At 37.0% G+C, this 68,746-nt stretch overlaps 3 protein-coding genes across 6 annotated transcripts; all 3 read right to left on the reverse strand.

Moving 5' to 3' along the window:
- Nucleotides 1-1,095: 1,095 nt before the first annotated feature.
- Roc1a (Regulator of cullins 1a) lies at nucleotides 1,096-2,529 on the reverse strand. Its single transcript, XM_028321537.1, has 5 exons — nucleotides 2,247-2,529; nucleotides 2,123-2,150; nucleotides 1,882-2,003; nucleotides 1,491-1,576; nucleotides 1,096-1,294 (listed from the first exon to the last, which is right to left on the reverse strand). Exons 1-5 carry the CDS (start codon nucleotides 2,337-2,339, stop codon nucleotides 1,282-1,284), a joined length of 342 nt encoding a protein of 113 aa, XP_028177338.1. The 5' UTR covers nucleotides 2,340-2,529; the 3' UTR covers nucleotides 1,096-1,281.
- A 1,211-nt stretch (nucleotides 2,530-3,740) lies between these two features.
- LOC114365104 (proton channel OtopLc) lies at nucleotides 3,741-13,181 on the reverse strand. 3 transcript variants are annotated; one of them, XM_028321575.1, is made up of 11 exons: nucleotides 12,991-13,181; nucleotides 12,359-12,478; nucleotides 9,922-10,047; nucleotides 8,803-8,920; nucleotides 8,582-8,672; nucleotides 8,286-8,494; nucleotides 6,788-7,198; nucleotides 6,393-6,614; nucleotides 4,967-5,190; nucleotides 4,280-4,481; nucleotides 3,741-3,950 (listed from the first exon to the last, which is right to left on the reverse strand). In XM_028321575.1, the coding sequence occupies exons 1-11, from the start codon at nucleotides 13,020-13,022 to the stop codon at nucleotides 3,762-3,764; spliced, it is 1,944 nt and encodes a 647-aa protein (XP_028177376.1). In that variant the 5' UTR covers nucleotides 13,023-13,181; the 3' UTR covers nucleotides 3,741-3,761. The 3 variants fall into 3 exon arrangements, with proteins under 3 accessions (XP_028177376.1, XP_028177377.1, XP_028177378.1); XM_028321576.1 differs by lacking the exons at nucleotides 12,359-12,478; nucleotides 12,991-13,181 and adding an exon at nucleotides 11,090-11,336 and having other exon boundaries at nucleotides 3,762-3,950; XM_028321577.1 differs by lacking the exon at nucleotides 4,280-4,481 and having other exon boundaries at nucleotides 3,827-3,950.
- Nucleotides 13,182-14,270: 1,089 nt separating this feature from the next.
- LOC114365097 (proton channel OtopLc) lies at nucleotides 14,271-31,188 on the reverse strand. Of its 2 annotated transcripts, none has more exons than XM_028321567.1 (14): nucleotides 31,093-31,188; nucleotides 26,913-27,019; nucleotides 24,777-24,938; nucleotides 21,532-21,696; nucleotides 19,649-19,763; nucleotides 19,454-19,556; nucleotides 19,037-19,147; nucleotides 18,511-18,959; nucleotides 18,270-18,369; nucleotides 17,273-17,445; nucleotides 16,926-17,040; nucleotides 16,080-16,234; nucleotides 15,224-15,370; nucleotides 14,271-14,481 (listed from the first exon to the last, which is right to left on the reverse strand). In XM_028321567.1, the coding sequence occupies exons 2-14, from the start codon at nucleotides 27,017-27,019 to the stop codon at nucleotides 14,308-14,310; spliced, it is 2,076 nt and encodes a 691-aa protein (XP_028177368.1). In that variant the 5' UTR covers nucleotides 31,093-31,188; the 3' UTR covers nucleotides 14,271-14,307. The 2 variants fall into 2 exon arrangements, with proteins under 2 accessions (XP_028177368.1, XP_028177369.1); XM_028321568.1 differs by lacking the exon at nucleotides 31,093-31,188 and adding an exon at nucleotides 27,321-27,529.
- Between the last annotated feature and the right edge of the window lie 37,558 nt (nucleotides 31,189-68,746).

Below are 68,746 nucleotides of genomic sequence, written 5' to 3' on the forward strand. Positions count from 1 at the left end.
TGAACTTGAGACCATACCTTCGTATTCCTATCATTTAATGTAGATAGAAATGTATTTCTTAGGGTACAATACACGCATTTTCATTGTACTTTTATGTAGCTATAGTCTAGTTTTATTTACTGTTTTCTACTACCGCTTCGACAGGGAGTTCTCGACAGTTTACACTGTCTTTGTATGATAGTGTTAGGTTGTTTCACTGCCTATAGATATTTAATTACCGAATAACGTACGTACTTATGGGCAAATTAATAAGACTATTTAGTTACATAAATTGTATGTTTAGAAATACGAAAGAAATATTAGATGCAGGGCAGGCAGATTTGATTTTACAAGTTTAATATGCATTTGATTTTGTTTTGATACATTTTATTTCTGGATGTTTCAGTTTTGTTTAAGCAGTCATTTTATTTTGTGGGACTTCGACAATTGCCTAATTCTCGAGAATTAATAATCATTAATTATCACTTCAGTATAAATCCTATAGGTAGCGCCAGTGCTGCTCACCATGGACAGATTTGATAGATTAAGGAATTTAGTGGAAAGCCTCTTCGAAGCACATACGTTTTGCATAGTCTTACATCTAGCTTGTCTTCTCAACCTTCAAGGAAAAGACAAATTTATTTGAAAGGCTTTATCAGAAATACAAATTTACTGAACATAGGTAATTATTTTTATTTTAAATAAGTATCATATTAAACTTATTGCCGCTTAATGCAGTTTTACGCGTCCGATATTTTTAAAATAAGCCAGTTCCTTATTTATATTATACCTACACTGTAAACATTTTCCTGGAAGGAAGGAAACAGCACACCCAATTTTGTGGAGTGGTTGTATTGTATTATAGTCTGTAAAATTATGCTAGTTGTGGAACTAGCTTTGTGATATTCCTGATTGGAATAGAATGTAAAGTAACTAAGTTAGTTGAAAGCAGTTGAATATTGTTGACAAAATTAGTTATTATGAAATATTTTTCATTTAGATAATCACAATAAAATGCCTCAAGTTTCTTTCAAAAATGTGTAATATTTTTTTCCCTTTAATTCAGACAGTAAAAAAAAACAGGTCATTGGCTGATGGAATATTATACTATTTCTGTGAATTTTTAATATTGTATTACAATTTTTTTTACATTAAAAGTTACATTCACAAATAGTGCAAAATTAAGAACGAAACTAGTTAATTGAGTTACATTTATTTAGAAATTAATGAAAAGATGACATCATGAACCCATAAATATTACTTTTACTGTTGGCTTCATGTGATGCTGAGATAGGTTTGTCATTAATGTCCATACCTGAAACATAAAATAGTCTAGATTATTATTGGTTGCATAGTTACATGGATTTTGCCTTATATCCTTTAAAATAGAACTATGTATTATTTTGCAAGTGCTAACTGCTATTGTTCCTTTTGAAAAAAAAAGGACAAAAAATAATTCTGTTGTTTGTAAAAATAGAGTTGATAGTAACAAGAAATACACAGTTACTTACTTTTGGAATTCCCACTCTCGGTTATCCAATGGACAGACTTGTCGAGTTTTGAGCCAACGTGAGATGCAGTGGAAATGGAACGCATGCTGAAATTAAATTAATTACCAGGTTAAATTGACATTATTTAATGATACTTAGAATGTGAGCAATTTGATGGGTGGAAAGGGAAGATTTAAATAAATGTTTAACTTTACAATTAAAAATTTTACTAGAAACAGTACAAAGAACAGAATCTTAAGCCTGTAATATGAGAGAATATGCAAATGCAATGATTTCTGTTTGTCTGAAATTTAAGTGTATAATAACAAACTACTACACATGGGCAGCCAATACTGTTACACTGAAGAATGTTATGCATAAAATGTATATGGTATAAAGACAGAATAATTACATTACAAACTCCCCAGGCCACTGTGCACTCTTCACTTGTAGCCGAAGCTTGGTTGGCCTGGCATTCTATACACAAATCCATAATATGGTTGCGACAGATGGCACAGTTGTCCACAACAATGTCTGAAAATAAAAAGTATAACATCGAATACCAATATCACATAATAGGTTTGCTTTCTTTGTTTCATGATAGGTTATGATCCCCTAACTAAACCAACAAAATCTAAATTATGGATACATACCCCAGGCCCATAAAGCTACGGCATTCCACTGAAATGAAAATAGTATATATCAGAACAGATCTTAGTGTTAAACGAAATAAACAATGCAAGTAATGCAGCGTAATTATAGGAAAAAAAATAGCACCTTTTTGACTTCGAATCTTTTCTTATCGCCTTTTCCACTGCTTGAGGAAGCCATTTCAACTTCTTCTTCATCCACATCCATTACAGAAGCCATTTTTTAATCAAATATACCCGATTTTAATGTAAATAAAATTGTACACGAATTTTAATGGTCAGAATCGGAGGCAGATTTCAATTTTTATGACAGATTTGACAGACAGGCTGACGATGACAAGCAAAGATGAAATTGACAAGATAATGTCACTTTGAACCAAAGATATAACAATAAAGATTAAGCATTGGCCATTGCTTCAGCTGCAAGATGGCTGCAAGGCCTGCAAGTTGCTTGAAATCAGTTTATATTTATGGAAATAAACTGGTAACTGAGAAATAAACAGGAAAGCCTTTTTCTACCTCAGTCAGTCTAACAGGAGATAAAGGAGTGACAACATTTTTATTGATGAACAAAAAATTCTAACAATCACAAAGCTGATCCATTATGTTGCCCGCGGGCAGTGTCACCTTGCCCTCAATTACATGCTTAGACCGCGACAAAGATACAAATACACAAGGATGGACGAAGGAATGAATTTACGATCTCTATACAATTTTATAAGGGGAAACTTATGATACGAACCCAAATGCCTGTTAAAAAACTGAGATTCGAACATTACTTATTTTCGTAATCATCGTAAACCTGGGACGTCCGTTCCTAGGCCTCATTAGGACTGATTAGGACACCATGGTGGCTGGCACCACCGCGCACCGTTCGTATGTAAAGACACAGTGTGTTTCTGTTCGAACTTCTGATACTTTACTCACTCTTAAACAATATACCTATTCTTTGTTCAATTCCATTGATTCCATCGACAAAAACATACAAATTGGAAGAAGTTATTGGTTAGAACAAAAAGATACATTTTCAGACATTTTGTTGGTAGCGCGATAGGTTGCGCCACCATTGTATGTATACAGGGTGGAATTTTGTAATGCCACCTGGAGGGAAAGTACTACTCTTAATATTGTAGATAGAATTTTTTTCTCAAAGAAAACATTCCTTTATTTTTAAAAAAGAAATAGAACTGCATTCAAAGATTTCCAAAAATTTGCTTGCCAAACTCTCTAAAATCTGTTAAAAATTACACCCTGTATTTTTATTGCATCGATCGTTAGGGTTAAGTATAAGGATGAAATCTCTCTAACAAACTTGATAAATCAAATGAAAGGAAAACCATGAAATCTTAAATTATTTTAATTATGTACAGAAATTTGTATGGTATGGTAGTGAATTTTCGAAAAAAAATCAAAATTCTTTGAATGCAGTTCTCTTTCTTTTCAAAAATAAAGGAATGTTTTCTACAGTATTAAGAGTACTTTCCCTCCAGGTGGCATTACAAAATTCCACCCTGTATACCCTAATGAGATACGGCCCTCGGAGTACCACCTACCTCCAGACTACCATATAACTAGGATGTAGGTATTTTAATGTAGATATAAGTAAGTAGGTTTTTAAAAAAAATAACAATAAATTAATATTTTAGGCTAAATGATAATTCTTTAATTCAAATTCGTCCTCGGCAATTACATCAATTGCATCTTTATTAGTTTTGTAAGAGTTCTTCCATATTTCATAAAAACAAACTGTAGCTTGAAATCTGTAGCAGACAAGAAGCGGCACCGAAACATGCGTGATCAGTGTCCAAGCCCAAACTCCATAGAATTCCATCTGGAAAAAATAATATGATTTGGTAATGAATCGAGAAATCTCGACATAATATTTTAAGAATTTATTATCTATAAGATGAATGCGCTTTCATGCGCGATATGTAGCGGGAGGGCCGCAGTGGCACGGCCCCCCTCAGAATGGTGTGGTGCCCCCCGGCCCCCAGGATGTTGGGCTACTGATTTGAAGATCATAGTTGATAGTGCTAACTCATGAGCTATGATACTAATCGCACCCCCGTGACATAGCATCAGGGGACAGGCCCCTTAAAAATAAGCCTGCCGGTCTGGAAAAAGAACTCTAGATACGCCAGTGTGCGCTTTTATACGTACTTGCAGCGGATGAAATTCAGCTCTAGCGTTTTTGACTCGATTTAAGAGCCACAGCGCGAAGTTGCCCACTAAGAGGAAGGTGACGAGCTGCCGGCCCGGGCGCCGGCCGCCCGGCGCGCCGGCGCAGCGCCGCGACCACGCGTCCAGCACCAGGAGAGTCTGGCAAGAGCTTTGCACTAATGCGCAGAGAGGCGATAGTATTCTGAAACGGAAAGATAGAAATTAAGTTAATTGGAGATATAATAAACAGATAATTTGTACGTAAAACTTTTTAAGAAAGCTCATGTTACAGGCTAGGTGGGAAATTTAAATGGTGAAAAGGCATACCTTCCAAGTATCTATGTAACTATTACACTACCTATTATTTGGCAAAAACACCCTCCTGTCTGAACCGCTACTCTATCGCAAGCCGGCAACCGGCTTTACCGGAGTTATACTACGGCCTCACAGAAAACCGGCGTGAAGCAGCGCTTGCGATCTGTTTCGCCTAGTGAGTGAGGGTACCGGAGGCCTAATCGGAGGAAATGGGAGTAAAAGGTTGGCAGCGCACTTGTGACTTCACTGATGTTCCGGGTGTACATGGGCGGCGGCAATTGCTTACCATCAGGTGATCGTCATCATCAGTCAGGTATCTCGTCTGCCATACCACATAAAAAAGCTATTGGCTTTTGACAACGGGTTTAGTACCGTGTAGCTCGCCGCCCCTCCGGGTACCGCTGTATAAGGAAACCGGCGCCGATGATCTGGAACAGGTAGTAGAGGTAGACGCCGCACTGCGTGACGAGCAGCAGCGCGTGCTCCAGCGGCAGCGCGGCCACCGCGCGGCGCGCCGGCAGCGTCCGCATGCGCTGGATGCACGCACCCGACCCCGCCGTCATCAGCACGAAGAGAATCGTTTCCCAGACGTTCACCTGAGTGGAGTTTTTTAATTTGAATTATGAGGAAAAAAACCATCCGCATTTAGAGCCCCTACCCCAGACTGGGAAATTAGATTTCTTGAGTTGAAATTAATAAAATAGTAATTTTAGTAGAATTTATGTAGGTAAGTACATAAAAAACGGAACAATATTATGAAACGAGTTTCAATTTATCAATTGAAATAAAAAGCCTTGGATCGTGTGATATCAATCTGTTGGCATACGGGGTCCTCGTTTCTATTTTTCATTCCTACCAGAAACCTGCCTTGTATAGCCTGACCAGGAACATAAAAACCCTGGCATAGAGGCGCGTCAATTGCATTTGATAGTGCAACACTGAGTACAGTCGTACCTGTGTTAAATTAATAGGCTAACTTTATGTATCAGGATTCAGGATTACGGGCTAATTATATATTTTCATAAATTAACGAAAAAATATTATTATAGGTAACCTGGTTTAAATAAATTAAATGAAACCATCAATCGAGCTAGTAGAATTTATTTTATTATTCATCAATAATCAAATTCAGAACTTGAATATTCAACTGCAATGTCTGCTCATGAACGCTTCAAACTCGGTACTTCTTTCCCAATTCCATAAAATTCAACACTTAGAAAGTGACAAAAAACTTTAAAATAGGTAGTTGAAACAAACCACAGCTAATTTTCATAGTGGACTGTACTATACGATAAACATGTCAGTCAATTTGACAACCTTTGTCGGAAACATTATTCAATGAAAATATTGTCCGAACCCTTAGTATTTCTCTTCGACAAATACTTTAACACATTGTGAACCACTTTTCTTTCACGACTATATAAAGATTTTAGCAATTTCATTCACAAAATCAATTGCGCACATTTAAAATAAAGTTTGTTTACACTTTGACAGCAATAGACTGACATGCAAGGTGACATGTCAATGAAGTTTTCAGTTACTGTTGCCATTAAAAGAAATTAGTACCATTAGTTTTCCGCAACATGGCGAGGGTTTTTATGTTCCTGGTCAGGCTATACCTACCCTACACCCTAGTGTCAAGATATCGCGTCAAAGACAAATAGAAACTAAGCCATCACTAGAATTATATCAAAAGAAAATAATAACATATAAGTAAACCTATTTATGAACTTAGTATGTTTTATGGACTTTACGGTCATAATGATTAGACCACAAACTGAAAAAGCAAATCAGTAACCTGTAGCAACGCCAGCTCAACGTGCTTCTGGTTCTGGAACAGCCCATTGAACAGCATGAGGCTGACTATGGTCCCCGCCAAGACCGCCACGCCCATGAAGAGACCCTTGTGTGCGCTCCCGCAGTCCACGGAGAAATGGTTGTTGGATTTAATCCGCGCGCAGCACCGTCGCGATTCTATGCCAAACGTTTGAGGACTGCTGTTAGATTTCTTGGTGAATTTCTGTGTACAAACATTAACTCTCAAACATCTAGTTATTGTTATGTTTAAACGATTTTGAATTTTTGTTAAAGTCAGTTTAGATGATTACTTGTAAAAGAACAGATAGTCGTAAGCACATCAGACTAAACGTTTTTAACTGGTTAATAGGTAGTTTTATTAAAATACGAACTTACCGATCCTGGTACAGTGCAGATGTCATTCCATATCACAGCAATGATGATGGAACACAAGAGACTGTACTCCACTCCACACGGCCGTAAGTAAGGGTTCACGCTTCGGATCAGCGGAGTGATCATGTCTGAAACATCACATGTCCAGTTTCGCATGGTTGTTTCGTTCGATGTGATATTAGCTAAGCTGAGGTGTTCAATGAAGGTTGCGTTGTCAACTTCGTCCATTATTATGGTCTGTGCTGGTCCACTGATGTTAGCATATCGCAGAAGAGCAGGTCGATCGTAAGCAACTGCGACTATGTCGTCTCTAGTCTCTTGTATAACCACATTGAGCCATTCGCAAACATTCGTGGCGATCAGATGCATCAATCCAAATCTGTCAAGGACCACTCCTCGCATTGGATCTAAAATCTAAAACGGGTTTAAATATTTTAAAATTTAAATCACAAATCTATTGTTCAATGTCTGAGATTAAGTCTTTTATCACGTTGTGGAGATGGGCTTCTATATCGACCTTTCATGTTTTATGTAGTTAGTGTATCATTGTTTCATAGGAATATTATATGACTATGGGGATGCATGGACCGATACTTGTTGGTATTATCAAAGTCGCGACATAGTCTTATATTTACTTTATAAAAGATTTGCTAATAAGTAAATAAACACGCGCAGTAAACAAATAAACGAGCGTGATAATTCCATTAGACCTCAAGAATGCGTCTGGGTATGTTACACATTTTATTTGAGTATCTTTCGATATTTGTTTTTTTAACCCTAGNAATCTAATGTACTAAGTGGTAGCATTTTTTTAGATCTTACTATGTTAAGACACATGATTTGTAGCAAAGCCAGCAAACATTAAGTTTACAAGATAAAGATGCATAGTAACGTCAAGTGAAATAATCATTAAAAACTATGGAATACGATACATGAACTATTGATTTAATTGCGATTAGGTTAAAGTTAGTAAGATTTAAGATGTTTTTTAGCCATTGTGATTTTGTTAGTTACCGATATATGAATAATATTTGTGACGTCGTTCCCGAGAAGTAAGGTTTATAAACTCAATTGACTTGCCGCCAAACGGTTTACCGCATTTTCGAGCGGGGGGAATTCAATCAGGCGCGCTTCCGAGTTTGCTACCTTCGAGTCGGAGCCAAGAGACAAAAAGATAAAAAAAAAATCGAATCCTATAAATATCTAAGCAAATACCCTTGACATAATTTAATTCATAGGTATTTGCTTCAAGGCTTTATAAGTAAGTAAGCAGGTACGTAAGTACTAGCACAGAATAATAATAAGTACTACGTAGTACTAGTAGGTATCCTACAGTTACATTCTATTGAAATGCATCTTCAGACAAACGATAATAAGTTTTCGATAGCCAGACGGCAATATTTCCCAGGTTTCAAATCACGTGATTTGGGTGAAAGAAAATCAGTGCTACGAGAAATTTCGTAGGCTTTGTCGTAGCAATTTGTACGTAGAGGTAACTTACATCTGTGTATGAGAAAATGAAGACAGTTTGCGCGACCATGTACAGAATCCTCAGGGCTGGTTTGACAGCTACGATGAGCAATTGGCAGTCCCCCGACAAGTCAAAGTACCCTCCGAACTGGAGGCACGAGTAGATGATGGAGCCCACGCTGAATCCCGCCACGCCCATGTGCAGGTAAAAACTGCCATAGCGTGTGCGTTTCACGTTATCTTCAATTATTAACGTTTCATTAATAGACAATAATAAAAATTATAACTTTAAAAAGTGGCCAACAAATTAGTCAAGGGAAAACATACCTTTTTTCAAATCTTTTTTCGCTATTCTCAGATGGTAGAATGTATAAGCTAAGAAAGCCATGCTGATAATGTATAAATACATGGTGAAGATCTGAAAAAGAGCGTTGCATGGTTAATGGCTATTTTACCTCGTTATCCCCAATGGTTAGTCCATTTGGGATAACGAGGTAAAATATAATAATTATGTTTTAACTGAAGACAAAAAGAAAATTGGTACTTACGTCTGACGTAATATTGGTATAAAGCTCATTTTGAATGGTGCTCGTTACAGGCAGTGCAACTCCTAAAACTATTAATAGTTTAGCGTAAAACGCTGACAGTACCACGGTCATTGATTCACTGAAACAGGGTGAAATATGATCACAATTAACAGCTTTAAAATATGAAAACCATTAGTTTAATTTCTAGTAACAATGAGTTTTGCTGATTTAACGTTAATAAATTGGATTGAATACAGTAGATTAATTAGTCGAATTTGGTGACAATGGAATAATAAAAGCATTAAAAATGGTTTTTCGATGGTAGAGATTTTACAGCTAGGAATAGAATAGGTATGTAATATATTGTTGATTTTTGTTGACTGTTTTTGTATACTGTGTTTCAGTTGTTGCATAATCTTCAGACACCAAGACCACAACTATTAGGTATGACAGGAAAAAAAATCGTCAAGATATACCTACCTATAGAAAACAATAACAGTTACTACCCGTTCGCGCTAAGTTTGCCGGTCTGTGGAATGCGCGTCCCCTCCCCCAACCGCGATTAAACGCAATTAGTTAGTGATTAAACGCAATTAAGTGTCTTATTTTACGCAAATACACAATTTTTATCAATATTAATAAATAAAAAATATATTCAACTAGCTGACCCGGCGAACTTCGTACCGCCTTAGCGTAGAGATTTTCTTAATATTTTTTTCCGTAAGAACCATCCTTGGACTTCCACAAACATTAAAAAAAAAGAATTATCGAAATCGGTTCAGCCGTTCACACGTGATGCCGTGACAACGCGAAACGGGTTTCATTTTTATATATATAGATATAGTTTGCTATAGTTATAGACGCTTTCCTTCGAGTGACGTCATATCGCCAGCGGCAAACTTATTGCGAACGGATAGGATTTGCAAAAGAAATAGAGGAGAGAGAGGGACAGAGAGGAAGAGAAAGGGAGAGAGGGGAAGAGAAAGAGAAAGGGAGAGAGAAGGAGTGAGAGGGGGATAAGGGTTGGAAGGGAGAGAGGATTGGGATGATAGAGGGGGAGGGAGATAGAGAGTGAGGGAGAGAGAGGGAGATAGGGAGAGAGTGAGGGAGATATGGAGAGAGTGAGGTTTTGTTCCTTACTCGCCGTGTGACAGAGGCCGCTTGGGTTTCGGCGCGGGTGCCGCGATGTTGTCGGTGCTGGAGCTATTGCTGGCTGGCGGCACGACGCTCAGCCGCGGCAGCGAGTGCGGCGGGTGCGGGTGTTCTCTAAAAATAACAGTAACAACTGTTGTTAAAGAAAAAATATTCTTACCATATAAACTTCTTACCATGTTTTCTAAAAAAGTTATTTTAAACATTTTTTAATTCCTAATTTACCTACTGGTTATGCAATTAAAGTTCAACTCGGCAGTAGATTAAAATCTATAGGACACATTTGATTAAAATTGAATTATTGACAGAACCCTCTTTTTTCGTTACAGAAACTTAATAAAAATACTATTATTATATATAATTATATTGTGGAACGAGATCGTCGGTCCACCTAGTAGGAGGCCTGCCCACGCTACGTCTTCCAGCCCGTGGTCGCCACTCGAGAACTTTTCTGCCCCAACGGCCATCGTCTCTACGAGCTATGTGCCCCGCCCACTGCCACTTGGTTTTAGCAATTCTGCGAGCTATGTCGGTCACTTTGGTTCTCCTGCGGATCTCCTCATTTCTGATTCGATCACGCAGGGAAACTCCAAGCATGGCCCGCTCCCGTAAAGGTCGCGGGAAGAGCCTGGATGCGGGCAGCGCAGGACCGTGCATTGTGGAAAACCTTGGAGGAGGCCTTTGTCCAGCAGTGGACGTCATTTGGCTGAAACGAACGAACGAATATTGTGGAAAACCTTGGGGGAGGCCTTTGTCCAGCAGTGGACGTCATTTGGCTGAAACGAACGAACGAACGAATAAAAATACAATTGTTGTTCAATAAACATTTTTACTACATATTAATGAATAACCAATAAAATATGGTCTATGTAACTATGGTTCTTATTATAATTACATATTATTCTAAGAAAATGGTTACCAATTCATGTTAAATATTAACGAAGACATTGTTTCAGTTACTATTTAATAAAGCACAATGTAGTACAACAAAACGTTTCTTCGTTAACGGCGTTATAAATGAATCGCTAAAAGTGAATTTTAGGCGAGCGGATTTATTCATGGGTAAACGGGTGTCGATAATGTTACGTCGGAGTTGTTTTGTTTGCAGCGCTTATAGACTAATAGTGCGATTTAATGAAGCGTCTGCGCGACTCACCTTTCATCCTCAGGCACTGCAAGCAGCGGTTCCGATCGCTCCCGCCTCTCTTTTGCCGCATTCATATTAGATTTCTCTTTATTTTTCATCACCGATCCACCGTTCGAAAATAATCCTTGAAATACTCATCGGCGCTTTAAACTGGCCAGTATTAAACCGATAATTTGTTTTTTAAATATGTACAAAAAATAACCGCTGTAGTCAATACTTGAGCAGCGCGTTCTAGACTGTAGCCATACGTCTCGAATGTGTTAGCGGGTACAGTGAGTAATACATGTGTGTTAATAATTAGTGGTGGTACGCGACATATTAATACTAATAGGCCGTATTATATGTTACAGATTTGATTTGAGTAGGTACACAATAATGCTTTTGCCTTTAACTGAACTTCCACTTTAAACGTCTTAAATGCATGTCATGCATGCATACATGCCATGGTAAGCAGTTATGTTGCCGGTTGCAATACTTAATGGAAAATTTGAATTACATAACTTATCGATGACTATCAATTCTTTATCAGATGGAAGAAGATTTAATCTGTTCAATAAAGCTCCTGTTCTCGGTGCCTATACCTGATATACCTAGTCAGCACGTGTCGTACGTGATGTGACTGCTGACTTAGTGACGTGATGGAAATGACCAGTTATGACATCACTATGAGGCTTATGTTATTTGTAAAAGTGTTGTGAAATAGTTATTTCGAAATTATTATTGAAATACATATGTGGTGCTTTTTCAATTGTTTTAGGCAAGTATTCAACCTGAAAGAGTTTTTTCAAGCAAGTGCGTTTTTCTTATTTTTTGATACGCAAGAAACAGATTGCAACAATTCATTCAGGTGCTGCATATTTATTGCTGAGCTGTAGGAGACCGAGATGTTGTCCTCACGGGTAATTAGCGGCGCGGTGTCACTTTCAGACGCCCCCACTAACGAGCCACATGCGCCCCCTTTTCGCCCCAGCTCTAGCCTTGCATACACCCCACTTCTTATCTCTTAGCATACGATTAATTAGATGTCGAAGCGATGCTTTGGTTGGCACTCTAATTTTTAAACCTTTTTAATTTTAAAGCCAGAGTTTGATCTCGGCTAATCTTAATCTATGGAATTAGTTTTTTTACAAAACATAGAAAATGAAGTAATAGTAGATACCCAATAAATCTATTTTTATTTGAGATTGAAATAAAAAGAGCATCTTTATATCGTGGCTACCTCAAGTGGTCCAGAAGTCCTTAGTCCAAAAGAGAATTAAAAATAGCATAGTTACTCACCTGTTATGTCTAATTTTGCGTTCCAAACTAGTGCTAGTCTGCCGATGCGGGTGATAGTGGTGGAGGCCATGTTCATAGTGTTCCGTGTTCGCGGGGTGTCTGCTTCTTTGTTCGCCATGCCTAGATTAATATTATTAGTTAGAGTAAATCAACTCCGACAGAATAGTCTTTTTATTCATTGTAAAGGTTGCATTTTTACCTAGTCCAAAAATTTTCCTAATTAGACCCATACTAAGAATACTGTCATTATCATTGTGGAATATCAAAAACAGACGTTGATGCCACCAGTGTGAGATTCAACCGTTTTGAACGGATTAAACGGATTTTTTTTGCGTGTAACTAGTGTTTTTTTAGATTTGTGTAACTCAGGGCTTAGATACTGTGCATGCTGTTTGTTAGATATAGGAAAGCTAACTGAATTTCTAAGTAATTTTAATTAATCCTCGGCATCGGCTACTCGAGTGTTGTAGATTTTTAATTTCAAACAGACACATGTTATCAGGAAGAAAATGTAGCATCTTCAGTCGCTCTTTAAGAAGCAGACTTCAGATTTGGTCATCGTCAGCGTATCAATGACACAAATAACAATAGAGATCGATGATTAAAAGGTGATCATTCTTGTATCTACTCACCATTCGACTTCTTCCTCGATAACGTCTTCCATTGTTCGTTTCGGCACATTAAATGGCAGATTAAGCAAATTATCTTGTAGGCACTTGACTCGGGTTTCTTTTATCGATGTTTTCGGTTATTCGCTGCATCTTTCATCTGTATCGGGCTGCGTATGAGCCGAGATAATGATTTTATCTTGCAAGGCGGCTGAATGTCTCACATAGCTTACTGATGGCGTCATTGATTGTCGCTTCCTTCCTATGAACATTATTTTCTTGCCTATTAACTAAATTAGAGGTATTAATTTTCAGATTTCACATTTTCACATAGGAAATATTAAGATTTACCCTTGAGTCTATATTACAAATTTCTCAGGATAATTTTAGTTTTTAAGTCATTTTAAGTTAATGTATTATTATAAAATTTATTCTCTAATAAATGCTTTAATCATCTCAGGATAAAATTTAATACAGTTCTGAGTTATTCCTAGTGTATTGCATCGTTACTTGTTGCAATCGAAAAGTTCACGCTACATTAAAATAAATCAAATTATTGTAGACATCTTATCAAGAGATTCATAGAAGCTTTTAGTGCTTGCTGTCATTTTTTTTTTTGTTGTAGACACGTCCTATTATTATTGTTTAATATTAGGTACCTAGCTATACAATCCTTTGTATGAATTATGCAGATACTTACATTCATTTATTCTGTGCATTATTCTTGTACTCGTATGTTAACCATGTCTTTTATGTAAAAAAATCGTCTAAGATAATTTGTAGAAAGCATTTCTCATAATGAAGAATAATTTTCACAGTTAAAAAATCTGTTGGTATTGATTCTGCATGATGAAGCTGGTAACTAAGTGAATTCCACTGTACATTAGTACCATATGGCATATACCTAGATACCTACCTACACAGTAATGAAATAATTATATGTCTGTTTAGTTAATGCAGGTAATTAGCGTTGTATTGTTGCTGGATATTGGCTCGTGACAAAGGACGACGTGTTAATAGTGCCATCACGATCTCCAGTCAATATTCGGTTCTGTTAATGTCCTTCTTAATACTTATTTAAACAACATACACTCATAATAATAACTATAATAATATTTCAGATTGTGTCTTATGTGTTTTGCTGTTTTAGAGTTTTAAAACCATTCAAAATGTGGATCATTTAAAATATTTGTATTTTAGGTCCACAAATTTTACATCATTGACACCACGTCAAACCCTGATAAATTGATGAGTGGTTTCAAAAATAAATAAATAATCCCGTAAATAGGTATAAAGTTGTTTATTTTTATTCGTAACATTATCATTGTGACTGATTCGGCACTATACATTTAAATAGATAGGTTTATTCTTGAAACTGTTTTTCCAGATTTCGAAGAGACAGATGGTGGAGTGGAATCGGTAGAAGATCGCTAGCGGCATGGATACGTGGGTGATGATCGTCCACGCCCAAGGTCCGTAGAAGTCAAGGTGTGCTGGCCTGAACTCTGCTCGATTCTGAAAACGAGATATAAAGTTAGTTCGTTCGTTCGTTTCAGCTGAAAGACGTCCACTGCTGGACAAAGACCTCCCCCAAGGATTTCCACAAAGACCGGTTAGGCGCCGCTCGCATAAAAAGTGATTTAAAAATTTTCTTTTCACGAACCTTGAGTTATAATATGAGTTTTTTTACTCAAAGTACACTTATTTTTACATACGGACCTTTCAAGGTATACGTAAATATTTGAAAATGTTAGCTCTTGATTAAATGGCTGTATGTAGAATGTATTTAATTCTAGAGTCAATTTAATTAGCTTTAGCAGTTTATTGGCCCGGGCAGTGGGCAGCCACAAAAACATTTGCTCGCTCCGGGCTGCAGGCAATAGGTTCGGCTGCGACCACTAAACCGGTCGGTCGTGGTCGTGCATACAGTTGCAAAAGTGGTCATTAGAATAATGCAATATTGGCTTAGTTAACACCAGAATAAATCTGTAGGCAATTCAGTCGTAGTAACTTTGGGATTTAATTTCTATGAAGACTAAATAAATAATAATGTAGAAAGATGTATTCTCTTGAATAACCATACGTGTAATAAATGGTTTAGTCTGATTGAACTTTTTTTTAGAAAATTGTAACTATTAACAACAGTTACTTCGAATTTTGTCTTATTTATGGATGTAACATTTAAATAATTAAATAGAATCGTAATTTTTCCCCTTACATTTTGATACAAACATGTTTAAATTTTAATGCTTATTACCTTCTCAAGAGTGTTGATGGTCCACATGGCCATGTTGGCGACGAGCAAGAATGTGACCAGCTGGCGGCCCGGCTTCTCCCGCCGCTGCTCGGAGGAGCTGCAGCGGCGCCACCACGCGTCGATGATGAACAGAGACTGCAGGATTGTCTGGAAACACATATTTATGAGTATACAGGGAGATTTTGTAATCAGTGTCCAAAAGCTCTATAGAAATTTTTTATTATTTTTAATGGTGGTATTTTTAGCAATTATTGAAAATCTAATTCGCGGGTGCCCGTATCTTAATTTTTAAAAAGGGCTTATTTTCGCGCACCATTGTGTCTATTAAGCTTTGAAGTTAACTGTGTAGGTATACGTATTTTTCTATGAACGAAGCAAATTATCCACGTGTCCCAATTTTTGAAACCGCGCGCAGCGGGTAAAAATAATTAAATATGATGATAAAAAAGTTTTTTTTACATAAATCCATTATGTTACTGATTCTGAGTTTGACTGGAAAGTTCGGTTTCCGTTCGGCAAAACTGAAATTAGAACAGACAATGACAGTGGCATGAAAGTTGGTCACCTCGCTCGTTCGATTCAGCCAAATGTCGTCTACTGCTGGACGGTCACTTTCTTTTATAATTCTAAAATTTGTATAAAATTGGTCATCATCATTTCAGCCACAAGACGTCCACTGCTAAGCAAAGGCCTCCTCCAATAATTTCCACATCGCCTGGTTGGTAGCGACCTGCATCCAGCGCCTTCCTTTATGAAGTCATCGGTCCACCTTGTAAAAATTACATTTCTTATTTCTAACAAAGACGTTTGCGTCTTTGTTAGAAATGTTTATACTGAAAAATGAGATTGTTCTTACCTGAATAAAAGATAAGAACTCAGCGAAAAATCCAGTAAGGCCGCCGCTGTTACTCTTGCGCAGCGTGTGGTGGCTGCCGATGAGGCTGAACATGCAGTATACGAACATGCCCGTCTGCGCCAGGATCAGCAGCGACGTGTCCAAGCCCAACACGGCTGGAACCAAACCACCATTTTAAAAACTTACAGAAAACAAGTGAAAGTCGGCACGATCGTCAATTGTTTTACTTTTTACGAACTTCTAACGCGCATTTGTTTTATTCTCATAAGATTATGGACCTTACCGCTGGAATTAAACCACTATTTAAAAAACTTATTTATAGAAAACAAGTGAAAAGAGTTGTCGGTACGAACTACGATCGTCAGTTGATTTATTTTTTATGAACTTCTAACGGGCATTTGTTTTATTCTCATAAGATTATGGACCTCTTTCACTACACGCTGGTAGCCCTTGAAGTGCCAGCGAATAGAGAAAATAAAAATCCACCAATCATGCAGCATTTGGACCTCCCGTCTACGTATTGCCATCTGGCGGATTTTTCAATCGCGAAAACCCTCATTGTTACCGCGGTCTTATGAGACCACATATGGTTCCCAACATCGACAACAAACATTGTTATTACAGGTCTCAGATAAAGAGCTGGTAGATAAAGTAACCGGTAACTATTCGAAGACCCATTAGAAGCCAGATATATCTGAAACTCTACAACAAGGAAACTGTAAAACTTGCCCTAAGACTTGAAAAAAGCAACATACTAAACCAGATCAACAAAAATGTTTTGTAACTTCTATTTTGTCTTTGGAAATACCTTTTATGTACAATAAATATTGCTTTTATATACATTACCTTGTGCTTTTCTTTTGTATGGCAAAACCCTCATTTGTTTTAAGGCCACTAGTACTGTTAGTATTGTGATCGAATACAATATCAATTCACAAATATTAACTTCAAATATGGCGTCCTGAAAAAATATCACAGTTAGTTAACTAAATGTCTTAAAATATTTGTTTGCCAAGTAATTAAATAAGTATTTGTGTACAGGTGACGGCACATAAAGCTACAAACAAAAACATTTTCTGTTTGTAAAATTAGGGCGAATTTGCAAAATATGTACCTATATGTGTAGTCTGATGTGCTGTCGTCTGATACACGAGGCTTTTTTGACAAATATTAGAGTGCATATAAAATCTTACATTAATCGTAGCTGGGCTACTGGCGAGGACGAAGAACATGATAAGGGATATGATAGTCAGCACGATGATGAGGATTCCACCGAAAAGGCCACGGTGAGCGTGGGAGCAGTCCACTGAAAAGTGGTGCAGCGCCGCGCGGCTGCCCTGCGGCGTGCCTACCCCTAGCATGCCCGCTGAAAAAATAATTATCATCATCATCATGTCATTTAGTTTTTACTACAGAAGAATGATCCTTTGTAATATACAGGATATCCCAAAAAGTAGTGTCAAGCCGAAGCCCAGAGGTAGCCCTAGTGATGCTCTACCTCCGGCTTGACACTACTTTTTAGGACATCCTGTATACCAGAGGCAAATGGAGGATTTGAAAAAACAATAACAATAATACCTATTTTGTGTTATGGGTTTGTATAAAATTGACGTAGTTACTCGCGTCTTGTTATTCACAAAATATAGTCCTTAGCCAAAATTTAAACATTGCGAGATGTAGATCTAATGTCATGTAAAAGAACAACCTGAGTTCTGATGAGAATAAAGATTATTTAAAACAAATACGCTGGGGTACGAGACTTTCGCAGTGAAGTGTGTGTAGATAAGTCCAATTAAAGGTAAGTAATTAGGTATAATTGGACCACTAATATTTACAATTTACTGTGAAAATAATATTACTGACTCTATTATTTCGCCTATCATCGCTATGATAGAATTATGTAGCTTATCCCTCTACCCATAAATCACAGTAGTTGCGATTACTGTCATAACAGATTCATAACTTTAATAGTAATATACTTATTACGCTTCAGTTCTCGGTCGTGTTGGTTATTAAAATATAGGACGCGGGATTGGAACACTCCACAAAAAAAACTGGTAATATTTTCCAAGAACGTTGTACGTTTATTTTGTATTTTCAAGCCGTAATCTCGACAAATACCTAATTAAAGGCCTGATAAAATAATATCGGGAAATAAGTGTAAAAGTTGCCAAATTAAGACCTTCTTACCAAACTGTTGAAGTATTTTCTCCGGGGTAACGGAGTTATTTCGTGACTTGTTTTTAACATAATTGAATTTCTTTTCAAAGTCCTCCGGGGTGCATTTGACCTACAAATTAAAGAAGTGTGATGATAAGGCTTCTTTGATCTATATTAACGGTATATTGCGACGTTCCTTAAAAAGAAAATATTATCACTTTTTAGAGCTTGAGTTGACTAGCAACATTAAAAAATATAATAACAATCGTACCTCTTTCCACATCTCGTAAAGTATGACAGCGCAGATCAGCGAGTATTCAATAGTACATGGAAAAAGGAAGGGAGACGCGTTTTGTAGCAGGGTTCCCATCATGTTGGACCTTCTGCATGACTCGGTAATATTTCCATGTGTGTTATTATGTGTAGACATGATCGAATGTTCTAGATGGTGAATTTCGTGTTTCGTCTCTTCAACTAGCACGTACAACCATTCGCAGAGGTTTGTTGCGATCATGTGCATGAAGCCGAACCTCTGTATGAGCTTGTAGGCGCCGGTCTCGATGTCTTTATTAGTGAGGAATATGAACTGCATTTGTGCCAGGGTGAGGGCCATACGCAGCGCGGGCGTGGCCGCCGACATTACCGACCGGCAGTTGTCAGTCATTTCAAAGTACTCCCCGAACTCTAATCCACTGTGAACCATAGAGCCGATTCCAAAAGCTGTGAAACAAGTTTACGAGTAACATTAGAGATGAAATAGCATTCGGATTATGGCCTGAAATCTGTCAGTGACTCACCAATAGCTCCAAGCCTGAGGTAGAAACTGCCGTATCTAGCAATAGTTTCTTTTGGTTTAGGTTTTTCATTAGGAGTAGTTTTACCATTTTTATCCTCTTTTTCAGGGTCATCTGAAAATAGTCTATAATAATATAATGTGGCTTTTTTCTCTAACTCTAATGATTTCATTTATTTTGTAATTAGTCTACCTATGCATGTGTGAGTGTGGGGACAGAGGAAATTTTCCGGTACATTTATACGAATGGCTGAAAACGTTAGTGGAATGAAAACTAAAGAAGGCAATATTCTTCGCGTTTGTAATTATGCAAACAAGATGTGATTTTAATGTCGCATTTTGTTAGGCAAATGTGGCTAATCACCCAAAGTGTGTATACTTTTTATTGTCTTAGCTCTACCAAATTAGATAAATATTTTACCGTATGTATGAATAATCATGCTGACGGCCTTCTGTCTCATAATATTTGCATACTGGAATATAACGAATAAAACGGATACCAAGTACAGGTATAAATAGAAACCCTGAAAAGAAGTAAATTATTGTAAATTACTTAACATAATTTTTAGAATTTATATACTTATTAAATGATTCTTTTTGATAATTATTTTCATACCTGATAATAAGCTTCTGGGACTCCATTTGCGATGACTTCAGTCACGGGGAAGGCTAATCCTAATACCACTATTAGTTTGGCGTACAAAGCCGATAGCGCTTTGCTTAAAGCCTCACTGTAACAAGCAACAATAACATACTTATAAATAAAACTCATAGAATTAAAATGAGCAGGGAAATATCGCTACAAAACCCTATGAAATATCTGTATCGTCGGAAAGCGATATCGGATGTTCCCTGCCAACTTGCTCTGTTTCGAATTTAACTAGATAACTCGAATGCGGCCTCGCGATATGGCAGCGACATAAACATTTTCACATTTTAATTACGTTCATCGGAGGCGTATGTTGAATGCTCCGCGCGGCATTGTCAACCTGTCTCTCTATTAACAAATAAAGGGTGTGCTTTTGAATGGTGTTGACGCGTAGTAGGCGCCGCATTGTGCCCGCTATAATGCGGACGGCATGACGTTATCCGACTGAATATTATTTACCTCTAAATAGGCCTCTGCTCCCGTATTCAGCACTAAGTGCCCGACCATCTCATTGATGTTCTGTTTAAGTGAATTCGGTTTGTAAGGGGATTGCCGACGAAGATATGTTATAGAGATTTTAGATCTGATGGAAATGATAACAAAGTCTTTAACATGAAATAATGTTGACCTAATTGGTATATGTCAATCGATTAGAGTGCTTTTTTACCCAAGTTCTATGGTACATTTATTATGTTTTTAAAATAAATATTAGTTTCATGATATTTTAACCCAACATCGACAACTGGTTATATGGAAGTCATTGGGGGAAATGAGGAGATCCGTAGGAGAACCAAAGTAACCGACATAGCTCGCAGAATTGCTAAAATCAAGTGGCAGTGGGCGGGGCACAAAGCTCGTAGAGACGATGGCCGTTGGGGCAGGAAAGTTCTCGAGTGGCAACCACGGGCTGGAAGACGTAGCGTGGGCAGGCCTCCTACTAGGTGGACCGACGATCTGGTAAAGGTCGCGGGAAGAGCCTGGATGCGGGCAGCGCAGGACCGTTCATTGTGGAAAACCTTGGGGGAGGCCTTTGTCCAGCAGTGGACGTCATTTGGCTGAAACAACAACAACAACAACATTGGGGGAGGCCTATTTTTCAGCAGTGGACGTCCTACTATGGCTGAAATGATTATGATGATTATATTTTTACCCAACCCATGTTTTCATGTTAAAAATGATCAATTTTCGAGTAGGAGTCACTTGTAGTTGTTATAAGGGCTTTTGTAATTGTTTTAATTTGGGTTAGCAAAATAGAGGGCAAAAGCCTGCGGTCGCGGTGGCCCTGACACAAGATGTCCGGTGTCGGCGTCGCGAGCAGCTGGCACCTACTTTTGATTTATGTGGCAGTGCGACAAGTCGCCATCACAGTTTTGTAAAAAGGATTACGAGGTGACACTGACGGGTAGTGTTTTAACAATTTTATTTTAACGTCATTGTTACAAAAGATATTGATATCGGTATTATCAACAGATATTATGTTTTTTTTTCAACAGCAAACGATCGTAAATTCAATGTACGAGTATAATGTTGGTTTTTTTTTTCATTTATGTGTTCTGCACCTCTGCATCTGTGGAGAGATTTTTAAAACGAATATGTACGCCTCCGTGATCATGGCGCTTGCAATAGTGCGGAAATATCGGAGACTCGAAATTAAGGTACATGGTAGCAATTTAACTGACCAAGGTTACGCCAAATGCCAATATACTTTAGGACCTTTTGTAAATAAGACTGATACGTTCGGGAGATGACGATTATACGAGATTGAAATGCACATAAGAGTCTCATTGATCTCAATATCAACACTATTCCACGTAGCAATCAAAGGTATGGCTGTGTAATCTGGTACTCACTGCCCCAATATGTCGGCGGCTGAAGGCGGTTGCTCGTGAATGGTGGAGGCGACGGAGGCGCGCGAGTGCGGCGCCAGCTCTGAGAGGAACCGGCGCTGAGTCGCCGCACATAGCGCCAGCGCTTGCGATGGCCGGCGAAACGCTGCGATTATGGCCGATGGTCGCCTGTTGAAAATACAAACCTAAGTTATCCATGATTGATGAAGAATTTATAAACTTCTGCTTCCTCGAAAATCGAAATTTCTGATTCCAACAATTTTACTAATTCTAGTCGTCGTCATCATCATCAGTAAAGGACTCAGAGAGTATTAAACTTGATTGCAGATAATACACAATTATTATTATAATTATGAAAATCCGAGTATAACTGTAACTTACAGAAAAACATAAATTCTCAACCAAAATAAAAATATTGGTAGAATTTTACTAACTTAATTTTGAAATTAGAACTCTACAAAAATCAAAACAAAAGATAAACCAGAGTGAGCCGCCGCACAGTGTTTTATTTTGGCCGGAGTCCTGCCAGCAGGACTTAAAGTACTTCCGGTAGGACGCAAAATTAAAAGATCACAGTTTCGTAAGTATACATTGTACAAATTTCAAATTTACACGAAAAAATAGAGTGTTTCTCTCTCTTTCACCCAATAGTGCCCAAGATCGAAAAACGCGACTAACCGTTAGTCGGAACCCGATGGCGCACGAGTATACACGGGGGCAGCGCGTTCGCGCTCGCGCGACACATTTTGACGCGCCGGGCGTGGAGCCGGCAACATTTTGGCGATAATATTATAATGAATGTGAAGTATTCCAGCCTAATCAAACATTTATAATTTATTTCTTGTTTTTGTTTTTAATTTGTAGTGTATTTGTAAGTGATAGGTGTAATTTCTAATACAAAGTGACGTACCAAAGTAATTAATTTAGAGTTCCTTATTATAGTTCCTATTAGTTAAGTTGAAAGAAGATAAACAAGTTTATAATATATTTAGATAAGTAAAATACTGGTTAAACAAAATGATTCTACGACATGACTTTTTATTTAATAAACACTAACCAAGTGTTTACTACTTCTGGTGAGGATGAGTTCAAATTTGAAGGTCACCGTACTGCTGGAAGGACCAGCAAGCAAACACGTACAAATTGCGTACTGCGGGCAGGACTTGCGATAATCTTCTGGCAGGACGTTTAGAACAAAAGACCAGTCCTTCCAGAAGAGCTTCCAGCAGGACAAAGCACCGGGCGATCTATCATTAATTCAATCGTTAGATATTACTATTATGTATAAAATTGATGAAGAAACTAGTAGTTGTATTTGTTTAGTTTCGAAGAAATATTCGATTTTGTGATTTTATAAAAAAAAACAGTTTTAGAAGCATATTTTCTAAAAAAATTACATTAAGTCAGAATTTTGTAAATAAATTTACCTATCACTATAACGTCTACCTTTATGCAAAAATAAATGGTTATTGCTGCAGTAATTTAGGAATTATTTAATAATTTATAATTTTCAGAAAACATTTTTTTCTCCGTTACACTAGAAAATTGGCAGCTATATTTACTTTATATTGATGCATGGTATAATTATCTATAATACCTGAAAATATTACTTGCCTATCCCGTGGGAGTTCGAAGATATTTTAATTTCTATGAGTTTATAAAATTTATATGTAAATAGGGTTGTCATCTGAATATTTTTTAGTTTTTTAAATGCCGTCCGTAACAATACGGTTTTAATGCCTTTGTTAGATAACTATTGAAATTCATTGCTTTTACCATTATTAATTTGTCTGGTCGAGTTTGATAATTATAGAGTTGGCCCTGTGGCGGCTTATTGGAAATCCTATCGTTTTCGAAACATCGATATATATGTTGCAGTCAAAACTCATAATCGATCAAAACCACTTTTGACTGCAAATTTCAGTTAATAGTGGTTTTGACCGATGGCCTTAGTCAATATTACTTTTGACAAATTTTTCTAGTCGTATCATCGAACTTCCACGGGATAGGCAAGTAATATTTTCAGGTATTAAAGATAATTATATCATGCATCAATATAAAGTAAATATAGCTGCCAATTTTCTAGTGTAACGGAGAAAAAAATGTTTTCTGAAAATCATAAATCTATACTTATAATAAATCTGTAGAGAGGTCAATTCTGTACATTAAATATATTTTCAAAATAACTATCAGGGGGTGATTAGTGATCGATACTGATACCAAAAATGCAATCAGTTAAATTTTTGTCTGTCTGTCTATCTGTCTGTCTGTCTGTCTGTCTGTCTGTCTGTATGTTCCTTATAGAAACAAAAACTACTCGACGGATTTTAACGAAACTTGGTACAATTATTCTTCATACTCCTGGGCAGGTTATAGGATACTTAGGAATTCCCACGGGAATGGGAATTAGCGGGAAAATCGTTTTGTATGAAAAATCTGAACCGCTTAAGTTAGACGCTTGAAATTCGGCATGTAGGTACCTTAGTAAACTTAAAGCTTAGTTACAACATGATATTGCAAAATTCCCACGGGAACGGGAGTTAGCGGGAAAAAACATTTGTATGAAAAATCTAAACCGCTTAAGTTAGACGCTTGAAATTTGGCATGCAGGTACCTTAGTAAACTTGAAGCTTAGTTACAACAGGATATTGCAAAATTCCCACGGGAACGGGAGTTAGCGGAAAAAAACATTTGTATGAAAAAATCTAAACCGCGTAAGATAGATGAAGGGGGTAAAACAGGATCCACGCGTACGAAGTCGCGGGCGGCCGCTAGTTATTAAATAATTCCTAAATTACTGCAGTAATAACCATTTATTTCTGCATAAAGGTAGACGTTATAGTGATAGGTAAATTTATTTAACAAAATTCTGCCTTAATGTAATTTTTTTAGAAAATATGCTTCTAAAACTGTTTTTTTTATAAAATCACAATATCGAATATTTCTTCGAAACTAAGCAAATACAACTACTAGTTCCTTCATCAATTTTATACATAATAGTAATATCTAACGATTGAATTAATAAAACAGGGATGTCCGCTTCTAAGGGAAAATAAAAGACTGTGCGCCGTACTTTAATAACTTTTTTTTATAAATGGCCAGTAATAAAAAAAAGGTTTTAATTATTGTCATTTGGAACGAGACTACTTTTTTGTTGTGCATGTCAAGTCTATCAGCCAGTAGGTATCATAAGATTCGTTCGGATAAAAATGATGAACCGAAACTTTTTTTAAAAACTGCCGTGTTACCTGGTGTTGAGGTTGGCAGCGAGCTTGGCCTCCATGTCAGAGGACATCCTGCGGCTGCTGGGCTGTGAATGGGCGTGCTGCACCAGCGGGTCTGTTGGCGTGCCCAGCATGGCCCGGGTCCGCTCCCGGAGCATCTGTACGTCTGAGTATGACGATTCATCACTGTTAAAGAAAACAACGTTATATAGAACCTTGAGATAAGACAGATTTTTATAAGAAATATACAACGAAACTAACTTTGTCCGTCTGACTGTTACCTTTTCACGCCTACGCCCACGAATTTTGATATAAAAATAGACTTGACCTTGGAGAAAGAGTACCTTTAGACAGTACCTACATATTTGAATTAATTAGTGCCCCATAAAAAGTTGTTTTAAAATAGGGAAATTAATTCAAATATAGCTATGTATTATACACAAATCACAATGATTTATTGTAATAGACGGAAATCTACACGGTTGAAGCTGTGGACAAAAGCTTGAATGAGAGAGTTTTTTCAAAACTTGACAAATCAAAGGAATGTTCGCCGATATTGGGTGTCAATATACCAGGCGGGAACTAAATCTGGCGTAAGTATCTACACAAAGCAGTCTATCAAACATCATAAATATTTTCGAAGCTGCCTCCGCGCCAAAATCCCTCTTTGTGTATGCGCGTCATACTGCCATGCGCCATGGTGCCACACAGCATGCTCTGATTTTGAATTTTCTAGAAAAACTTGGGAAAATAGGTGCCTATGTAAATGATTTGTATTTGATAAAACATACAACTAACTGTATGAACGCCATGCCAGTGCCTGTACAGTTACAGAAGAGTACAAAACATTTTATTATTGAGTTGAGGTCATTAAGCGAACTGTTGTTGGACTGTTGTTGGCTAGATAAAATATTTGTGATGCTCAGTCTGCAGTTTTCTCATATTTTTCCGGGAAGAATGATGATGGAAAAAGGTTAGAAGTTTAACAGATTTTCTTCCTAACATTTTCATTCACGACTAAAGTTATTTACGAGTAGGTTAAAGGCTATTTTTGCTATAAAAAGTAGTCAGTAAAAAGTTAATCTAAATGTCCATGATGCAAATAAAAATGCGGCAGCTACGGATACCCATTTCTGTAAACTAAACAAACGCTTGAAGGAATAGCGCATACTGTAGTATCAATATTTAAAGAAATGTCTGTACCGGCGTCGCATTGAACTATTTGGACTACATGGCTTTGAGCAAAATCTCCAAAATGTGCATACTTTTCCAGGAAACGTCTTCCTAAGCTTTCTATGCACACGAACCTATCATGAATAACAAAATATAACAATATTCCCACTACGGTGGAAGTGTCTGCTAGTATTTTATATGAACACTATGTGCTGATTCTTTTCTGATATTCAGGTCTCTAAAAGACTATACATAATACATAATATGCTTAAGTCTCGCAGAGTACAAAGAATGTACTTATTCTCTAGTGCATTAACTAAATTACAATAATCGATAAAATTAATCCGAAAGAAAGTAACATCATAAAATAATAAGCGGGAGTGATTCCGTATTAAGATAAGATAAAGCTGAACTAACGGTTACAATGGAGAAAAATTCAAAAGAAACTTTAATTAAATGGTTAGAATCCACAGTGCGCTTTGTTTATGACGACTGCCGACCGTCTGCCGAGCGACGTTATTCATTTCCTATGCTTTCAAAAAAATAGCTTCATTTATAACCAGCATCTGATTTTACAGCGGTAAAACCATTGATTTTAGCGGTGGAAATATCAGCGCAACAAAGATTATTCTATTTGAAATATGTCTATTGGTTTGTGGAACTATGTCGGTATGAAAGCTGTTGTTTAAAAACATGTTTAAGATATTGGATAATTGGAAACGGATTTTTACTACTTATTTTCTCATCATTTTTTACTGATAGCCGCAAAATAAGCTGTAGATCCTTGCTACACAGGAGTTGCAGCAGTGAGAACGAGAGGTGGGAAATAATAGTCTTTTTGATAGCCGGAAAATGTGTAGTAACATTCCTAATCACTATTAAAATTAGAGATGCACTCAGGCTTTTGAGTGAGTGTTAGTATTATGTCAGTGCTGAAGCACAAAATTAGCATGTTACTTTTTTGTAAAAAAATAATGATAAAAATACCTGTCATTGTCGTTATCATTTTCTTCGTGCACGGTGTCCATATCGGTGACGGTGACGCTCGGGCGCGGGTCGGCCGACTCGCTCAGCGGACGCTTGGCCGGACTCATCTGAACAGAATAATTCCAACATTATCTCCACAGCTTAACAGCCGCACGTGTCTTTTCAATTCTCAATCGGTTTTCGGCAGACAAAGAATGGTTCGTGTTGTCAACTAGAAAACTGCGTCAGAGTGACCTCATTTGGTTATGATGCTAGCTTACTAAAGATAGCGCGTGCCCTTTACATGCCTTTAATTAATACTGTGTCAGTAAATTTAAGGGTTCTCATTTGTCTGTATAATATGGACGTCCAGGAAAACTCAAGCCGATGCAATATTTAGAAAACATGATTAATTTTCACTGTACACACCTGTCTATTTCTAAATGTTTGCTAGATGTTTTTCTGGAATATTTTTTCATTGCTCTAATCTCCGACACGACACTGGGGCGCTGAACGCAAGTAATTGAATTGACACGGTACATTCAAATTGCTTCCAGTAAAAGTTCTTTTCTTATTTTTCCATTTTCGCGTCGTGGAGGCACATTTGGTCACGAGACATGCGTGCGGCAGGGCGAGCCGCGCCAAATGATAAGTTTTTGTTTACATGAGGTGTCGGCGTCTTCATGAAGTTCTGTTACGTAGGCACCTTAATCCCCTTAATGTCTGCGATCATTCCGATAGGATTATACCACTAGAGAGCTGTTCGGCGCTGTCAGAGAGCTGATTACGCCTGACAAATATGTGTTGAGCATTGTATGAACTATGAAATGTAGCGACAACGTTATTATTGTAAGTTGATGTTATGGATTATTATTTTATGATTAATATTTTTAAACGAATATATTGAGAGAAAGCGAATGAAAGTTATATTTTAAAACATACAGAATTTTTTTGTTTAATGAAACTACCTACTAATATGTGGTTTTTAATACATCCCTTTTCTACTAATTACTAGATGCTGATGTGTAATCAATGTTTTTAGCAATTTAATTTTTTTTTATTGATTTTTAATTTGAATTTTAAAACGACTGTATTTTATTATAATTAAAATGTACTTACCTATAATCCAGCCAGTAAACGAAGAATAAAGTTTATATTTTAAATTTATTTTAATGTAGTATCAGAACGAGTAAGATTAAAGAGTAGGTAAGTTTGTTTGTCTTGCGTCCGCCGGGCGGTCCGCTCTAAGGTTGTTAGGTTGTTGAATAAGTTTCTGAATTAAGAGAACTGAAAGTTTTCTCATCTCGAGATTACAGCAAAGTGTTTACCGTTTGGCTGTAGGATGCGGCCGCGACGCCGCCGTAGTCATGTCTCGCGACACTCGGCTCGATATCGGCTAATTTATTTTTTAATTGCTTTTTGTCGCTACAAACAATTACTGTGGATGAGATTTGTCTCTATTTTTAGCACTTTCAGTTCAAGCCACGATTGACGTCGTAAGTTTCATACTTTGTCATGTAAATTAATTTTATTGCTACACTTAAACACAATTTGTTTTTAACTAAGACAATAGCATAGTCGTGCATATTTTGTTTTGAAAAATAACCATAGTTTTACTAATTATGTATTAAGATCGAAATTCTTTATTTTGTTAATGACACTGTAAGGCTAAATGGCAAGGGATGTAGGTACTCGTATTCAAAACCTTCAAGAAGTGCTTAAAAATATACAGACAAGAGTATCGATGTCAGCACATCCTTAGCGATAACATTCTTGGTATTTTCATAAAATATTTGCGTGAATGTATCGCACCTGATGCCACGATTTGCTGCACTCTAAACTTTCTGTGATTTACGCAAACAAAAAGCCGTTCGCAAATACTGAGGTGGCAACTTTTGACTGCGCCTTACCTGGCCTTAAAAGGTTGTCTAAGAAGGACTTACTTATGAATTGTTCTTGTTGTATTATAGAAAGAAAGGCTTCCCAATGATAACTCATTGTAGATCAATCTTATTGGGACATTTGGTTTTACATAATAAAAGTTTATTAGCCTACTACTATAGGTAACGCAAAAACAGACGTTATGTTGAACTGAAAAAGTATAATTAGGTATGTACTATGTATACTTTTTAAACAATTTAATATTACCTATTCTCTTATTTAACATTTCACAATAAATACTTTGCTTACAATTTAAGTCTAAAGAATTTAAGTTTGAATTTGAATTGCACTGAGACGCCTCTTGGTCTATCGATTATGCGTTCATTAAACACGACACCTACTATGTGCAAGTCTTGCATATCTCTACATGTGGTGTATCACTTTTACATTTAACATGTTTTATATTGTAGGCACTAGAGCGATATAGAGTCATGTAGGTAGCACTCTGCTCGTTAGCGCCCAGCGTCGTGATCTGTCTCAATTTGCATCTGTTACGCGCACAAACAATCTAATAAATGCTTACACATTGGTATTCATAAAACTGCGCATAAAGTCAATTTACATTTTCAGAGCGAATGATAGCATTTACTTGAATTGTTTGATCTTGCAACATTTCTATTGATTGCCTCGTAATACATCTTCTGTATAGGAAAGTCGCAATCGACTAGAGCTGCGGTATTTTTTGTTTTAGAACAGGTAACGCAGCACATCATCGGAAACTAGTAGCTGATTATAATTTCAATATAAAAAGACATTAAAAAGTACGTTTCTGAATGAAAAACAAATAGAATCACATTAATTTGTAGATTTCAGTACCAGAGATTAGCTCTACTTACAAAACTCTACTAAGAAACAATAGGTACATTTTTATTTGTAAAACGAATTTTTAGAGAAAATTCAATCAACCAAAACAACTATAAATTATAAAGTGCGAGTATCAACAAGAGGATATGCACTGAAGTATCTGTGCGCGCATTATATCGGCATATGTTTGATAAAGGTCTTAGTTCGATAACAGAATCTTAAAAAGCAGCACAAAGCACATAGAAACCGTCCCAGTTTCCATGAAAGTCTTAAGTTAGTACTACTTATATACGAGTAAGTACGTACTCCTTGTAAATACTAGGAAAATATGAGATGTATTTTTACTGTTACAAAAAAAAAACGCAAATAAATGTTTCTGGAAGAGCACTTTTCAAATGGCCCTATCGCTAGATAGCGATCTCTTCCAGACAACCCAGGGAGATTAAGAACTCTACACTAAGTAAGGATACTTATACTTAGGAAAGTATGCTCTAAAAAAATGTTCAAGTTATAATGATAAAGAAAATCCCATCAAAAACAATACTTGTCAAAAAAACCAAGTCTCGCAACTCAGTTGTTCTACGGTAAAAAGTTGTGAGATCCATGTAATACCAAGTCCAGGCCAGGAAATCTTTAACGTTTTACATAAATTATTGACTTGGCCATCGCACTAAATAATTTAATTTACACGTGTTTTCATGCGATGGCCAAGTCAATATTTTATGTAAAACGTTAAAGATTTCCTGGCCTGGACTTGGTATTACATGGATCTCACAACTTTTTACCGTAGAACAACTGAGTTGCGAGACTTGGTTTTTTTGACAAGTATTGTTTTTGATGGGATCTCATTTCTTTTTGTATTTTGTAGACAGCAGTTATGTATCTAGAAAACTGGACCGAAATTGAAAAATTTTACTCGACTTGGCGGTTGCACTACCGTGCCCCCAAATATTTTAGTTTTTCCTTGATTCATACACCAAACACTACTTATATTCCAAATTTGAAGCTTCTAGGTCTGCTAGAAGTGCCTTAGAGTTTTGATGATCGGTGAGTCAGTCAGTGAGTCAGTCAGTGAGTCAGTGAGTGACAAAATTAAGTAACTTTGACCCGTTATAATTCTTAAACTACTGGTTCAAATTGAATGAAATTTTAAATATACCGTGTCTTTACAATTCCTGCATAGCTAATGAAAATTCAGCCTTCTAGTTTTATCCACAACGAAGTTACAGGCGGTCGAAAATGGCCTGAATTGCTTCGAGAAAAGGATGGTACGGCCGTGCCGCTTTTTTGCTCGACCGTGCCCCCAGATAAACCGAACAAATAGGTACACACCTACATTTCGATAACTTAATTGCAGTATTATTTTAAGGTTTAGATATTATGCATAATTATGTTTTGTCGTAAAGACAAAAAAAAACATGTGAAATACTTAACTCAAAATGAAAATGTCACTTACTTTGATTCCTTTCTTGTGCGAGCACTGTAAAATATTTTCTCAAGTCCACTCAGGTGGTCACCATCGTGTCTCCCCGGCACTGATTTTTGGCGTTCGCACCTCGGATCTGTCAGACCACTCGATAATTATGCCTCCAATTTATTCCGCACGACTCCATCACACACGAATCGTGACGTATTTCACGAAAATCAGGAAATAGCTGTAAAACATAGGTAATATAGAGATTTATAAAACACAGTTAAGTGATAGCACTTCGTGTATAAGCTCCAGGCGACGAATAAAGTTATAAAAGTAACTGCACTCTATGAATTTGCAGCCACCATTATCTGTGGCTTTTTGCGGTTCAAAGGAACGTATCGTTTCTCGTTGATCAATTTTATTTCCTCTGCACTTTGTGGAATTTCCTTCATATTAAGTGAAAATTAAAGAAGCTCTTAGGCAGGTAACTAAGCAAAACCCACGCTAATAACTAGCATCCTCTGCGAAGTGCCCAAGCGTCCTGTGTTCAGTTATTAGTTTACGATGCGCCGGGACATACATGTGGAAAACTGCATTATTATTTAATTTCCTGCCGCTGCATGTCAAGTTAACTGGTGAAGCGTGTAAAAAGAACGATTTCCACATGCCATTTTTATGCGATTCAATTTTTGCGTGACAGACGACGTAGTGGTCATCGACGTTGATACGTTGTTTTATTATCGGAAGTAAAATGGAAATGAAATTAAAACGTCTAGATACGTCATGATCTAGAATAAATTTTGTAAGGTAATATCAATAGGTACCTAGTGCCTACTAATATTCTTTAAGTGCAACCTTACAAATAAAAAGTAGTGGAAGTATTTTCATAAGTAGATATTGGCCGGAAGACTATGCGTTAAGTTTAGACAAATAGTTCATCTGTTTTGTTATTAGTGAGTTATAAACATACCTACCTAGTTATAGCCCAGATATGGTTCCAAACATACCTACTTTAACTAATTAAAAAACATTTTTTAAAAGTTATTTACTCCTGAAACTAGTGATAGCAGAAATGGCCTGAAACCCCACCGGTCAAAGAGTCGCAAAGCTGCCGGTTTTTCCGGCGCTCAAAGAGCTTTGCTGTCGACCACAGTGTTTGTGGCGCCAGCGACCTGATTGAAACTCGGCCTGCGCCCCCTTTTGACGGACCTGCACGCTGCACCTTTGTGATTTACATGCACTCGCCTACACGAAGACTCTAATGTAATTGCTACACGAAATAACCTACCAACATAGGCACTAATAATACAAATATTAAAACCTTTCCATATTAAAAATTATCTTATCCTGTGTAGCGCTAGGATAAGCGTTTATCACGCCATTTTATCGATTTTACGCGATAAGCCCATACATTTATCGTATAAAATCATCGATAACATTTTATCACGGAGCGCATCCTATTTGGCTGGAATCTTGTCCATTGGCCGGAAACACAACTACCTAATGTATGATGGCCACTTTATTATATGTAATCATTTCTCCATTGTTTGTCACAGGTCAGAGAGATAAAAGATCAAACCTCTTCTAGGCTCGACAATTACATAAAAAAAGATGAAATAATGCCAGACACCAAACGCCAGTTTCATAAGCTGATGCCAACTGAATCCAGGGATAAAATCTGAAATCACACACAGAAAAAAAATATTATTATTGGAGTCTGAAATAATGTACCGTATTTAAAATATTTTGTTGCTTGTTTATATTGATTTAAAACAAACTATTTATTTACACAGAATACCGTGCGATATTTAAATTTGTAAAAAGTACACTTTTTCAGAGGCTTTCCGTTGTTACAATTATCCGCCTGACCAGTTGGTTTAATTGTACAGTCAGTCTCGGAAGTTGCGGAACAAAAATAATTATTTTTTATACAATAAGAACATTTAAATTGTTTTGTAGTCGATAGAAGAAACATTATGTACCAAATAATGTTTCTTCTATCGACTACAAAACATGTAAAAAACGCCTTTTACATATTTTTATGACTTTCTTCAGGAAAGTAATTCTTTTCAAAATAACACTGTTTAATCCATTACTTTATCTTGTTTTACTTTTTTATTAAACCAGAATTCGGAAAAATAATTAAATTAATTCTTACTCTTAAAGTATTGGCACATTTGAAAGATTATTTTTGCTGTGTGTACAATTTATTCGATGGTGCAATATACCAGACACTCCCCATAGTACAGTCAAAGGCTGAACGGTTTGGACAAAACATGGTAAACGAATGGTATAGAAGAAGTCTTCGAGCACGAATTTTTATATTGTAGGCAACTTATAGGTGATGCTCGTAAATAAATGCAACTCACGGTTTAAATGCTATATTGTACATCCACAATGTTCTCAGCACAAAGTATATAGTTCAGAAGGCACAATAGAATAAGAAGAGTAACAGGTAGTTGAAACAAGTAAAAGCCGAGACACAACACAAATCTGAAAACAGTTGACATCCTACAAAAACATGACTTAACGGCGCGAGTAGATTGAAAGTAATGTACACTAATGCCATAAATGTCGTAATTTTAACGACATTAATTAAATAATTATGATTCCCCTTTTTGTGGGTATCCGAGGCCGAGCTTTGCGTAAATATTTTCTAATGCGACACAAAGGAAGACGCTCTGATGCCGCGTGAAATTATGCCCGTAAAATGAAGTTGAATTTTTTTATTCTCCTTTGACGTTGAAAGTTGGCAGAGTTAATTCAATTTATTGTCTCTCTTAAAACGGGACTCCACCGTAATGTTATTTATAGGGCTCACCTACGGCTTGTTGACATGCCCCAAAAAGCGAGTGCAGGAGCGCACCGGCGCCTAAGTGATTCGATACACGTTCAATATGTTTCATTAGGGAGCTCCGTGCTCGCTTATTCAATCATATCGGCAGCGAGAGGCGCGCGCGCCGCACATCGAGGCTACCTTTCCCAGCGCTTTACTCAATTCTTACGTAATCAGTTTTTCCGACTCAATAATGGTACACACTCAATTTATGGGCACACCGAATGCCGCCCCAAACCCCTACATTCGCTTATCGTCTATGAATCCCTAATGCATGTTTGTCACAGACGTCCCGTTTCTTTTATTTCAGTATCTCAGCAGTCGACTAGAATAATATTCGATTGTGTGGAATGGGGATGTATTGTAATTTTTCCTTCCTCCGGTGGCGGGAACGCGGAACGATTCTGGAGAGGAACCGCTTCTTCTCGAACGTTGTCTGCGTCCTGTGTGACAGGAAATGGTAATTACCGCCTAATCTTGCCCGAAGCGCAGGGCGGCCCGACGTCCGGATATGAACTTCCGTTATGAACAATTTAGCGTGCGAAATTGGACGACGGCATGCTCACATTCAGCCTACAAGTATAACATGGGCGGATGGCAGCATGCGCGGCCGCTCGTTGCGCCTATTCATGGCGCTGCCCGCGAATAGGCAAGCCGCTCACCCTGAATACGAAACCGGCGGCGGCTTTTACACGGCAATCCGCACGAAATTGCATTTTTATTCAATTTAAAAAGTTAAGTGCTGAAAATTGTCGTCACTCTATGTCGTTTTGGAAATACACTGAGCTACTAAGATTTTACGTCATAACGAGCTTACTATCTGGTAGGTTGATTTGTTATGATTATTCTATGTTACCTATGTGAAATAGTGAAAATGGATGGAAAGTTAATTACATTGATATAGCCTACTAAGTTTGAATGAAGGTTAAATTAAAAAATACAATGAAAAAATTTCATCCACTTTCCTTCAGTGCTATATCTATATATATAAAAATGAAACCCGTTTCGCGTTGTCACGGCATCACGTGTGAACGGCTGAACCGATTTCGATAATTCTTTTTTTTAAATGTTTGTGGAAGTCCAAGGATGGTTCTTACGGAAAAAAATATTAAGAAAATCTCTACGCTAAGGCGGTACGAAGTTCGCCGGGTCAGCTAGTTGATGATAATAAACATGGCGTGTGAAAAACGCTACGCATTTTGTGCATTCTATAGGAACAATGGTGAAAACTTTATTGTTTTCAGAATGAGTTCCGCTATTCATTTATTTACCCTGATAAATATCTCGGTAGAGCCCTCTGCGCAATATTAATTATTCATTGTGTGTTTTGTGTTGATAATTTTTTTGCTAGGTCTAACTAAGATGAAATACGCTACTCTGTAAAAATATCTGTTTGCTCATGATGATTTAAAGAACACATAGGTGTAAAGACACATAGATTTTCACTCTTTTACAAGTTGCATGATAAACATACCAACAAATCGTTTCATTGGACGTCTAGTCATGTTATATTTATTTTGACATTAAACAAAAAGCCTCGCTAGAAAATAATTTACTAATATTATAAATTCGAAAGTAACTCTGTCTGTCTGTCTTGCTTTCACGCCTAAACCACTGAACCGATTTTGATGAAATTTGGCATAGAGATAGTTTGAGTCCCGGGAAAGGACATAGGATAGTTTTTATCCCGGTTTTTGAAACAGAGACGCGCGCGATAAAGTTTTTCTGTGACAGACAAAATTGCACGCGGGCGATACCGCGGGCGGAAAGCTAGTTTAAGCATAAAAATTAAGACCATAAAGGCTGGGTTGCACCATTTTACTTTTAACTTTTTATTTGATTTAAAAAGCTATATTTTTTTTAAAAAGGATGTTGCTTTCATGCAGTACCTATCGTTAAACGTTCGTGCTACGAAGAAACGAGTTACACTAGCTGGAGAGCGTATGCGCTACGACATGAATACTGCTACGAACGCGACTACGACGGATTTAGGTACTCCTACCCTTCCCCAAATAAATTATGATATACTTCACTTATTTAAGCATGCAAGGGAGACAGGACCATAGCAGCTTTACTTGAAACATCATTTTGATAATTTATTATTAATATTGGGGTTCTCTACATACCTATATTAATACCTATAAGACAAAGAGTTGCTTAAAATAGGAAGAAAAGGTTTCTGAATTATAATAGGTACCTAGGTACGTCCACGCGCGTACTATGCCGAGTAGATACGTACTGATAGCATCTACATTAAGATTACAAACTAATTGCGACTACAAGTTAATTGACTAATTACAGAGATAGCGTATCCACATACTATGTGCAATATGCCTTAGCTGGATAATAAGTTTATCGTACGATTACAAGGATAAATAGTGTGAAATGGGACCATTATATTCTATGCAGCTCCATGTTAATCTGGGTCGTGGTGTATAAGTTGTACAAATTACAGCTTATAATTTAGGTACTACAAGAAAAATGTATATTTCATGCCTTGTTTATGATCAACTGAACTACAACATGAATACTGCCATTCAGCGAGGAAATGCAGCCAGCATCCTCGCCTCTTTGCCTCACGGAAACACTCTTGAAAGCAAGTGCTTGCTAAGCATTAATTTAATTCGACAATCGAACCTATAGACCACGTTATGTCAAGGGTCATATCCCCAGATAAACAGAGTTCTAGACGTATCAGTTATAGGCCATTGACGTACGACTACATTGATGATGAGACAGCCAGCACAGAGAGAGGCGTTGCTTGCGACCGCGTAATGACACGCCATATCAATGCAGATCGGGATGAATGGCGGCCATTACTGCGCTCTGCGATCACCATTTGCGTCCATGGGAGTATGGAGATTGAGTACAGTGATGCCTAATTGTGCCGTTTAGGATAGTGTCAAACCTGGTTTGTGGTGTACATTGTGCTAGTAAGTATTAAATAATCCCTAAAGCAGAGCTCTTATTTTAATAAGCTCAATTCCATACAGGAATTAAGAGAACGGAAGAGTTCTTAGATTGTTTAATCACCATGAAGTCCCTTTCAATATAACTAATTGTTTAATTTGGTTATCTTTCTTTCGTTACAATGGAAATGGAAAATCTTGAGGTCGAGTAAATTATTTAATATGAAACGTACCTACTTAATAAAGACTTCGTAATCCTGTTAATCCAGATGATTGACTCTATCAACAGGCCGTAAATTGTTATAAGGAAACCGTCGTTTCTGATAACTTTTATTCCAATAGAAATATGTGAATCCAAAGTGTCAATAACTATTCATATTTTAGGTAAGAGGTTTAAAGATTCTTTATTTCTCAATAAAAACATAATTGTCACTTACTTGAGAACATAATTAAACTAAGTATGATTTACATTTGAATCGTTCGCACCGATATGTTTTATAAAAAGCATTGGCTTTAGTAAATTATACCATCTGATTGGAGATAAAAAGTAGGGGAGACTGGGTACGGTTGAAACAATTTTGCTTTTATCGTCTATAATTTTGTTGTTTAATAACCAAGTGACGATTACGATACGTGAAATTGAAATTTGAAGTTTTAGCTATGATATGGCTGTATCATTATAGTTCCCGGGTTACTATTTATAGAAATATACGCAATTTAAAAAAAAAGAAATTTTGTTTCAACCGTCCCCATGCCAGGGGCGGTTGAAACAGCGATTGGGATCTGTTGAAATACATACAAATAATACAATAAGTACTAATAAAACGTGTTTTATTTATCATTAATAATACGAATATTAAAATTATATTACTACATGACGACATTAATCAGTCTAAGTATTTAATATTTCTAAATCATTAATTAGCCTTTGATTAGTAGTAAACATTTAAAAAAATAACAGAAATATGATTAACTAAACGATATTTCCAAACCTAATAAACATTAATAATAAAACAATATTAAAATTCTGAATAAAATTAACGAAAATCTTTTTTTTTTTCAAATCATACTTTTCCGCCGCTTTCCGCAGTGAATCTCTAGCTTTTACCACCTCTAATGCTTTACTAAGTCAATTTCCTCTCTGGAAATCTTCCTTACCCAAACTCTCGGTATCTACAAAAAATAAACATTAATAAATTTTCTGTTTCAACCGTACCCACAAAAAATGTTTCAACCGTCCCCAACCCCACTTTTGGTAAAATATACTTTATAGTTTCGACACTAATGATAACACATTAAAAATAGTTACTGGCCCTTATTCTACAAGCTTCATTATAATCGCAAACGCACACTCGATACATTCACATAAAAAGAACAGGTAGTATAAGCGTTAATGTCTGAAGAAAAATACTTACTTTTGGGCAGTAAAAAACAATATGGCGTTTTGCACACAACGTCAACGCCTTAGGAAGTTTTAGGCACTAAATTCGTGTTCGGACCTGTTGTCGGCTTCTTTTTCCTCTAGGACCCCTAACTCCCCGTGGAACCGTTTACGAGATATTTGCTCTGTTTCAACCGTCCTTTGTTTCAACCGTACCCAGTCTCCCCTAAATAAGTAAAGTATAAGGGGAGTAAATAAGTAGGTAACTTACTATATTCGTATTTATGTAGTAGATACGCTCAAAAATACGAATGGAATTGCAAAAAATCAGAATTTCCATCGCAGCCGCAAACGACGTTAATAAAATGTCAGATCCCGAATGTATAATTAACTTATCACGTTACGTATCCACCGGCGATTTACGCTCAGGAATCAGTGGGTATGGCACCGCTCAAAATGCAATGAAATCCTGGAAAAATGATTTGGATATTCGCCGAGATTCGAACGGCCAGTATTGGGCGTGGGTATTGTCGGCTCTCATACAGACACCAAATGGACTGCGCTCGTTCAATTTCGATACTTTTACAACACAATAGGCGGAGTAAGGCGTGCTCGCTCACCTGTCAAATTAAAAAAAGCACTTGCATATTCAAAATAAACTAACAGGCACATTCATGTCAATAGTCGCTTTCGATTTGTGTTCGCAGTAATTTGAGGCGGCCTCTTTTAATCTTAATTGAGTTTGTTCTTTGGAACAGGTGAATTGATTGATTGTTTTTTCAATTCTACGGCCTTTAAAGTGTTACAGGTAAATACGTACAGTACAGTAGGCTGAGAACTCTTAAAAAACATTTCTACTTTAATCGAATTCGCGTTCGACAGAGAAAAAAATTTTTTTGTGGTTATTTTACTCGTCAGCCCAATTTTACTCCCAAAATATAAACATTGTTGTTTTTTTTTGCGCGCGACCTTATTTTTTTTTAAAACTTGATAATTAAAACGAAGTGCTAGTGAAAATGCCGTCAAAATAGATCATATTGTTTTGTAGTGTAACCCAAATTAACATACAGCCCATTTTCTTACTTTTTTATCTGAGTAGGCATTTGTTGGTTCCATTCCATGTATTTGAGGTTTAGTGGATTTTGTTGTGTTGTGGACATAATGCGGAAGTAATGTTAAAAAAAGTGTTATAGAAGTTCAGTACTACATTTAAAAATTGACCCTACCAACAGATTATATTGGCTTAAAAGTTCTTGTACCAAGAGCCGTCAAAAATCACAGAAAGTTTCAGCAATAGCTTTTACCGTTTTTAAAAGATAAAAATGTTTGGCTCGCATCAATACTTATGACTGTAATTTGTATATTTTAAAGACTGTAAACCCTTGAAAAGGAGGCTGACAATAGTGACTGAGTTTCTTGCGCTGCTTCTTCTCAGCACTGGCCCATTTATTGTCCCGAAGCAGGGAAACTGATGGTAGAGTAGAAATCTTTCAGATCAAACGGATTTTTTATTATATACAACAAAAACAAGGAATAATAAACTATTACTTAACTCCTAATTTGGTGGAAGTTAAATTAAACTAAGTCTTGACTCCTAAATGTAGGAGTTTCTGAAAACTTGTAGTGCAAATGGTGTCGTGTCGTGATTTCCACATGTAGCAGCTTCATAAAGTTGTAGTTCGCCGCACATTTTGCAGGTTTCGTCGACAACGAACCAATTAACGGCACGGTTACGTTATCTCGAAACCCGAATTATGTGCGGATTCTTCTGTATTTTCAGATCTTCTTTCTTGAGTATTCTTTTGTTTTCTTTCTTCTTTGAATTTAACCTTCTTTTGTTTTAGCGAGTTCGAGTTCTTCATCTTCTTCTTATTATGCCTTACTTATTACGTATATCTTACTACATATTTTTACAATTTCCGTCTGAATGGTATGAATAACAAAGTGTTGTTGACACTAATATTTAGGCTGAGTTGCACCACCTAACTTTAACAGTAACTATGACGATAACTGGTGCTTTTTGTATGAAGTTTGACAGATTTTTGACGTTTGTCGTAAGATACTGCAACCCAGTCTTACATAGCAATTACAAACCTGTAAATATAACGTAATAATCAGTCGTTCAAAACTTTAAGCTATAACAAGCTGTCCCTTTAAGGTCACTACTGGACAAAGTACTCGTACTTAGGTAAACAATTATAGAATGTTGTCTAAAGTAATTATGATATAAATAGAGTTCCTAAGAAATTTTGATCAGCGTAGAAAACACCACAATTTACTTAATTAAGTAATGAGTACGTAATTAATTAATTAGGTGACGTCCTCGATTAGTAAACAAACGCTGTGCCTGATCTCCGTCAGCCAAATTACCTTTTATGGCGATAAAAGGTAATTTGGCTGACGGAGATCAGGTATGAATGTAACAATAGCTTAGTTAATTTTACTTGTCTAGTTCCTTTTTGTTATTTATAAACACTATCCGGGCCTTTTGAAGGTGAGAGTGAATAGGCACTCACAGGGCAGATATGTACCATCCTAGACTACATCTCACTTAACACCATGCATAAAAAAAATGTATGAAATACTCGCATCCTGCAAACAAACATATAAAATGAGAGTAAAATTTTCCATCAATTTCCATGATTAGATCCGGCAACAAAAAAAATGAGACAGCTTATAAATAGGCATACATTGTCATATACCGTAAGTAGGCCAGTAGTAATTAACAAAAGGAAGAGTACTGGCTCTCGCTCGATAACGACGTTTAGACATCGTCTCGCACTCAACAGATGACCAATTGTTCGTTCTCCCATAACGGCAGCCGCTAAAAGTTTTCCCATTTATTCAGTGCTCATACGTCAAGTCGGAGCTGGGAGCGGCGCGGGAGGCGGCGGGCGCCGGGAGCGACGCGTTCCGGCGTGATAAGGCGGCGCGCCCATTGTACCGGCGTCGGCGCACGTTTCCTCCGCTGCCGTCGAGCCTACAGCATTGTTCGCGCTCGTAATGAACAAACTTATTCCCGAGGCTAATGCTACAAACGCGCCGCCGACTGCCGAATTCACTCACTTTAGCGTTATCTCCCCGATTGTCACGGCCCGCCCGGGCCACACGCTGCACGCACGGCGAATAGCCCGAACCCAGCGGCCCACTTTTGTTTGAATAGTGTTAGGAGTATTGGATGTGTACTCACATTAGCACAATTGGTGAGAGGTTGTTTGACGAGGGACCCGAATTCTATTAAGGGCTGATTTTTCAATCGTCAGATATCTTTTAACTGAAGAATAAACTTGTCATTTTGACATTTATCCTATACTGAAACTGTCAATATGCCAAACTTATTCTTCAGTTAAAAGTTATCCGACGATTGAAAAATCAGGCCTAAAACAGACTTCATGTCTGTTATACACTTCGTAATTGATGTCACGTTTGTTTTGATATTACGGCAATAACCCCGTATGTACCTACAGCCCACACACTCGTACGGTAGTTAGAGGTAAAGGTTTAAACAGGAACTGATGTTGTTTTATAAAATTGAGAATGATTAATTGGCAGCCTTCGTTGAAAGCTAATTGGTGGTGTTAAGTTTCATTAAACAGTGCTTCATTTATAACAAAATTGGAGCGCGTTTCTGTAGCTCAGATGTTATTTACAATAAGGAAAAACCTGGAGTCCCTTTAATAGTAAATGAAAGGGGTCGGTTATTTGAACAAACAATTTTATGAGTGTTATCTATTAATCGGCGGTCCCGATACCGAGGCGTCCCGAGCCCATTACCGCTCGCGCCGCCCTCCTGCCTCCCTGGCCCTACACTCCGCTTACGTATTATGCATTCTCCGTGGCGCCAAAATTTCTTATTCATTCGAATACATTCAAAAATGTCGTATAGTAGTGTCGTTCTCTCTTCAATAGCGAAAAAATCGAGACGACCCGGCAATAACTTTGAAGGGAGAAAATCGCATTTCGATCGAAAGAGGGCAAATCTTTTATGTAATATGAGATTGTCATCGCGATTATTACAGGCAAATAGAATACGCCGGATCAGTAAGTAGGTTATCTTCTTGCTTCCTTAGGCCGGAATTACTTTATTGGATGTTACGAGGTGAGTAAGTATTTGATTTATTATAGCGATTTCTTAAGTTCAAAATAATTGTTTTTTTTTTTATTTTTTTTATTTTTTTATCCACAAGGAGGAAGCTCTTAGCCTGAATCTCACCTGATGGTAAGTGATGATCAGGCCGAAGGTCGAAGCGAGCTTCACCCGGAATCCTCAACCACGGAGGAACTGGCTATCTTACCTCTAACTGCCGGAACACAACAATGCTGTTAACTTTGTTGTTATGGCGACAGACTTAGGTAAGATGGTGGTAGCTAGCCAGGCGGACTTAGAACAAGCCCTACCACCAACCAAACCGAACAGAAAAATCTGCCCCCACTGGGAATCGAACCCGGGACCTCTGTGTCTGAAGCAGGTGGTCTTACCACTAGACCACAGAGGCGGTTATATTTGTGAACGTTTGATCTTTTAAAGTCAGGGTTAAGAGGTTTTAAATGACAGTATCAGTTGAGTAAGTTCTCCCATAAACTTCTTCTCTATAAAATAACGCGACAACGTTGCGTAATTTGAATGACGTTTCTCTAAGGCAAAAGCAGTCTACTTCCCTGGCATGCGTCTTTGCTGTTTATATTAGTCCGGATCATTTCAGGAACTATTATAGGAACTATTTTTTTTAGGTACCTACTATAGTTTTTTTTACTAATTGGAAAGAAAATTATGCGCATGTATAACCACAAATCTAGCTAATTAATAAAGATCACAATTTACTTACGAGGGATAACATTTTTCCGAATAGACATCCTAAACTGGAAAAAATATAGGACAGGGGAAGTAACGTGATTGTGTTCGTCAGTCCTCAAACGATATGAATCAAAAGTTTTATCGAGGGGTGACGTCAATTTGCGCCGAAACGGTCTCTCGCGAGTCGAATTACTCCCAAACAAATGCCTGTCACAGGGTTGTTAGCTCGCGAGAAGAAAACTGTGGATCGGACGAAACTTGTTAACTACGCTTTTGAACGAGGTGAAATGTCGTTACTATCTTACACCATCATTCTGAACAAGAAATTCATTTTCGATTCTATCACACAAAATTCAATTGTCTTTTTTTACAACTTGTGCACTAACAGCAAGATACTAAAAGGCATGAAACATTTCCAAGTCCTCAGGATCACCACTAATGCTGAGCTGTTTCCAGGCATGGGTAATTCACGCTACATCTCATCGTTATCTCACCTTATATTAACATATTCTTAGAATACTCCAGTTAATTAGCCTTTTGCCGTGATTCACTCGTGGAAGCTGTCGTTAGCGCGGGAGCAGGTGCGCGGAAAAATCGAGGATTATTAGCCGTGTCGAGCGATGCGTCGCAGACATATTCATATTTAAATGTGCCGCCTTAGAACGCGCTGCAACGCAGAGGCAAGCCATGCGAGACTTAACGCCGAGACGCCTTCATAAATACTAGTTATTGCCTGTGACGTCTCCATCGACGTATTAGGATTACGTGAAAGGGTACGGAAAAATCGGCGAAGCGATGCAACACAGAGATTTTATATTTAAAATATACTCTAGAATTGCAAGGTTCACTTAGGATTCATAGGAAAATATTAGGTGCATGAACATTCTTTTCCATGAAGGGGGAAGGAAGAAAGAACCTTCCTATTACTTATTTTTTTAGGGTTAATAAAACTCTTTACCTATAGATGTCACAAATTATGTGTGATCACAAATAATACGAACCTAAATTCAATTTATTTCATTTCAAATTTTAATCTGAGAGTTACCTAATTACCTATATTAAAGAACTCTGGCTGGGAGAGACTTGATCCGAGAAACCATGTTAAGGCGGGGATTAAAATTTTCATCGTTCCCACTGAGCGTACTTTGAGGCTTTTTTTTAGTCATTTCTTAAATTTTTATTGGGAAAGGAAATGTATTTTTATTTTGTTAATAATAAAAATTTACTACATATTTTGCAATACAATTTTCTTTAACAAGTATCTTTGAAAAATACTACGAGCACGCAAAACAGCCTAGATGAAAATAAAGTTTCTTTTCGAGAGAAAAATTGTTCTCTCAAACTTAATTTGTAGCAAGGGGAGGTTGTCTTGGCGTGTTTTTTCTAAGACAATATCTAAAAGTCAACTTTACTAGTTAAGTAGGTTCGTTATCAAATATCAGTGACCAAATAGGATAGAGCAGAAAGTAATCCACATAAAATATGTTCACGAGTATGTAAGGTTCTCTAGGTGGGAAAGAATTTCTGGTTAGAGTTCATTAATACAATAGGCTATTTGCCCGGCACAAAAACAAACGGTAACCCACAAAGTACAAAGCAATGACGCACACTTTTGAAGTTTAAAATTTTAGTACAATATCGGAGTCCCTCAACCACAATGGGCAGCGCGTTTCATCGGTAGACAATCAAAACGAGTTACAAAATTACAAAGTCTAAAAGGATCCTCTTAAATTTCCCAACTACAATACAAAGGGATAAAAATGTTGGCTGCAATTTTGCGGAGAGTCGACGCTCAATCCCGCGCGTAGCTCCGGGGAGCTAAACCGAATTTATGCTTCGAAAATTAAACTTAAATTGGATATTGTCGAGTTATTTTTAAGCATTTGCATTTAGTGATTAATTACGCCGTGATAAATTTGATGGTAATTTAATAGGTCGGAGCAATTTTCTCGTTTCCCTTTGCTTACGAAATAAAGTATACACGAGCGAAATTCGTAAGTTATTATTTTTCTTGAATACAGGTAAGTAATTAATGATACGACGTACCACCTACATAGTGGAAGGAATTGCATATGATCGTTTTTACGAGTAGTTAAAACTTATATTTTAAAATATTTTGTATTTTTGTGTTTTCCCAAACTTTTGCCTGCATAATTATATTTAGTATTGAAAACAAAAAAATAAATGTCTTTTCCATTAAAATGTATTCACAATTCGAGTAAATAAGAAAAGACAAGTGAATTTCAAAACTCCAAAGTTCTATTTATCGTGAAAATTTTCACCTTTAGGAAAGTGTTGGTAAAGAAAAGAAAAAACTGAGAGATTACTTTTGTATACCGTGTTGACATTGCAGGCTTTTATCATCCTTTTTATAGGGGAGGAGAAATCTCTGACACATATTTAAATAGGCAAACAACAAGGCTTGAGAACAAATAGAAATAAGATATGGGGAAAGGGGAAGCAAAATAGCTTGCGTTTGTTTTAAACTTCATGCTTGTGCAAGCGTCATTAAAAGTAAAATGCGAATATGTATTTTACCTCTACTACTTGTAGTTTTATATTTTAAACAGCTGTCTAACTTATTAAAACAGGATCTAATCAGGTTAATTTTGACAGAGCTTACAGAATTTAGTGTAGCGAGGCTTTTACGACCATCAGTAAGCTCCTATACCTAGGTATGGGATGCTACGAAAGTTTGTTGAGTAGAGAAATAGTAAGTAAAATATACCTTTATAATAGATCGAATCAAACGATTCGTCACGACGGCAGCGTAAATAAACAAATAATGAAAACAAATATATTCCGTGTATAATAATACAGAAATCAATCCATCTCTGAGAGGAAACTTCTAATTTAGATGTACGAGAACGTGTATCAGTGGATCGAGAGATCGCACAAAATTCCAAAGCTGTAATAAAGACGTATCGGATTACAAAATAGATTTCCACTAAACAACCGTCGAACAAATCTTGCTGAACAAACGAGTAACGGGAGCTGGGAAGATGACACGCCATATTTTAAGTATCGAGGAAAGTCGACGCGGGAGCGACACCTCGCGGAGACAGGTGTTGTAGGCCTCCGCCGCACCCCTCTTTATTGATATTACGGTCCGCGCATTAAGCACTCCGGCCGTTGTGTATTGGCTTTCACATGAGGGCCACTACAATAAAACCAGGATAGTGGATCGTGCGCTAGAATAAAAATGGTAAACCCAAAGCTTTAACTGTCTTTGAAGAGAATTCCTTTTGTGAGAGACTCTCACGGGACTCTATTAGGTAATGGTTTAAATATTATTGTCCTTAACGATTTGTATTATCATAACAAACAGAGAGAAGTAAGAGACAAACGAGTCTCCTAATTACGAGACGGTCAATTTCGTGGATATAATGAAACAGCTATTTTGTAAATAAAAGTAAATAAGTACCGCTTTCTCTTTATAATGCTCCCAAGGGATAAGGCAAGAAAAGTTTTATCTTGATTGCGAGTCGATATTCAAAGGTAGTTGGAGGCTGGCGGGCAGCGACTAAACGCAGTAAAGGTGCATTGTCGCCGCTGGACCGCAATAATGAGAGAGCTCCTTCTGGATAAAAGCTTATATTTCCATCGCGAATGGTCAGGCGACGATTGCCTGTAATTGTATCCGGTAGACCGAAGCATCCACACACAAATACGGGCGGCACCGGCATCTTTGAGCCACGCGAGTTTAACTCTAAAGGCTATAATTTGGTTTTCATTCAGACGATCCCTGCAATCTATTAAAGTATACGTCAAGCTAAGTGGCGGTCGGCGTAGAGGGCATTTCCTTAGTTTGCAAGTTGTCCCGGCCCACCAGGGATAAAAGTTTACTCCAAGATGCCGTGCCCAACCGCAACGAGCTACAGCTGCCAAACTTGAGACACTTTAATTAGTATTTACTCGCCTTTTACCAAGCTTATTAAGTCACAACTTAATCGACACGTAAACATATGAAAGCTTCGTAGAATAATAAACTGACTTTTTTTCTTTAGCGAAAGTACGTAAACTATTTCAGCTGTTTGGTTAGAAATAATACAATTTTTATTAGATCTACTATAGTACTATTAAATCGTTGTTATCGTTGATTCATTAATTTTGACAAAGGTATTTTACATTTAATCTAAAGTTAAAGTAAGTGCCAGTTATAAAATACTTTGCATCCTAATTTACACTTACAGTTTAAACAAAATAAGTACACCATTAAGTTCTCTGGATGCAATCTTAAACGTGCTGCATTGTAAGGAGAAAGTTTAAAATAGGGCTTTAGCGAATAACAGGCTTTAAAAACTGTCTGATAATATTGTTAGACACAAAGGTAGAAAATACGCTTCAGGTATTATTAACTTTGGCGCCGACTACAAGCTATTCGGGATTTCCCTGCAAAGCCGTTCTCAATAGATGGCGTCGGGTAATAAGCTCAGCGATGGGCTATTACGGGGCTACGAGAGAAATTCGTATCGTAGGAGCCTACGGGTATCGGTAGCGTGCAACTTTTATGGAAGCACCGCTAGATTGCACCGTGCAAGCCGATCACAATCGCAATCGATTAGAAATAGCCAGTCGCCGGCCGCTGTCCGCAAATTACAACAATTGTTCGCAAAGCTCTACACAAAATACTATTGCACGTGGCTCAATGCACAAATGCGCTATTGTTATTGAGGAATAAAATGACAAGTGCTGGGACCGTGTGGTGCATTAACGCGCAAGTTTGCGGTCTTAAACCGGTTCTAAATCAACATACCCTTCTCTTGGGGGGATAAGTCCGCTGTTCTAATGGCCAGTTGTTAGTTCAAGGTGTTGGTTGGACAGGTGCTCTTCTTCTTTACTTTTTGGGTCTTACGAAAAAGTCTTAATGCAAAGACGATTTTTTAAACAAGCATCGCTTGCAAACCTTTTCTAATGTAAAAGTAATTAAATGTAAAATTATTAAATGCAAAAAGATAAAAATAACTCAATCAAATTAAGAACAATGAACCGGGTGAGGCTGTCATTGCGCTGTGCTTGTACTAAAATGAGCTTTCTGAGATCGTTATAATGTCGCCAAATTTAATTGAATAAGGCTCGCTTACATTTACGACGGCGCGGCGACGAGGCTAAACCCGCGGCGTTAATCTCCTAGGTAAAATCAATTGCCAAAAATTGTATTTGCTCGAATCTTAGCGTCGTGACTTAGGGCTCTGTAGCTCCGGGATAAGTTATGTTTTCGCGTGACCGTCGCGCACGGAAGGAGAATCATATCAAAGTAAATTATTTTCTTGTTTACCGTCGTTTACGAAAGTGCACATCTCTCGCTGGTGCTTGCGGCTCGCTTGAGTCCTAGATGGGGCTCGGAAGGTTTATTTTAGCGTGAAGATGAGGAAGGGGTTTTTATTGAGAAATTTATAGAGCAGCGGTTAGGAACGTCGCCGCGTTAGACGCGCCGTGGCGCGGCCGCGGTGAAGACATCTTGCTGCCTCTTTATTGCTTGCCTCAAATTAATGTCTCCTCGACCTCAGAAAGGATCGTCTACTTTGTGGAAACGTTAATAGGATTTTATTACATAGGTAAATACCATGGAAAATGAAAGAATTGCTCTCTCTCTTGTTAGTAGAACAGAACTACTTTCTAGTACTTTATTATAATTGATCTACTACTATTTACTTTAGTAATATGGAAGTTTAGACCACTGCTTCATTCTTTGATCATTATTAAATAATCGCAAGAACTTCAATCTTAAGTTATATCTTATTTATTACTTAAACAAACAAACAAAAGCCAATTGTTTCTCTCTCAATTTGAGACTTTTGTTCCATTGATTGGAGACTATTAACTTTTAATGTATTAAGGTTAAAGCTTTCAGACTCCGATCGCAACTGAAACGTACAAACTTTTGACGGTTCACTCTCGAAACTGACGAGTACATTCGTGCGGTACAAATAGGTGCCTATGAGTGCATTATGGGTACACACACAATAGCTTGTAAATGGGGTAGTTTGTCAATGTTTTGTCCAGTTTCCCGCTTCATGAGCTAAAGCGGGCAAGGAGGGGTCCGCGGGGAGGCGCGTGTAATTTTCAGATTAGTTTGTTCAGTAAGCGAGCCGCTGCGCGTTGCCGGCGCGCCGCAAATATGTGGCCAATAATATCCGAGCCACCGACGCGTGGACGGTCTGCACTCTTCACTAAATTCTTTTGTACAGTTTTAGTAACAGTTTCTAATTAGTGTGTACGGTATCTGGTCCCTTTTATCCGTCTAAAGTCATTACTCTACTAAAGCGCCTACGCCTTGCTGAAATTAACAGTTTACCATGTAACTATCTATAACATTAATTAATAATCATAAATTATTTCATTGTTATACCTACATGTGATTTAGGTAAAATTATTAAGCAAATATTGAATCAAGTAACTGAGTATTTAGTCATTGTTGTTCAGAACACAATTATAAACACTGAATAAATAGTTCTTTCAAAAATCCAAGCCACCCAGATGCTTTATTATCAGTTTCGCTCGCAATAAATAAAGTCGTATTATATTCTTGAGCGGACGATCTCTCGGCTCTATAAATCATTTTTATTGTGCTGTCGAAGGGTCCCGGGTAATGGCGGAGTTCGAGGCTAAATTGGGTCGACTCCACAGTAAATAGATAATACTTTACACTGCAGACATACCTTCATCAAAGACACGAACAAAATGGATTTAAGAGGTAACAGGCAAATTTTGAATATCCCCCTCCTAACTCCGTGGAAGCTACGAAGTGCTAACTAAGCGTCGTCAAACAAAACTTTGCCTCATATTCAACGAAAATGCGTACAAAAAAGCAGTTGGCTTGACTTTGCCTCGAGTGTTCCAACCAGTTCCAACCTTTTAAAGTTGATAATGTGAACTTTCTTTATCTTTGACATTTGTTGAAGATCATTAATGATGAACACAATTGTAATAATACCATTAATAAAGGTTTACAATACGTATTGCGAGAATTGTGGTTGAAAAATATGCCTCTGGTTTATTTTATTCGTATTTGTGAATCCAATGTGGCTGAACCCGCAGTATCGGCGGGCAGTATCGTCAGAGTTAATAAAATTCTGTATTTGTTTTCAATTTTAGCGGTAAAGGGACAGCTTATTGTCCGCGGTCCATTAGTTCCGTTCAATTAAAATCAGTGCACAATGCACGGAAAGAATGTTCATTTTGAACGGCGCGCGCGCCGTTCGCTCGCCGGAAACAATGAAGGCTTTGACATTATTTCCGGTAGTTGCGTCGCGCGCTACCCACCACGCCTCATTTCATCCCACTCCTTCGAAATGCACATCGATGCGTAGCTTTACAACTAGCTGCTCGCCTACTAGTTAAGTATCACGATGAAAAACTTGTTACAGATGTTTACCGCAGACAAAAGACAAGGCATTTTTGTACTCAGTTGGGCTTACATTTAACGGTAATGCATTTACTCTCTGTAAATGGATTTATCTACTTACATATGTATAGGGTTAATTTAATGTTGAAATGTATGTTTTAAATAAGGTTAAATGCTGATAACAATACAAAGCATACACGACGTGACTTAGGTTTGTAAAAAATAATATTATTTTACCATTTAGAATATTAAAAACACTGTTAGTTTGTTATATGATCTTCAAGCATGATCTACAATAAAGACCTGAATATTGTTTTGGACTAGTTTCAGCTCTACTTATTGCAGTTAAGTGCAGTTTAACAAAGTTGTTAGGGGGCTCTAAGTTATGAGCCCCGATAATTAATTCCTTTGAATTCAATTTTACTGTATGCGATATTCCTGAAGAAGGTTCAAAATAATGTATTTTTAAATCTTATTTTTGTTGTTTCAATATGTGTTGTTGTTATGTTATCTTATGTCGTAAATTGCACTAAACACCTGCATAGTTGCAAACATAACCCTAGAAATTGTCCCTTAACAAAGTAGTAGCCGTAACTTGAACGTAAAAGCAAAGCGAAAGATTTGATGTTCATAAAATGTTCCGCATGTGGATTTAGGGCTGGACTCGCCGGATTTAGGAGGCGGCTGCGGATCTCAGGCGAGGTGCTGGATACACAGTTACTTTCGATACGAAACCTTTCTTCGATTTTATGCAATATCAATTTTCTTATATACGTAATATCTATCTTCAGATGATTAAAAAAGTATGCAATAAAATAAAATATACAAAATTGGTGTGAGTTCTATTGGAAAAGGGCTATTCGAGTTCATTGAATTCCCATCTTATAGTTTCAATGAACCTACTGAAATGTACGGGAGGCCTAAGTATATACTTAGGTACATACTTAGGACTCCCATATTAATTTCCAGCGCAAATGGATACTTAATGAAAGAGCCCTAACTCTAAGTGCTAGTTTAGTAATCGATCGTTCTTCTATTCATTTTACTTCAGAAAAATCAGCTCCGACTGCATTTCTTATTAATATCCATTTCATATTGTAGTTCGAAGTCTAGTACAGCAAAACATGGCAATTTAAAACCGTTTAAACGAGAAGTATCTGTAAGTATTATTTACGTGAAAGCTGAAGAAATAGAGTTCGTTTATCGGATACGCAGAAGCGCACTTCAATATTATAACTGCGGTATAAGACCGCGATATAAAGGAGGTTATTTGGTTTCACAGGCAATAAAGTGGCGTTCTTCGAGGACAATGAAAACTGCACTTGTCGTCTCTGGCGGCCGGACGGTTTTATTCTGGTACGCTGCGAGGGACACTCGGCACATATTAGTTTTTTACTTATATTCCGGAAAGAGTTTTAGAATCTTATCGCGTAATGTCGATTTTTAGTAGTGAATTCATTATGTTAAAAATATTAGAATCTAATCTAATATGTAGTAGAGCTTTTGCTCTACTTCAGCAAATAATTGATAACTACTAAAAATGTTTTGATGAGTGACGTAATGAGTACTTTTAAAACTTCATTTTGTTGTTATAAGGCTATGCTTCGTCAATAGATTTAAGGAAATGCAACATTTTGAAGGAGCAAGTTACACAACATTGCGGCGAGACAAGGCAAAGGTCCGGCGGTTCGTTAGCGTCGGTCTTTCGAGACAGACCACTTCGTCTAAGATTCGACAATCGTATCTCAAGATATTGGGCTTGGAATTGGTCAGCAATATAATATTTATATTAGCCATCCAATTAGGATCTACGGAATACTATTACAAATGGTTATTTTATCTAGTACAGATATATTTTAACAGCCACTGGCGGACTGAGGCCTTAAGTCCATTTTGCTTTTGCGCATTAGTTTGGGTCTTTTTGTCAGCTAATTTTTAAATGTTTGGTATGTTTTATGACTCTACGTTGAAACATTACAACAAATCTCAGCTGAAAGAGCCTATTTTTACGTGAAAAATTATGTTTATCACAACAAACTGTTAAAACAAATAATAAATTCTAATAAGTAGAGCACGATCCCGAAGTTCATTAAAGGAGGTCTAGGGAGGTGTGTGGATATCTTAAAAATCCTCAGAATGCCTCTCTCGGTCTTATGAAGCGATCGTACAAGTAATTGTGGCAGACTTACAAAGTTAAGCGTCGCGGTAAGCCGCTCGCGCTCGGCGGCGCTCATAACCATTATTTCGTCTGCGGACTTTATAAATGTGACCGAGCCGAACGTCCTCATCCGACCATCTATGTAATTATTACTAGACTCTACCTCTATTGCAAGGACTTTTTAGTTTTCTTTCTTGGTTTTGTGATTGGCGTCTAATCTTTTATAAGATATGTTTTCAATCATAAGGTCGACGATACTGTTTCAATTTGTATTAGAATCTCAAGAGATAATTTGGTAAAAAACTTTTGAGATGATTTGCATTGTGATTGTTTAAGATTTTTGATGAACTGAAAAACTTTCTTTAATTACATTTTCTTTTCTTAAAAAATAACTACTTATGCCTTTCAATCAAATTATACCGAGCTAGATAGATAAATGTCCTTATACACTTTAGATAGGTTCTCCTCCGTAGTTGAGAATCATATTGCTTTTGAAACTTCGTAAATATAAATAAAAATCTTATTTTGTCTGTTTTATCGGTCGATATGTAATCGCGCGTTGTATCTCGGCTGTCCGTCTGCGTTACGTTTGCTCGGCGGCGCGGAGCCGCGACGTATTCGCTTGTGACGTCATTTTCCCAATTCCCTCGGGATCTGAAGTCTGAATCTTAATCTGTGGCAACTTTTTAGTAAATCCTGAGCCATTAATTTTAGGATAATTTGCTCTTAATTTGCCGGTATCTATTCAAAACACAATTCTACAAAAATAATTTTGGTTCATTTCTTCATTTATCTCAAGCTGATAAGATTGGTATTGCTAAATCAGTAATGACTATGTAAGTAACCGTGTCAGCTGTAGTATCCAGCCGATCAATACGTAGGTACATATTATCCTGTATAAGGTAATGAATACCAAATCACAAACTGTCCCGACGAAAGAAGTGACAAATAAATAATACCATTCCCGTTCCAGGTAGTACAATTACCTTACCTTCATGTCTGGATTAGCGCCTTTCAATGGTAACTAGATCACTCCTGCCAGCTAATAGTGTGGAACGGACGCGCGTGTCATTTGTTGATAGGCCGCTCGTCACAGCTCAGTAAAAGCAGCCAGTGTGTAAGCTGAAAGGAAAGTAGGTGGGTACTTTCCTTTACTTAAATACTGCTGTAGCCTTGACTCCCTGGAGCGTTCAGTCCTTACTCCAAGCTGAGTGAATATTTATAAGTGTAGATAACCAACGACATTAAATACACTTACTGTGATGATAGACGATTCTTCTGTGCTGCCGTCGCACCAAGTTCCACTTATTTTAAAACATAAATTCAACGTGCAACATATCCTAAAATGTCGTTTTAAAGCAAACTGTACCTACCTATTTAAAAATAGAACATAATACTACAACAGTAACATTATTTTCAATTGAATATGCTCACACGAGCTCTCTTCAACTTAGTTCAACTAGCATTGTTAGACGTGAGCTGGCTGTTATAACTTGTTCCATGGCGGTGTGAAATAGCGAAGTTATCGAAGCAACATTCGACTGCATGACATGATGGGCATTCACGCCTCTGCGCCACTGCGCTACAATGCTCCGCGAAGAGCTCGAATTCGATCAGCCCATGCGCCTATTGCCACAGCTTTCTGCCATTGATTCGAAGACGCATTGTTGGAATGGAAACGTTCCATGTTCACGTCAATTTTGATTTGCTCTCCATTTAGAATCGCGGCCATTTGAATGCAATCGTTGGGTTGCCTGTGCTGTACTAATAATGGGACCTATGTCAATGTCTAATGGTTAGGTGGAATGAGGGAATATTTTGATGGCTAGTCTTGTTCCGTACTTGACTACAACACCAGTTTTGGTTGAAAAAATCTCGAGTAAGTTCGAATCCAGCAAGAGGCAATAATTACAGTATAGGTAATGCGTATTAGAAAATATGAAAACATACAATTTATGTAAAGTTTCAAGTTTATAATTTATATTATAAATCACCTTTTTATTATTCATTTGCTAAATATTTTTCATTCTGTCATAGGCAGGGACTTTTTTTATTTTACTTCAAGTAGAAAGTTTTTCACGATAATATTATACTGCAACTGTTCTATTTTAATTTAATTAATTCCAAAGCTTATCTAAAATTAAATCAGCACACATTGTATTTACTGTGCCGTGTACACATTTTATCCAGTTATCGACTGACAGAAGAAGTTTGATTGGTTTCAAATCACACGAAGTTGTGGAATCGTCAAAACTCATTAAAAGTAAATAGAAAATGTCGCAATTCCGATCAAATATGTATGATGTTATCAGTCTCTCTAATAAACCGTGTCAGTAAAATTTATCTTATAAAGTTAATTTCCCTCATACCTACGAGGAAGTAGGAGAATAGTCAAGTTGTTAAGTATGTATGTTAGGTAATTAACAGTTTGTTTTCATTTAGAAATCTTGTTATACCCATTGAAGATTTTTGTAATTTAGAAAGGTTCTGCGAAGAAAGGTTAGTAAAATACTTTTTTTTCTGAAATTTGCTATGCGTGGGACTTGTTTACTGTAAAGAATCACATCTTCAACATAAATATCGACGTATTCAGTATTTTTTCTGTTATTTTCCGTTATGATAATTATAAAATGTATAATAAGACCTCTTCATATCTATTTTTGTTTTACTTTACTCGTAATTGTATTCGTTGTAGACACATTTTTTTTCAATATGTTATCTAAACATATCACAAAATTTATGATTAGATGGGTATTAAAATAGTATTTTTTACATTTTCATAATCTTTCAGAGGGAATAAAATGCGGAGTGACCTGCGTAGCGCGAGTCGAGAGGTTTTGCGGACCACAGTTTCATTACTCGATGACTGCACTGATGAGTGAAAGGACGGCCCTCCCTTTGTTCCTCGTGTTCCATTTTACTACTGTTGCTATTACATTTCGCTAGGTGGAGCTAATCTCGAATATGGCCGCCGCGTGTTTGACGAGATCATTATGTATGAGAGATTGTTGAGGCTACTTTTGTTTATTTATTTATTTCAAATACACTTTTGATACTGTACTAAAACGGGACAAGGTTTATCTTTGCATCGAAGTGTTGTGCAGAACACAGGTTGTGTTACAGGTTACAGAAGTTATAAGAAATAATCTGTTATTTTATTGCACGTGTGTTAGTTAATGTGAAATTCATTTTTTAAGCACTGAGGAGGTTTTCAGTTTATGTTTTTTTTTTGTGTCTTTATTTCAATGTGTTACTTTTACTGAAACACGGCTGAAATTTTTTCCGTAATAACCGTTGCTCAGCAGGTCTTTTTTTGTTGACACAACGCTTTATTTTAAAAGAATCTACACCTTACTTCATCTAAGCCTCTAAGGCACAATCACACAAAATAATGTCTGCCGTCCATTTCCTAGAACACCGTATGTACTGTCATAATCTCTAAACACAAGGCAACCTATTTATCACCCGACCGGGGCAACAAAGCCTCCGTTCCATCAGGACACGCGGAGCTGATATAATCTTATATCAATAAACGGTGGACGGTATTTGTCGAAAATTATGCGCTCCCAGTGCAACCGAAGGCTATTGTTGACGTTCAGGTGTTGAGAGCAATACAGAACTAGTTTCCTATGATAGAACGAATATAATGCTGAACATATTTAGGTAACATATATTTGATGAATTCTCAAAGGTTTTTAGTCACTTTTAGTGCTGTTTTAAAACCATTTCACAGACATTATCTTAGTTATTGTTTAAAGAGCTTTCGCGACAGCTTTTGCTATGTCATATTATTGCTTACTTGATCCGGTTTTAATAAAGCTAAATACACTTGTATCTTATTGTCTTACTTGTTTCATATTTCATCGATGTTTTTTTTCTAATCGGTGTTTTATTTCGTTTTAATATTAAAACGTATTTTTATTCACTTCGTAAAGAAGGTTTCTTACTTCCGCATGTCATGTACCTAATCTTAGTTTAGGTGTTGCTTCGTGAACATAATATCCTTTAGTTACAATTTAGTTAAAACTTTGTAATCAAAACGCAATATATTTTAGAATGTAATATTTGCTATTATACTAATTTGTTTTACCGTGACATTGTAAACAGATTTGAATTAACTTTTAATGAAAGTAGTTACGGCCGGGAACGACACATTAATATTCATAGATTTGTAATTGATACTTGAAATTTCAGCTACAAAATATTTAAATTATTATTTTAAATTGTTGGGGTTTGTTTGCAGTTAGTGTAATTTCGTTGGTATTTTTAGTAACACAACTTTTTAATGATGGCCTAATTATTATGGCTATGACCAATTATGTAGAGTGTACGGGTACAATTTTCTTGCTTCATCATAATAAGTATTTTAACTTAAATCCTAATAAACGATGTGGGTTTCTATTTTAATTTAACTCGTGCCCACATTTGTATAATATTTAAAGAATGTTAAATTTCTTTTAAAAATGATATTTATGCACTTGAAAGTAATTTCAACAAATGCGTATTCGACTGCACAAAGCCCGACAATAGCAGCCGTTGCCTATTCAAAATCAAACTCTTTATAATCTATGAATATTAATGCAAATCAATCAAATTGTGGGTAAATATAATTCGTCGACATGAAAACGTCCTTATTCTCGATGTGGAAATGGAAATGATCATGGCAACGGCTTTTTATAAGTAAATGAATCGGCAATTTCAATCCTTTGAAGATTAATATTCTATCTGATATGGGTTTATTGAGGAAAGTATCAATAACATTCCAAATGAGAGTAATTACTTGCTGATGTGAAAATAAATGTGAAAGTATTTGTAACATTCTTTATTTTTCTGTTAATATTGTTTTAAATGAAAATTATCTTGATTTATTTCTAGGATTATTATTTTGAAGCATTTTCTGAAGTGCTAAATATTTTTTGGAAATGGAAATAAGTATAATGGGTGGTTTAAAGTTAGATTTGATTGAATAATGGCAGCAAATTTGACAGCCAATACTCGTAGAAGTTAAATTACAAAGAAAAAATAAATATCATTTCTCCACAGGAAGCGCTACATTTATAATTTTTCTTCTATTTGTCTGACTTTATAAAGCGTCTTTTAATAATCTCCTTTAAATTTTTATAGGAAATTATTAAGTCGTTGTGGTTAATTGGCCACTGATTTCACAGAGTCATATCAAAGTTAATAAAAAATACTGGGAAAATGTACTATTTTCAAAATTAACTTTATATTAAGAGAGAAATTAGGAGAAAAAGCTGTGCTCCACAGTAATAAAATCTGTATAGAATACCAATACCAACAGCATTTGGTTACTTGAAGTCGGTTTTTGAACTTTTTTTTAGATATTGCATTAAATAAATGTTTGTTCTTTCTTTCTAAATTGTTATTTAATTGAATCTGAAAAATAGGTACCTAGGTACTAAAGTGAAAATTGTATTAATAATATTCAGTCAATCTATTAAAATCTTTGCTGTTAATTATTTAAATTTCCCAACTAAAATAATAATTGTAGAGATTCGGCAATAAAATATATCTATATTAAAGCCTCCAGGTAAATAGGTAATTTTATTCACAAGATTAGGTATTGGTAGATGTACCTACCTACTTTCCGGTCGTAATTAAAATATGACCTACTTATTAATAATCTGTTATTTATAGAGCACCTAGTTAAAATAACTATAAAAAGTGCTATAAGAATTTAAAAGACATTAAAGCCCGTAAAAGCGAGTTTATTTTTATTGTTACCTTTAATTTAAACTTTACCGCACAATTGAATTCGATGGAAAACCGCAAGACTTCAGCAAAAGACTCCTCCGGTTGTTAATTTTTATTTACAAACCGTTTGTCGAAGAGCAGGTAGACCGGCCGGTGTCGCCGCCTCTAGAAAGATTGCTTTTTAATTGAATAAAAATGTCTTACCGTGCGGCGGCAAGTTCACCCGCGCCGGCGGCCGGAGCGGAGCCGGGAAACGGCTGCACTGGCAGCCTCCGCGACCACAACTGGTTTCCCAACGCGAAAACTTCCCTCTAGCGCGTCATCACTCACCCCATACCCTCCGCAGCCAATCACGCTGGCTCACTCCACCGAAGAGCCGCGGAAACACCCGACCGCTGGGGGTGGCGATTGGATATTTTAATCTGAAACGTAAATGCATACAAAAAGAATACGAGTGAGCTGTAAGCCTCCGTGAACGGGGCAAAGGATGCGGGAGCGCCTGCAACAGGTAAAGCTTTTAGAGGCAAGTTACGGTTTAGCGGCATTATCGGCGCCTCTACAACTAGTTTTAGTGATGTCTTTTATAGAGCTACTGATGTATGATACAGATCATAACTGTTCTACTATCATTAAGTTATTTTTTGTTTTACAATCTGAGAATGTTGAAGATTCTGCAAGCAAGGCACTCTTTCGTTCTTTTATACGGATTTTGTCCAATCAATAGAAAAGCACAGGATAAAGTAATAAGTATTTAATTCTCAACTTAAGCAAAGCACCCCAAAAGAAAAAATCTCAATGAGTTTGACAAATTATGAGTTACCTAATTTACAATTCTAATTATTTGTTTACAGCTACATTCTGTCCCACGACAGAATTAATTTGTAAATTTATTCTTGGGACAGCTTTTTTGTTAATTGGCTAAAGGTATCACTTTGTTTAGGATTTTATATTATCATCAAAGTGACAACATTAGAAGATGCTTAGAACCTTTAACTATAAATAACTACATTGATTGTAGTTTTCCTTAATTATTTGTTACCTATTTTCGTCAATGAACTCCAACTGAATTACACGGAAAGGGTGGATGAAAGAAGAAAGTTAAAATATCTATTATAAAAAGTTAATCAAAGTATCATGATGAATATTTATTATTATTATATTAACAAGATATTTATTCCTTGCCTAACATAAATGGGAAATAAAATTCCAAGAAAAGCGAAGGCACACTCCGAAGAAGTAATCGTTTTGAACAATCAATTCAAAATCATACAGACACCGGAAACATGTACATAATTCGCCACCGAAGTTCCATAAGCTATTAAGTCTTTAATGCCGGGCTCGTTTGCATCAAATTGATGTACGTGTAATCCCGGTCGAAACGTGAACAGTAAAAGACGTAATTGAAACCTCTCAATTGGATCGGGGCACGTAACGTGTGGCCCATTAGATTACTTGTTTAATTCTTGACCACGGGCGTCGTAATCTAAGTTGTAAACTAAATCTTGGGCGTCTCACATATCCCGTAAGCCGGGCTCGGCTGCTATTTGAATGCTCCTCGAGCACCACGAATTAGTATGCGGCTCCATTCGGGCACCGTCCCAATGGGCCGCAAGAGCCTATTCTATACGCTTCCACTTGTGTCGCCGTGCTCAATTATTGTTTGGGGCTGATACAGCTTAAGGTTTATGATTTAAATGCAATGTATTTATTTTGATATAGCTATTTCAAAGATTTTAGTTTAAATGATGAGCTCTTCACTTTTTAAAATAATTAGGTACATTTTTATTTTTAAGACAAAAAGAATTTTAGCAATGTATCAAAGTAGGTAAGCGTATATTAAAATGCGGCAAGCATTTGTATGTTTTTTAGTCAAAAATGTGTCAGGATGAATTTATCAATTGTAGTCTTCCAGAATAGGTCCACAGCGGTGTTCAATTTGTAAGTGGGATCTTGGGATACGTTCATTTCGTGTATTACAAACTAGCACGGAATCATTCCACCGCGGGAATTATGTAAATACTTATTCAAATACATATTTGCGCGCTCTGAATGCGGACCTAACGAAATATTACCTTTTATTTTGAATCAGTATTACTTTAGCCAACGCTTACTTATTTAATTATTTTATAGAGATTGTACCTATTGTTTCTTTTACAATCATTTGTATAGCTAAATTTAACCCATTGAAGAACATTCTTTAGAATTGGTTTACTGAGATTGTCATATAACTGAAAAAGAAATACAGTTCTTTACACTAAAAGAATTAAGTAACAATTGGAACGTCATATTGAAAAGCCTATATTGCAAATTGGTTATAGTTCTCATTTGTAGTTGTTCTATTAAATTAACGAAGTATGTCTCCATTGAATCTCAGTATGCTCCTCTTAATTTATAAGCTCCGAATAGTTCCGAGGCAGACTGGAGCTGACACAAAGTTCCGAAGTAGGCTCCTGCTATCTTGATGTAGTTCCCCTTATCTTGGGCCGGTAGCATTGTTTCTATTACCAGTACAACTTCACTAACCAGCCGCTACAACTTGTGTATACCGTGCATACGTTTGTGTTCTGTCCTCGGTGCGGTGTGGAGTGGTTCACTATTTTGGAATTAAATAGGACAGGAGGCTAGTAAATAAAAAAGCGCTCATTTAACTTGACGACTAAATAGGACACGAACTCTGGCATTTTCTTTTGTATGGAAAATACAAAATAAAAACTAATAAAAGGTTTAAATACTTCATCATAAATCTGCTATAAAGGCTCTACACTGACTTCGCTTATTACTCTATACGGTAACTCGATGTGCTCTGGTTCGCGCACAACCAGGCGAGTGGCCGTTAATAATACAGAAATATTATACTTCACTTGTTTGTGTCAAAGTTGTGATTATTCACGGACAGGTAGGTATATCGTTTAATCTGTGGCGTTCGACACAGCCCGTCTGCAGCTTCAAGGCAATTTAAAAATTTGTCCCCAAGGCGTCGCCTAGTTGTGTATATTATGAGTGTGGGGCGCCGCCCGCCGCACCGGCCGCGCTACGAACGCTACGAGATCTGCTACGGGGCTACAAACCGTGGACCGATCGTATGGCGATACGATATTACATAAGTATTAAGACGAAAATAAAAGAGGACAAAAAATAAGCAATGATTTTATTTAAAATAAACATATTTTTAAAGTTTTATGCGTTTCACCATATTTTTAAAAACTCAACTTTGATCAAATAACTGTTGGTGCTTATTTATAATAATGTCAATAACATGAAGACTACATAGCAATCTACATACGTTTCCCACCGGCAAAATATTACACATTGCTACAGTTTCTACGACAAATGCTACGATGCTACGAAGGATTAAGGACATGAAAAATATAATTTTACCGCTATAATATTAATAAGGCATTGTGGTGGGTAATACTTATTTACAGAAATAATTTATTTTTGGCCTAATGACGTCTACCGCTGGACAAAGGCCTCCCCTTAGCTGAGAAGAAATAAATTTATCTGTAGGCAAACCAAATAAAACCAAGTAAATGAATAGCTTACCTACTATCGAATTCATTTGCAGTGTAATGCAGGTAACTACTTCGTTTTGTCGTCTGCACATTTTTATCTTATTTCTTTCGTTTCAGCCGAATGACGTCCACTGCTGGACAAAGGCCTCCTCCAAGGTGTTCCACAATGAACGGTCCTGCGCTGCCCGCATCCAGGCTCTTCCCGATCGTCGGTCCACCTAGTATCTTATTTAAATGAAAATAAATCTGTTAATCGGAGAGGGTCTAATCGTGCATAAGTCTAAGGCACTTCCGGTGCGGCGGGCGCGGGGGGCGGAGGGGGCGCGAAGTAGACTTGATTGGAAACCCTATTCCATATTTATTATGGGCCTATTTTGTCATGTTTATTGACGTGCTTGACGGGACACAACTATGGAATTAGCCTACCGTGTTTAAGTAGCTATTTATTTACGTATTAGAACATAATATGTAATAGGCAAAATAACATTGTTCGTTTTGATACTTGAGACTGATTTGATTCACTCTCATTTCAAACGTCGTGATAAATAGCGTGATGGGTATTTTATTTTATTAGTATCGCCTGTTTTTTACCATCATTGCTATTTTATCAGGATATAGGTACCTCTTAGTTCAAAAGTTATAACGTTTGCTTTACAATAAGAAATTAAAGGAAAAAATATATAAAAAATCTCACATTTAATACAATCATTTTTTTTAAGGCGATTAGAGTCCTCAATCCGCGCCAAATGGGCATTTTGTAAAGCCTACTCCTCTTTTACTGCTGGACAGAAATAGTTGAAAAAAATATATGTTATACAACAGTTCAAGGACTACATTTGTGACGTTTGAATTTTCGCTAAGTCTCTTTGTTTTGGATTAAAAAAATAAATACGGGACATCGATTTTTTACTTAAATTCCCTACTCCTCCAAAACGGCTATGTTAATTTAAAAGATTTTAGCACGAATAGATTGGAAATTCTTTAATCTTTAAATGACACGTTGCGTTTTTCAATCGAACATTACTTTCATTCATAAATTTTACTTTTGATAAATTCCGAACGTTTTGCTGTTGAGGGGGCCTTCGCGGGGTGCGGGCGGCAGTCGGCTGCTGGCCTTCAGANGTCTGACGGACAAATAATTGAAATTTTGTCATCTAGCCTAGTTGTCGTCAGGAAGTTGGTCTAACTAATTCAGCTTGCAAGATTCCACCCGAACAAACATTTATGTAATTACCTACATCTATACTTATAATAAATCTGTAGAGAGGTCAATTCTGTACATGAAATATTTCTTCAAAATAACTATCAGGGGGTGATTAGTGATCGATACTGATGCCAAAAATGCAATCAGTAAAATTTTTGTCTGTCTGTCTGTCTGTCTGTCTGTCTGTCTGTCTGTCCGTCTGTATGTTCCTTATAGAAACAAAAACTACTCGACGGATTTTAACGAAACTTAGTACAGTTATTCTTCATACTCCTGGGCAGGTTATAGTATACTTTGGAATTCCCACGGGAACAGGAATTAGCGGGAAAATCCTTTTGTATGAAAAATCTAAACCGCTTAAGTTAGACGCTTGAAATTTGGTATGTAGGTACCTTAGTAAACTTAAAGCTTAGTTACAACAGGATATTGCAAAATTCCCACGGAAACGGGAGTTAGCGGGAAAAAACAATTGTATGAAAAAATCTAAACCGCGTAAGATAGATGAAGGGGGTAAAACGGGATCCACGCGTACGAAGTCGCGGGCGGTCGCTAGTACATCATAAATTGCAAGCTAAATAAAAGCTTGTAATAAAGTCGGGTTTGTTCAAATTTCGAGAACGACTGAACCGACAAAAGCATTAGAAAATTTACGAAAAATAAAATAAAATTTTATCCCGTACAAAATGTTCATGGATTTTGTTATTTTTATTAAATACCTTTACGCCTGAGTTAAATGACACCGACATCAAGGTTCATCAATTTAAGTTTAAAATAATAGGCAGTAATGTATGAAGAAAGAGCTTCTATTCTGTATCTACCTATGCCCGTGTATTTTTGATCGGTGTCAAATCGGAGTTTTTGGTGCGGGGTACGCGGGTGTTGCTCGCGGCGTGAAGGTCAAANCTTCTAAATATATAAAAGGAGAAACTGACTGACTGACTGACAGATCAACGCACAGCCTAAACGGCTAAACGTAGGCACTTGAAATTTGGAAGGGACATAGCTTAGGTACCGTAGAGGCGCACTAAGAAAGGAATTACCGAAATTCCCACGGGAACGGGAATTAGTGAGAAAAACGGGATTCACGCGTACGAAGTCGCGGGCGGCCGCTAGTACATCATAAATTGCAAGCTAAATAAAAGCTTGTAATAAAGTCGGGTTTGTTCAATTTTCGAGAACGACTGAACCGACAAAAGCATTAGAAACGAAAAATAAAATAAAATTTTATCCCGTACAAAATGTTCATGGATTTTGTTATTTTTATTAAATACCTTTACGCCTGAGTTAAATGACACCGACATCAAGGTTCATCAATTTAAGTTTAAAATAATAGGCAGTAATGTATGAAGAAAGAGCTTCTATTCTGTATCTACCTATGCCCGTGTATTTTTGATCGGTGTCAAATCGGAGTTTTTGGTGCGGGGTACGCGGGTGTTGCTCGCGGCGTGAAGGTCAAACGCCCAAGGTCATTGAGGACTCTAATCGCCTTAAAAATAGGTCTAGTCACGGTCTAGTTTCACCCATTTGCATATGTGCACTTTATGAAGACACACTATATTTAAGAATACATTTTAATAGCACTACGTGCATCATATACCCAAGGAAAACACTTAATGTGAGGTGGGAAGTGTATCAACAAGCGGCATGACTCGCGCCGTGGTCCGTTCACCTAATTGCTTCGCGGAACTTGCTCCTGCACTTCCCGGAGACAGCGCACTAAAAGCCGAATGCAATTTTATTGTTAGGGCAAATGTCGGCATATCAACTTGCATGGGAGTATGGAAGCTTTACTATGCGCTTAGTTTGATGGCAGTTACGGAGTTACGAGAAAACTTTTTAAAATTAAATATAAAGTCACTATACACGAAAGACTTTATTTAAATACGCTCTATTAAACCAATTTCGGCACATACTCTGCTAGCGTGATATGGGGGGGTATTCCAAAAATAAAGTCAAGCGAAATTCCAGTTACGAAACAAGAATAATTGGTTGTGATTTAATTGGCGGTCAAATTGCAAAACCTGGCAACTCACGAGTACAAGCGGTGGGAACGAGAGTTAATATTAGTCCCGCAATCACCTAATATTTCAAATTTTTTACAATTTCGGTATCATGAAGATATACGAAGGTCGCCACTACGGATGGAGAGGTGGCCTATTTTTTAATTCACTGAAGTGTAACAGCGAGAACGTAGCAACACAAACAACATTTTTTGGGGCGAGTGGAGTGGCCCGCCTAACGCGGCAGGCAGGGCGCCGCCCAAGGCATTATTATCCGGACGGTCGCGCCGCAAATAAATCGTCTGCTCTACCGAGCGGACGCTCTTTCGATTATCCTCAAATCTTCATTACACCGACGTATGCTTTCACACCCTTTACATCGATATCATTTATCTACTGCAGATAGAAATAAGATTATTTTATAATAGAATTAATTGCTAAGTAATAATATGAATAATATGCGAGTCATTGTAATTGTTTAATACGGTTAATGAGACTTTAATAATTACGAATATTTAACTCTTGCTATTTGAAAATAGTTTTTTCAATTAAGTTTCTACTATTCCTGTAGGCCTTAGATGCGCGCCGTGATAACTTTTATCGACGTCAATTTGTATGGGCAAAATCGATAAAATAGCGTGATAACGGCTTATCACGGCGCGCATCTTAGGCCTACTGATTTATATTTAATTGTGTTAAATTACAATACAACAGAATATCAGACTCATGTCAAGACATTTCAAATTATATTTGTGTAATAATCAAGTCACATGGGAAAATGTGGGCGTTCACTCACTTTGATAAGTTGAACAAAAAACAGCGGTAATAAAACCAGAGCTGAACAATTGAAGTACATATAATAATAACAAACGGGGTGATCTAGGCTTTGAGGAAACATTTAGTAAAAATTAACATGAGCAACAATTTGAAAAAATATAAGTATCTAGTACGTAAAGGAAAAAAAACAACACAAAAAGCCGCAACATGCTGAACTTTAAAGATTTGAAATGAAATCGTCAAAGTATTGCTATTTTAAGAACTGCGTAACAGTTCTTAAATTGTATGGATTGGCTAAGTACGGTCTCAATTACGGATTGAATGTTGCAAGAAAATTTCTGGGAACATGTTTCAAACTATGAAGCAATGAAAACTTCGGTTCCATAACAAACTTTTAATGAAACACCGTTAGCTAGTAATCTCTGTACTGTGGGTATAGACTTTTGACTTATTATTCTCAGTAATAATAAGGATTAGAGCGAAATTGTTGTTCCTTTATCATTAGAAAATACGGTTAAGATATCAGAGAAGTTTAAGGTTAAGACTTTTACCGATTAACGTTTTCTATTATTATATTTTATACTAAGGTAATAGAGGCTATTTTGACAAGTCCTATCCTATTTAGACGTGGCTCATGTTACCGGTCAGTATTAATCTTATTAATGGCGTTTTCCCTTAACGTGGTTACAAGCGTCATCAGACAGAGCCTGCATCAGTGCAGCAGGAAGTGGAGTTTTGTTGAGTAGTGACAGGCGCGGCGACCGGATATTGATTTATAGAAGCAATGGAGCTCGGTTCCGGCCTCCGTACACCACATTAGCTTTGTGCCTATCTAGTGGCTAATTAATTTGCATAGCTCGAATTTACACGATGCTTCAGTAAAACGAGATTTCATTGCCAGAATTTACTAATATGGTGGAACCGACACCCTGTATTGTGTAGCTTTCTGAAGGTAAAAGAGGGTAATTTTACTTTTTTTGTAAATCAACATGGGATTCTATTTGTTGGTCAGTTCAACTTTACTGCAGTACCCTAGACTAGATATCAACATTGTACCTATAGGCCTGTGTGAACATTTCCCATGGTGTAGGGGCAAATCCAAACAGAATCGACGTAATGCTCTCTAAACGTTTGATATGGTATGAATAACATCAGAGGCGCGTTACAAATGGATGAGCCCACATGTTCATACGAACGCTCGGCGCTCCGCACCGGTGGATGTGGCGTTTTAATATCCAGTCACCATTGTTATTTGTACAGATTACGGTTACATACACATCGCGGAAATTATCTACCACTAATGACGTTTAGAGCATACCTACCCAGTAAGCCGATTAACGGTTCAATTATCCATAAATTAAATTGATTAGATGAGATAATGCAATGAACGTGTCTCGGGCTGCTTTATTGTGGCGTGTTTATACTGGTGGTGTCGGTCGCAGATAATATTCGTGGAATATATTTTAATTTGTGGATCTGTGGTAGATCGGAGCGGGTCGGCGGGCGAGCGAGGGCGCGGGTCGCGGGGCGTGGGGCGCGATTCTCTCACTCGACAGATCACCTGAAAGTGTACCACTTAATAACTCACATCCCCTCGCGGTTCAGTGGGCATCCGCTGGATCGTCAGATATCTCTAAATATGGCCGGCGGAGCGTGACGTACGCCACACCACTCGCAGATTAAGCGCATGCTGCCGCTTCCGACGATTAAAAGCAAATTATCCTGGTTGTCTCTTTTATGTTTCAGCATGTGAGACGCGCTCGTTTATGTTTATGTTAACTAAACATGAATATTTTTACCAATAGAAATGTTTTACAGAAACAAGCTTGTTGAAGACTTGTTTTTTCGCCGATTACTTTGGAAAACTTAATTGTAGGTAGGTACCATTTGTTGTAAAGTTTATTCTCAAAAAGTATTATTAAACACTACTAAAATAATATATTGTCATATTTTGCCCCAAAAAACCCGAAAACTTTTAATATTGTTTAGTCAATATACCTACTATTTGTTACTTAGTTAAATATTTGAAGAGAAAAGGATTTCGGAAGTGCTAAGTTTACTGTGAAAATATTTATCTTTTGTTTTTGTTAGCTACGAAAGTATCATGTACTTTCAAACCTCAGACAACCATCTGTATACCTACTCTGTCTCTATGTGCTTTTTTGTTGAATGAAATTCATTAATTTCATTATTTTCTATAAGTATTTTAAAGATGTTATTTTGTTTACATTTAAACCCGCTGCATATTTATTCGAAGAACCTCGGCACGGCAAGGTTTACTTAACGAGAATAAAGTACATGAAACTATTGAAGAGTTTAATAATATTCATTGGGCCCGGCCAATTTTCCGGGCGAGCGGCGACGCGTCTTTGATCAGCCGGGAAATAGTCAAATTGACGGCGAACTATAGCTTAACTACTAACAACTACACTATACTACCTCATTAAACTTGTTCAAATATTTTTATCAGAGTGCTCAGTTTAATAGGACACTGTTGGGTGAACTTAGAAGTTTTTGATTAACCAGTTTATGTAGTTTAATGGGTATAAGTATTGTTACAAATATTAACGTTTTGCGGGGTTTTTGAAAGTATTTTTTCCTAAATTTTGAGACAGTTTTTTTATTAGTCTTCTTTTATAATGTAGGTATATTTAGCATCTTTTAATTATTTGTATTTGCCATTTTTATAGGTACACATAAACGTCATAATTAAAAAAAATCTCAGTAATTTCTGGAATAGCAACCAACAATAATTGAATTTTACACCCCAAATAAGTGAACCACGACACGTGTAGTAGATAATCTGTTTGTCTACCGCCAGGAACGTGGGGGCATCCCTCGGAAAGGGCAAGGGTTGTCGCGTCTTAGCGATCGCACTGCCTTTTGAGCATTATTTCCACCGTGTGTATGGGTAATTATGCATACCACAATGATCACAATGGAGCTTAGTCGCTGTTGGAGTGAACACACATTTTCGATGAGACAGCTTTCATGTAGAGCGAAATGATATTTAAAATTAGATATAGCTCTACAAAAATATAGGAACCTGTTTTCACACTTA

This window comes from Ostrinia furnacalis, unplaced genomic scaffold (assembly GCF_004193835.3).
Source record: "Ostrinia furnacalis isolate ACB-3 unplaced genomic scaffold, ASM419383v2 OfSCF7554, whole genome shotgun sequence".
Classification (NCBI taxonomy): Eukaryota; Metazoa; Arthropoda; class Insecta; order Lepidoptera; family Crambidae; genus Ostrinia; species Ostrinia furnacalis.

Coding starts and splice junctions, on each gene's coding strand:
- Roc1a (XM_028321537.1), bottom strand. CDS start 2,339: ATGGCTTCTGTAATGGATGTGGATGAAGAAGAAGTTGAAATGGCTTCC. Junction 2,151..2,246: donor AAAGATTCGAAGTCAAAAAG/GTGCTATTTTTT, acceptor TTTTCATTTCAG/TGGAATGCCGTAGCTTTATG. Junction 2,004..2,122: donor CGTAGCTTTATGGGCCTGGG/GTATGTATCCAT, acceptor TTTTATTTTCAG/ACATTGTTGTGGACAACTGT.
- LOC114365104 (XM_028321575.1), bottom strand. CDS start 13,022: ATGGAAGACGTTATCGAGGAAGAAGTCGAATG. Junction 5,191..6,392: donor TTGAGCTGGCGTTGCTACAG/GTTACTGATTTG, acceptor AACTCCACTCAG/GTGAACGTCTGGGAAACGAT. Junction 4,482..4,966: donor GAGGGGCGGCGAGCTACACG/GTACTAAACCCG, acceptor TTTCCGTTTCAG/AATACTATCGCCTCTCTGCG.
- LOC114365097 (XM_028321567.1), bottom strand. CDS start 27,019: ATGAGTCCGGCCAAGCGTCCGCTGAGCGAGTCGGCCGACCCGCGCCCG. Junction 24,939..26,912: donor AATGATAACGACAATGACAG/GTATTTTTATCA, acceptor TTTCTTTAACAG/TGATGAATCGTCATACTCAG. Junction 14,482..15,223: donor CCATCAACACTCTTGAGAAG/GTAATAAGCATT, acceptor TCTCGTTTTCAG/AATCGAGCAGAGTTCAGGCC.